The 66346-nt window shown below is 42.4% G+C and overlaps 2 protein-coding genes, 2 non-coding genes and 1 pseudogene across 4 annotated transcripts; 4 read left to right on the top strand and 1 right to left on the bottom strand.

The window, feature by feature from the left end:
* Nucleotides 1-9294: 9294 nt before the first annotated feature.
* Nucleotides 9295-14945, bottom strand: LOC135665720 (putative cytochrome c biosynthesis ccmC-like mitochondrial protein). The gene has a single exon (XM_065177381.1). The coding sequence runs from the start codon at nucleotides 10063-10065 to the stop codon at nucleotides 9310-9312; it is 756 nt and encodes a 251-aa protein (XP_065033453.1). The 5' UTR covers nucleotides 10066-14945; the 3' UTR covers nucleotides 9295-9309.
* An 894-nt stretch (nucleotides 14946-15839) lies between these two features.
* LOC103973026 (uncharacterized) lies at nucleotides 15840-21004 on the top strand. Its single transcript, XM_065177380.1, has one exon. The coding sequence runs from the start codon at nucleotides 19726-19728 to the stop codon at nucleotides 20974-20976; it is 1251 nt and encodes a 416-aa protein (XP_065033452.1). The 5' UTR covers nucleotides 15840-19725; the 3' UTR covers nucleotides 20977-21004.
* A 795-nt stretch (nucleotides 21005-21799) lies between these two features.
* On the top strand, nucleotides 21800-23868 carry LOC135665721 (cytochrome c biogenesis CcmF C-terminal-like mitochondrial protein; annotated as a pseudogene).
* Nucleotides 23869-50176: 26308 nt separating this feature from the next.
* TRNAD-GUC (transfer RNA aspartic acid (anticodon GUC)) lies at nucleotides 50177-50250 on the top strand. The gene has a single exon. It is a non-coding gene; the product is annotated as a tRNA-Asp (tRNA).
* A 12822-nt stretch (nucleotides 50251-63072) lies between these two features.
* Nucleotides 63073-63145, top strand: TRNAK-UUU (transfer RNA lysine (anticodon UUU)). Its single transcript has one exon. It is a non-coding gene; the product is annotated as a tRNA-Lys (tRNA).
* Nucleotides 63146-66346: the final 3201 nt, after the last annotated feature.

The raw sequence follows: 66346 nt of genomic DNA, 5'->3' as shown, positions 1-66346 counted from the left end.
CAACTAGTGCATTTAATACTTTATCCACAGGGGATCCTGGCATTTTTTCTACATTGTCACTCTAACTACAGCGAACAAGGCTTCTCTCCAGGGGTGGGCAATAAATCTATTAAGTAGGAATGCTGGTATCTCTAAGACCGAACTAGTTCCTATTGAATCAAACTAACGACGCCGTTACTAACCGGGAATACAAACCAATAAAAGAAGGAATGGAACAGGTCAGGGCAAGACTGATACTGATGCTCCTCAGAATCAAACCAGCGCATCTAAGACTTCAACCCGAGCTAACCAGGCTGATCTAAGGCATACCAAGAATGGAGCGAGCAACAACCAGACTTTAACTAGATCCGACCAGACTGATACCAATGCCTCTAAGCCTTACCCAGTAGTAGCTTGTATCTTCTAACCGTACCTTCCCTGCCCGTTAGGGTACTACTTCAGACTGAAACCACTACTCACTGGTGCCGGGTAGAATGTAACGAGTGAGGGAAGGAATGAACCTCAGTAATATAAGAATAGAGTTTACTTACCGCCGAGCCCAGCCCTGTTGCATCAGTAGAGTAGTAAAGAGTACAGAGCCATAACTGTATTAGATGCCTGTTGCCATGGGTATAGTAGCCGGAGTTGGTATTAAGTATGTATTAGATAAGATAAGGTATGATCCAGCGGATTCTAATCTAAGAAACAGTAGTATCGCCCATGTGTTTAGTTAAGGGGTCAGGGTTGTTTACTTACTTGTACAAGGCTCGGGTAGTTGTTTCATGAAGTTACTAGGCTATAGGGTAGTTGACAGAGGAGTGGTGGTCAAGAAAGAGTACAGGGGTGGTTCGGGTGTTAGCTAAAGTCTAGTCCAAGTAGGAGTCCCGTTTCATCAGTAGCTGAGGCTGCCAATATAGTAATTGAACTCGGTAGTCCATAAGTAGGAATTACAGAATTAGTTTCAAGAGGCAGATGTTTTACTTGCAGAGTTGAGGTCGGGTCAGCTGGAAGCAGTTAAGTGACTTGAGAGGTGAGCTAGTAAGGGGTAGTCTAGTAGTAAGCCTTAAGTCAGTGAGTAAGCCTACCGATTGCCCGAAGTGAGTTACTGGGCTAGGTTGGAAGGAAAGATAAGAGAGGGCCGAAACAGGAGTGGTTAGTTGAAAGAGCAAGATCAGAGGAAAGAGAAGAGGATAGAGAGTCAAGGGAAGCTAGTAGTTTCTTTCTAAAGAAAAGAGAGAGGCAAGATCAGAGGAGAGATTCTCCATTTGCAATGAGCCAAGTAACTACTAGACGCCAAGGGCCAAGCAACTACTAGTGTGATGCGGCAGAGTCAAAGATGTTTCTGTTTTCCCGGGATTTTCGATAGCAACAAGATTTCCCTTAATAGATCATAAAAAAAGACAGAAAAGTTGACAAAACACGGGATTTTTGATAGCGAAGTCATTTCCGCTAATAGATGTCCCATTTCTCATGATCATTTCACGTTTTCCCGGGATTTTTAATAGCAAACGAGTTTTCCCTCCTAGACCATAAGATGGATCATCCACTTTTGCGTTTTCTCGGGATTTTAGATAGCCACGTCTACTTTGCCAGTACTACGGGTGGGTTTCAAGGAGCAGTAGGCTTAGTCTCTTCCTCCCCTCGGGCTACTAATACTGTTAGGGCTCTTATCTCATCTACTTATCCTCTTCTCTTGTCTAGAGACTTTAGACCATAATTGATATACACTATAATAGCTTGATTTCACATCTTTATCTGTTTGATGGGAAATTCCACATGAAGATAACTATCGGCTGTTCTAGTTCCTTTCTTCCTATAAGATTTAGCCTCTTGCTCTGCTCTGTAAACAATACCTTAATTCTTATCCTCTAACTCTGTTCCTTGGTGACAGATGATATAACTCTGTTCCTTGGTGACAGATGATACCTTACCCACCTGGTGCTCTTTCTACAAATACAGATGAAAACAGAGCTGCTTTCTAATCTACCTCTCCTCTAACTCTTCACTCTGTCTCTTTGAACTCAACTTAGTTTAGTTAGTGCTTCTCCCTCGCATCAAACCGACCCAAACTTGTATGTAAACTACCTTCGCCTCAAAGCCGATACTTTCTTCTTTTCTTTATAATATCATATAATAAGTGGGCGAATCCAGCTAATGATCCTTTTCTTTCTTTCCTATCCTATGCCTCTGATCTTTCTCCTCTCCTATATTCCTAAACTCTTTTTCCTGTACCGATTACCATAGTGCTATCTCGTACCTGAGAAATAAGAGGAATGTGCTATCTCGTACCGGAGTCCAATCTCTTCTCTGACCAGTGAGTGAAACACAAGCCTCCCCTACCCGCACTCTTATAAGTGTTAACCCCGAACCGAACCCACCTAGACTCGCGTTCCATTCTTTAATTCAATTACTATATGCACCAATACACTCCTAATGTGTAGCGGTAGCGAGCCCTCACCAGTATCAGGCTTGCTTGCCGTGGTTGCAGGCTTGGAAGCTCGGGTTGAAGCCTTGGATTGACTGGTTTGGCTCTGAGTATACCCTAGCATCAATACCACTAGCATCAATACCACCAGCATCAGTCCTATACTAGTAATACCTAGCTTAGTACCCCAGTATACCAGTCTGTTTCTCACCGGTTGTAGTCTCTCACTCCTTAGCTACAGTCTGCCCAGCAACAAACCCATACCTAGCAGACACCGCTTCAGTCTTACCAGCAATAGTTCCATTCTTAGTACTATATGTGGACTTCAAGTCATAGGTCTAATTAACTAGATGAGGGTTTCAGGTCATAGTATAGATTCTTATCTTATTGGAGTTCAGGTCATAGGCTTACTTGTTTTCAGCCTGGTTGGCAGTGAGTTAAGCCTCGGATGCACTGGTTGAAGCCTTGGAGTTACTGCTTTAAGCCTTTGACTCTCGAGTTTCGGCCTGAGTGACACTAGCTCTATTCTGTGACTCCTTAGTTTGATCTGTCATCCTTAATAAGGAGAATATAGCATCTAGTAGGCTTTCCATACTGATTGGGTACATAAAGATGTCGACTTTTCTGATTGATTTGTGATTTCTTATCCAATTATTTATCCCATGCGATTCTTATTGTCTGCCGACCTCAACTCAAGCTCTTCTAACTCTCCTCAGGGGCTCCCACTAATACAGGATGAAACTACTTAGCTCAATTCTCACTTTTGGTAGGCAAGGGCACCCGTTTCCCTTCCTAGGCAATGTAGCTAATGTCACTAATTTCATAGCTAGAGGAGAGGCTCCATGAATTAAGGGCACCAACCCTAGCTTGTATTGAATTCAACTCTAAACTCCTCACTCAGGTATTATACGTAACTCTAAACTCTTGCTTGTTGGGCTCTCTCCTATTATAAAGATCAAGAAAGAAAGTGGAGGCTGAACCCTTGTTGCAAATGCAAATACTAACTCTCTCGAAAAGTGCATAATTGCTATCAGGCAAGCTACGTATACAAAGGCAAGACCCTTCGGAATTATTTAGCTGTAAACTCCCTTAGCACAGAAGTAGGACAGGAATCAACATCTAATTGAATCACAGAAAGCAAAGGAACCATCAAATACTTGACTTCAGCAGTTGATCATGAAATTCCACTCTTTCACTTAGGGCATCCTCTGTTTTATAGGCGTAAAAGACATTCTGAACTTCAGTACTATAAGGAAGGTAACTTCCAGCTTCAAAGCATGCAATTGATTCCTCCCTTATAACAACTACTTTAAGGGGCTGGAACAACACTTTCAACTAATCATTCCACTCACCCATCTGATCCAGTAGATTATCTCTGTGCCAACCTCTGATCTTAGCACTACACTACTTATGTATCTTAGTAACCAACAAATAAGGATTCCACAACTAATGAAGGGGATGTCACTCTGGTATTTTAGTAACATTATTATATATGCTTATTTTAGTTAAAGTCATTTTAGTTACACCTCGCCGAAGAAACACTCTTTCTTTAGTAATCTACCGCAGAGTGGGCAGTTGATCTACTCTTTGGATTGGACCCCTAGCCGAATAAAGAAGACCACTTTTACCACTACGCCTAGAAGTCACTACAACTACAGGTATTCACCAACAACAATAAAAGTACTGGCAACCGAAACTCCCCTTTCTTGACTTCCCCATAAGACTTCTGGCTACCCCGGGGCTCCTGCCGCGCTTTTAGCTCACTTTAGCTCTTTTAGCTCGCTACCGCTTGAACTCCTAGGCGCGCTTTTAGCTCAGCTCACTGACGAATAAGAGAGCAGGAACTGAGCCTTACTAAGTAGTTCGTTTCTTTATTCCTCTTTTAATCCTTAGTAGCAGTATAGTTCAAGTCCAATCTTAGCATCCTTATGAGTAAGGTAGTGTTAGCATCCTTATAAGATAAGTAATTAAGATAAGTAAGTATTATTAGAGCGCGGTTCGAAGCCATTAGTGGAATTGAAGAATCCCCAAGTAGCGCCGTGGAGACATAAGAAAAGTCAGCATTAGCAAACTCCAAGAAGGGATTGGGAGACTCCAACCATAAATACAGATGCGAGGTCAGGATCGGTGTACCTTAAGGCAGGATAGGCAGTTTGCTGGTAAGGTGAGTCCTACTAATAAAACATTGTCAAGTTATACTGATGGATAGGAAAGTAAGCCAACAACTCTCAATACAGAATTTACAGAAGGCGTAGGTTTCCTTTGCTTGTTTTCAAACTTTGACTCATTCCTACCTTTTTTCTAATACGCTTATTCTTAATTGACCACGTATGCTTAAGTGGTAACGAAGGATTCCATTCTGGCTCTTGGCTCCTTTGTAATATAGAAACTACATATGTCTAAGGCAGCCGCTACACTCTTTCTCAATGCCGAGCGAGTTTGTCTATTCCACTGCTTTATCTAGGTCTGTAGCTCCTAACTCCAAGTATGCAACTACTCTATATCAGCCCGGAGCTCCTGTTTCTCATTCACAAGCCCCCCGAGACTTAAGTCTCACTTTATCACCTGCAAGCCTGTCTCTCCGACCTGAACTCTTGTGCTCATCGCTTTTCTTCTTCATTGGGTGTTGCGTTACCGACCTCAGATCTTATTTGCCAACTAGCACCATTGCCCACATTTCCTATGTTTGTTACTCCGCCTTACTATACAGTCTATTGGCTTACCACTACTAACTCTAAGTATAACCTAACTCCGTTTCATTCTCCTACTTATTAGACGTATTCCCCAGGCAGTGACTCAATCTATAGTGTCCTTGTTGCGTTCTTGTTGGCGCTGGTTTCAATTCTGACCATGGAAAGGGAATCCCGCTTCGCTTATCCGAAAACTCCAACTTAGGCTTCTATCCATGTGTTCTATAGAAAAGGGGAGCGAGATACTTACTTAAGTGGATACGCGACAATCAGATTCTCTCTACGGGATAAAAGGGAGCTTCCTTTTCAACTCTCAACTCCGGATAAGGTATTTCATGAAACTCAAGGGTGCGATATGGAAGTAGACCTAGCCTCAAAGCCTTTACTTCCCGCTTCAACTTAAGGACCTGTTTGCTGTGTTGATGACAATGCATTTCTATAACCGGGAGTTTACCCGGGTCAGCGTAGTTAAAGGTAGTGTTTGGCTTGACCTATTTAAGTATTGGATTAACCCTTCTGTGGTAGTAGCGGACATCCTCTGTTGTTCCCACTCCTGATACAGTTTATTCTCTATATATTATGAAACAATAACTCATGAACTTGTTTGTTGAACCGACCTAAACCTTCAGTGAAGAACCACTTACTGCACTCGCTGCTGACTTCCTTTCTACTCGCACAGCATCCCTATCCCCCCCCAACGGAACTCCATTTAAAGAACTACTTGCTGCTTCCTTTCTACTCGCCCCAGGCTGGATAGGATTACATTACACTCATTCACTTAGTGCTGGAAGAAAAGAAGGCTATAATCAAGGTGAAGGCAAAGAAAGAAGGTCGTCGACAACAACACAGGTACAGATTCTGAAAACAGTACTGGAATCTTTAAACACAGATATAGATTATGAAAACGGGTACTGGATCTTTCTTGCAAGTATAGTCAATCCAGAATTCAATGAGAAAGTCAGAGCACTAGGCTATATGCTTACTTTCAAACTTCCCCCGCTGCCCTACATTCCCATGTCCCAGTGTACGTCTTAGACTCAATACTTCTATTCCTCTGTGTTAGTCTTAGCTCTTAGGGAATCTGGTACTTGCCATTCCTGTGTGTTATTCCTGCGTTCTACAGACGCAAGAAGAGGCAAAAACGAAAGAACAACTATCAAAACCGAAACCAAAGCCGAAGCTCATCTCTGGAAGTTGAAGAATGAATACCAAACCCGGAGCGCTTAAGGCTAAAGTCAGAGTTACGCTTGTAAGCAGCAATGACAGTTTGGTTTCTTCCAATCTGGTTTGGATGCTCGGGCAGTAAACTTGTATTGTTGTCTGTTCTGCAAGTCGATAATCTCTTGGGGTTGCTCCTACTCTTGGGGTCGGTTCAGAAATCCAGTGGGGTTCTTGGCACAAGTCAGAGGTCAGCAGTTAGAGCCAAGCAAATAGTAGATAAAGAGTAAGTAAGTAAGGAAAGTATGCTCCCGAGAGCCCGAGAGTAAGCAGTGAGTCTTTTCTTTACCAACCATATATTCTATACCAAGTGAAAGAAGTGTGCTCGATAAGAGAGATATTCTAATGAATAACTTGAAGCTGTAATTGATTCTGAAAGTAATGAATCAGCGGGCCCACTAAACGGTGTTAAGGCTTAAGGAAGTTCTTGCGCACTAACCACGGTGTTAAGGCTTACATAGTTCCCTTGATTGTTGAATCGTATAGCAAGTCCGGGTATCCTGCAAGCTACGTTCGAGTTTCATCGTTAAGATCATATCTGCCATTACATAACATAATACGATAGGTGAACGAAAGATTCCATTAATTCATCTTTGACTTCCGCTTAAGGGTAAGTTCCAATTGATTTATGCCTCAGCGCTCCACTCGAAATTAAGAATCAAGATCTGAAAGTTGTTCGAGTGTTGTCTACGAGTTCAGGTTACTTCTTTACCGCTACATGGGCTACGTTGAACATAGGTGAAACTTGGAGAAATAGGGTAGGGGTTCCTGAAGCGCGTCACATATTCTTTCATTACTTATTGTAAATATCAGACTTACTTATTGTGTCAGTGAATCGAACTAAAAGGGAAGAGAACAACTCGGAACTAAGAAATGCACTAAAAAGCTGGAATCCAACTACCGCCCCTCTCTCTAATGGACAAATCCAGCCTATACATCAACACTTGCGTTCTTTATTGCAGTGTTTGGTTCTTTTACTTACTTGTGGTGATTCTCCCTCATTCTTTGATGACTTATTTGTATTCTGATTTATTAACTTTGGGCTACTACTTTTAAGATCAGTATGGACTTTACTGTTTCTAAGCCCGCTCACCCATATTATGAGAATTAGGCTTATACTATTAGATATTAGAATCCAGTAGTGCACTGCGGATCCTTTAACTGTCGGCTGAGAGGCTTACTTTCCTCTCTTTGATTGTTCACTACTATGATATAAGACCAAAACCACTGCCAACAGACAAGTAGCTACTTTGAACCCTTAGACTCCTGACTTAGGGAAGCAACCTCGGAACTGGCTACACCCCTACTCCATTATAGAATTGATCCACCGATAACAATAATGGAACTATCAACTAGGAAATCTGCTGTTGCTTGCGAGAACTCAATCCAAACCCCGGAACTAAACGACTTATTCTTGTACTTAGCTACATAACTTAGGCTCTCACTACTTACTTCAAAGCTAACTCTCCCTTCTATCGGCCTGCCCCTCTTAACTAGAAGTCTGCGACTACTGGATTTGAAACTAACATTACTGCCCAAAAGCCTTACTATCATAAATAGAACCTCGCAGCCCAAGCTCTATTCTATGCCCCAGCAGACCAAGCCCCTTATTTCTCATATATAGGAATAAGCCTTATTCTTTAGGGCAGTAACCCAGCCTTCTCTTCTACTCTCCTTAGTTAGAGTCCACCGTACTGTCTTAAAGCCTTGTTTGTTAGTTAGAAAGTATGCCTCTCCCCTATCGAATTATTACACTCCCCTCTCCTAGGCTGCCTTTACTGGCTATCATTCTGACTAGTCGGATCTCAAATATAGGGACTGCCCTGTTCACTCCTTTCTTTTAGCCTTGCTTTCCTGGCCATAGGTCTTACTACCTCATTCTCGCACTGCTTCTATATAAGATGAAACAAACAGTAGTTAGTTATTATGGAGTCCGGCTTTCATGGCGGCAGGGAGTTCTTTAGCAAAGGCAAAGATAGAAGACAAGCCAATTACCTTTACTAGACAATACTGGCAACTGCTCTTTCTACTTAGGATTCTTTTTCTTCCCCAAGTCCTGCATTCATGGCGGTAGGAGTGAAAAGCGAAAGGGCCGCTCTAATGTTTTAGACTTTGACGCTTAGCCCACACAGTATATGTTGAGATCTTTTGCTGGTCTGGTCTGATATATCTTCTGTTTCTTTAGTCATTGTGTAAGATCTATCTCGACGGTAAGGGTAAGTAAGGGTAGCAAGGAGGACCACTGGGGCAAGGAATTCTCCCGGCTTACAACAAAAACGAAGATGAGAAAGCCACTCCACTTGCTTGCCTAGAAGGCCAGTTCCCTCTGCTGGATCCCTAACTCTGGGGTCGGCATTTGACATCACCTGTGGCCGTAGCCTGACTCTGTGCTTTCTTTTATTGATCGAGCTTATACCGGCCGTCCTGAACTCGATCTTTTCTGAAGCTTGCTTGTTCCCTTACTTGCTGTTGTTGCTGTTACTGACTATTTGTATCTTTCTTTGTACTGACTACTCTACTCTTTTGGTACGAGTTCCTTTGCTTGTTCTCTACCACTTGCGTTGCTTGTTTGCTTTAATACCTCTTATGGTAACACAGTTCTAGAAGAGAGATGATTTCCCTGCGCCCAGCCCAGGACGATAGACTTCAGAGCAATAGGCACATCAACAAATAACGGAGATAGAGTCGCTTTGCTTCACAGCTTACATTAGCCGATACGAAAACAGGCAATACGTTAACGCTTCAGAATGGATTGAATCTTTAAGAGTCATGGATTTCTCATTTGATGAGTTAACCCTATGTTAAACGACGATGAAATGTATCCTGCTTTACTGCTTTACGTATAAGGGATGGACGTACTTACTTCCTGGAAATGTATCCTGCTTTACTGCTTTACGTATAAGGGATGGACGTACTTATTTCTTTCAGAGGCGGCGCATCCAGTAGGAATCGAACCTACGAATTAGCCCATTTCTCCTTGTTGGGCGCTTTTACCATTCAGAGCCATGGATGCAACAGCGAGTGAACTAGGTTTTTGTTAGTTTGTATTACTTCTCGAGCTTCTATTGATTCTGTTAAAGGGGATTCGGGAAAAGATGGAATAGGAAGACGTGTTTCCAGAACGAATAGTATACGGGTGGAGAAGGGGAAGTTAGCAAAGTTAGACAAGATTGGAATGGGCATAGGAGCATGTATTGATGTACCAGATAGGCTAATGCTCCCAGGTTGATGCAATGTATTCCACCAGTTTACAGGAGACTTGATTATTGGTATATCGATCGGTCCAGCACGGATTGAAATAGGAGCCGGTTCGACAGGAAGCTTTTGAAAACGCAGTGCACCCAGGTAAATAAGGAACAAGATGAATACAGAAGTGAAACGAGCATCCCATACCCGAAAGGTGCCCCACATAGGCCTTCCCCGAAACCCCCCAGTAACTAAGGTCAAAAAAGTGTAAAAAGCACCAATTTCAGTACCGATTCCGGAAGAGCGAAGAAAAAAGGGATGTTTTGTTAATAGAAATAAGGAACTGTTTATAGCCGTAGCGATATAAGTCACTATACTCATCCGAGCCACAGGAACATGTACATACAGAATACGAGAATTTCCACCTTGTTGAAGATCTGGTGGTGCTACCCGAAGACTTAAATGAATAGCCATCGCAGTTAAGAACAAGCGAGATCCAATGAGAATTTGCGCGTAGCTTTTTGTCTTTGCCATAAAAAAAGAAGGTTGTAATAACGAAACTGACATGTGATCATTTAGTCCTTGCCTTGCTAGTGGAACAAGAAAGACTGACTATCCATAATAAGCAATCAAAGGATTTCGTTTCGCATGCTTTCCATAGCATAGCATAATCCACTGGAATTCTCCTAAAGGGTTTACAAAGCGGAGATATTCCAAATGTAGAGTAGAGTTTCCGCAGAGATATTCCAAATTACGGGCTGTTGTCAGACTCACTCGCTCATCAGTCAGAACACTCTTTCTTACTAGATAAGAACTTGGAGTTGTGGCGCCTACATTACTGGTTGCTGGCTTACCAATACACCCCAGTAAGAAAACCCCGCATATGGAGGAGTTAGTACAAGAATGAGTAAAGTAACCAAAAGAATGGAAAATGTGTAACAGGGCAGGGCTGAGTTTAGTCTATCACGGAGATAATAGAAATCGACGGCATAATTCCTAAGAAACCGTAATCCTTATGATCAATATGCCCTAGAATTGGATTTAGATCCAAAGAGCTGAGTAATAAGTTGATCGCGAACATTTGAGTCAATAGACTTATTTCCTCCCTGTCCTAGCGGCGGAGCGGGAGTTCCTCATCGAGCACGCGTCTCGTCAAAGAACGGCATCATCAGGTGGGGCATTTACAACAAGTACAGATGCTCATCAAGCGTCTTTCGAAAAAGAGCATGAATTGCGCTCTGATCAGGAGATACCGATTCCAGAACTAGAGTCATCATTTATACTCGTCTTGAGACAGAGCCTGCTCGAGGTTATTTTGGATTGAAGCCCAATAGGCCCTCCACTCCTTATCCAGAATGAAAATGGTATTCTCATTTTCGAGTGTAATCACTCTTTTTGTTGCGATGACTCCAAGCTCTTATTTAAGTAATTGCGCGTGCGAAGGCTTTCAGCACCTTGGATTTGCGATAGACAGCCTCCCTATAGAGTACAGTACCTTAATGTCGAATAACTTATTAAGGAGGACATCCCATCTCCACCACTACACGAAGAGCACTCGCTCTGTAGCATTTAGATTGAACAATTCCCTTAGGTAGAACCACTGGCGGTTGTAGACTAGCAGCGTAACCTGTCGACCCTAAATTTGATGCACTGGAAGAAGAAGTCGAAATAGCATCTAATAAAGAAAGGGAAGATTCACTCCCAAATCGCCATTCATGGCACACCTGAAACACTACATTATAGTAACATCGCGTGCTCCTCTTTCCAATCCATTGAATGTTAGCCCATAAGTCACAGTACTATGAATCTATCTAAAAGCGGGCAAGGGTTCGTTTTCATTCTTTCTCCAATTATTGTACTAAAAGAAGGAGATTGGGATCATCCTGTGGTTACTAGATTCTGATGGGATCAAGTCTCGAATCAATTTCAGAGAGTAAGGTGTGAGGTTACAGAATTCTATAAAATGTAATTAGAAGTAAGGCAAGGACTAAGTAAGGCAAGGTGTCAACTATCATCTCAAAGAGGGCGAGTAACGTCTCGATGTCGACTCGAGCAGCTGTTCTTATTCCATTCCATTTTCCATTCCATTCTATTTGTGTACATTATAAGTTAAGTAAGGTGTGAATTGACTTTCTTCAGAGTTAGTCAAGAAGAATACAAAGATTTATTGAGATTATTATTAGATCCCTTTTTTTTATGAATGGTTTTTCTTGAAATCAAATTAATACTGACTTTGACAAATGTAAGAAACTGTTCCTGTAGGTTGAGCGCCCTTTTCAAGGAAATATAGAATATTGGGAACGTTTGAATCCGTTTTCTTCTTTATCGGATCATCAAAACCCACTTTTCAAAGATCTCCCCCTTATCCTCGGGATCGAACATCAATTGAAACCATTCCATAGATGGCTCATTGGTATAGATGTAAAGAAACAATGCTCCCCCAGAAACTGGTATAGATGTAAAGAATCAATCCTCCCCCATAAACTATAGGAGGCCTTTCTCCTCATACGGCTCGAATCATTCTCGCCCCCCGAGAGGTATTGTTGAGTTAGGTGACTTTTCTTTCTTATATCTAAATGAATGAATGCGAGTTCTATTCTTTCTTATATTCTTTTATTCCCTAGTTCCTCTGAGCTTACATTGGAGTCAAAGACATAAGTCCTCCTGTGGCCCGGCATAAATAGAGGCTCGGGTGATTTCCTGCTGAAAACATATACGAAGACAGGATTTAGAGTTTAATACCGAGTGGAATCCCTATTGGTAGACAATAAGTCTTTACTTGATGTTAAGGTTAGAGATGGGTTTGGTGCTTTACCAGAGGCAGTGGAGGCAGTATCAGATGTTGTGCTAAAGAATCAAAGAACAGGAACAGGGCCCAGTCACTCTTCACTCTACCTGCTTGTTGACTTGGCTGTTGACTACGATAGAGGAGCGGGAGAAGGATGAGCCTAATTTAGGTATCAAACTGTAGTAGTGACTCGGCGGGGTGTGAGCTAGCTTCATAAGAGTTGACTTTCCTTCTGGTCAAGTTGAATCATAAATGGAATCCTATATAAAGAGAAATCCTCAATAGGGATAATAGAAAATACATATATACCCAGCACAACAGGAATAATAATGAATAAATATATACCAAGCAATGTTGCTGTTCAGGCATCAATGAAACAAACAGTTCGGGGAGAGATCTAGCGCAGTAAGTAGAAATATAGACGCAGTAAGTAGAAATATAGACTTAGAATAAATAGAGGGAGTATAAGCTCCTGCTCGAGTGAGCAAAGTAGGGATGCTACCCTAGGTGGTAGAGTAAGTTACAGTAGATTAGCCTCATTCAGGTAGCAGAGATGAGCTAGCAGGGTGAAATTCATTGTATCCATAGGTATTGTTGCGCGTAGGAGCGTTGCCCGGGAATTGGTGAACGAGGATCTTTTCCCTCTGATAACTTCTTAAGTCAACCACCCTGAAACAAGAAACTCAGAGTGGAATTGCCTAGAAATTGCTTTACCCCCGGCTCATCTAACTCAATTGGTTTTATCATCTAACTATCTAACTCGCCAATACACTACTAAACAAGCAACGACACAGGGCCAATGCTGATACTATACTAAAGCCTTGATCAGATCATATCTTTGCGAACTAATGCTATTAGGCTTAGGCCTCAATTCAATCTACTTGGAAGCATAAGAACCTATGATCTTGCTCCTGTTCCTGGTAGTCCAGTGACTTATTAGTATATAGCCGGGAGCCTTAGTATCTCATTTCTATCCCTCTACTCTGGTAACAAATCATGGCAAAGGGGCATTTGGACTTGTTGGGGCTTGTAAACCCTAGAGTGAAAAAAAGAGCTGTTTCGATAAGTAGGTCCCATGTAAGTAGTTGAATCTAATCAAATGTGCCAAAAAGCGGAGGGTGTAGCAAGATAGGTACTCGGATAAGGTATAATAAACATATTACCAATTCTCTGCATCTAGTATTTCATTACTTAGCATCTAGGCCTTAGCAACATAATCAAATCAATATCACTTAAGTATTCTCTTTAGAAAGGAGAAAAGATGAAACAGCCGCACAACCTCATAGGCCTACGAAACTTGAGAACTGTAACTGGGGCAGCACCTTAACCCAACTTTCTCACTGGACCTTAAACTGTTGATTCTCTTTCTTCGACCTCTCCTTCCGCATTTCACTTAAGGGCTGCTTCCCGAGACTTAACCTTACTTGAGATCTGTTTCTACCTTAATTCTTATCCATATACCTCTGGAAACTGGCAACAATTCTGCATTTCCACTCCCGAGCTTCCCTTATTCATTGGAACAAGACTTGTTGAACGGGCTAACTCCTAATCAGTACTCCTGGTTGAACGGGCTCTGCTCTAACTGCTTCCTTTGGCACTGGTGATTCTCTTTAGAAACTGACTTATACTTACTTGCCTAGTAGCTACTTATATTACTTGTTGCTATAGAGCGGTTCAAAGATCTGACTTTGTTTCAATTGAAAGAGCCATAGAGGGTGAAATGTTTTATAAGATTCAAGAGTATATGCCCCACTAATAGAATTTCGAAATAAGATATATAAGATATATGTATTAGATCTGCCAGGCGAGTAGGAGCGGGATCGGGGTTGTTGGCGATGAGAATGAATCAGTGCTTTGACTATAATTGAAGTTGACCATGGCTTTCCCCTATGGCAAATTCTTATGTTCCTGCCTCGGATCCGCCAAGCTACTTAGACAGAGTGGCTAAAGGGTTAGTGGCTAAAGAGAGAGTTTGATCCGCTGGACTGGATCAAGGTCATCTGCAGGATCAAGAAAGAAAAAAGATGCTTGCTGTGCGAGTTAAGTAAACAAGAGAAGAATCCGTTCTGGGTTAATCCTGAGTTTCATCAGTTATCCTTTACTTTTTGAAAAAAGATAGAATGAATTTGATATTGATAGGGTTTTCTTCCTTGGACCTCGAACTGGCAAAGTAATTGAGTGAAAGGCTTTACCGAGGTTACTTAGAAGCCTGTTTTCCCTGCCCTGCCCTCTTGCCAAGTGAAGTGGGTGGTGGTGCTCTTAAATAACCTAGTGATAAAGATAAGATGTAAACCTTGAGGGGGGCTAAGCAAGAAGAGGAGTGCTGGGCGTGGACATGACCCGCATACAATTGACCATTAAAGTGAATACGCTCGTGAGAGATCAATTGGTGCTGATCCAACACCTTAGAAGCAACCACATAGATCTTAAGATTATCGGAAACTTTGATATAACCAGAATCACCCTGCAAAAGAGAATTAGCCAAAAGATGGGCAGCATTTTGATGATCTGCGGGGCTTTTATAAGAATGTAATCTGACTTTATTATATCAAATCTTCAGGATAAAGTTCGGAAGGAAAGAGGTTGATCTTCGCCTTGAAAACATCCACTTTTCATTCAACTAGGAGGTTGGTTCAGAGCACAGGGACAGGGTTGGCTATCTCTTGCTCGACTTTGGGTTGACTATCTCTTGCTCGACTTTGGGTTGACTATCTCTTGCTCGACTTTCTTTCTTTAGAAATAATAATAATCAAAAGACAGATGAAACTACTCTACTATTTGTTGGGGCTGTAAACCTGGACTCGTTTGCATCAGACAAGCCAACTACGTAAGGCCAAGCCGGCAAGCTACTTATAATGGCCGCCAAGTAACTACTAACGACCAAGCAACTACTAGACAAGACACTACTAACGACCAAGCCGATCGCCAAGACACTACTACAAAGGCAACGAAAGTCAAGAGCTCAATTAATATATGTTAATGGGGCTATAAACAAGTCCAGTATTCAGGGCGGCAGCGAGTTAAAACGGTAGGAGTTGAGCTAAACGGCAGCGAGCTGAAAAGCGGTAGGAGTTGAGTTAAGCGGCAGTGTTGTTTTACTAGGGCCAAGCAACTAATAGACAAGTGTTCATGGTGTCAGGAGCAGTTTACCGGTAGCAGACTTTAGCCCGAGATACCTGGCACACCGGAAGGTATAAAACAGAGGAGCAGAATGCTGTTACAGGAAGGTAGAAAACGGAATTGAGTTAGATGAGACGGAGTTCAAAGAGACAGAGTTCAGAGTTAGAGGAGAGGTAGATTCGTATCGGAGCGGAGCCAGCAGCTAGTTTAGATGAGCCAGAGTCTGCGTATTGGTATTCAATAGGTGTAGGTCAAGAAGCCCCTCTCCTCGTTATGTGTTTCATTCGTGACCTTGTCTTTTAGTTGCCTTAGATTTTAGTTAAAGCATTGTAAGCACTACTTTGATTCTCTTTCTCTGGGCGCTGGATCCTATTCTAAGTGTCAGTAAATAAACTCAATAAGCAAATAACATCAATCAAAGAGTCAACAAAAGAAAGGCAGACTAACAGGTGAACTGGGGAATGGAGGGCTTTAGTTTCATAACTATCTAGGTGGGTTGGCGATAGGGAGGTCAATTCTGCACTTCCAAAATGAGTTAGTTCAATTAAGAACTTCAATACCAGAAGATAGGCCCTTATAGTCAGTTTACCCCGAGTTGAATCCTTATTTGTTGGGACTTGAAGGAAGACCTGATTGAGAGCTGCTTGGCGCCTTTGTTACTGTTGCTCCACTACTTATATTGTAGCGGACTACTTATTAGATTAGGTCCTCGTAGACTACTTACAGAGCTTATTTCGTAGACTACTTACAGAGCTTATTAGGTCTAAACCCTAACTCTTCTTGATTGAAATGAAGAAAATCATATTTATTGAGAATGACCCGCCTCCGCCTCCGCAAGTGCAACATCTGTTTCTTAATACTGATATCGCTGAAGATCTTGTATCTAATCAGGCATCTCATCTTTTATCTCTTAGAACTCGCAAGTCCAATTCTTATACTACATTGGTTAGGTTAAGAGCTGAGGGGTAGTTACTCTCTCTTTAGGAGCTGTCTAAGACCGAAGAGCAATCCATGTTATTACCAAGTCAGACAAGCGTATACTAGAATGCGGGCCAAGTAGAAAAAGTAAGGGTGAATACTGATACTGAGAATGACTATACCTCTGGCAACTATTAACTGAATGAAACTGATGGAATTCTTGATGGCAACTATTCACTGAATGAGGAACTATTAACTGAATTCGGTATACCTCTCCTCTAATGCGCTAGATCTATCCCACCTAGTAGTTACGGAATGACCTAGTGTCTTCTTAAAGCAGAATTCCCCTCATTAGTCTAAGGCTAGAGGTGGAAACAAAGATGAACCTCATCAGTATAAGAATCAAACTATCAACTAGGAATTGTACTCTGTAGTCAAAGAACAAATCCCGAGCATAGGCCTTCCGCTCCCCGATCTACATCTGTATTGTGTCCTCTTGAGTTGAAGCCTGCAACTACTTTATCTCCTTCTGAAACTCCTGTCTTCCATTCCTATGTGTGGGGTTCAGTCCGCTACTCGTTAGCCTCGCCCCGCAACTCCTTTATCTCATTCTTAGATACTGACACCATAAGACTTGTTGGGGTAGTATTTGTAAGAGGCTCGCACATCTAGTAATAGACTCATATTTGTAGTGGAATGAGTTAAAGCATCAAGTAGAAGACCTAAGCTGACAAACGGAAGAACTAAACCCTGTAGTAAGAGCCTGAATACCTCCTCGAACATTGCATACTTATTGCCTTGCCTTGTAGTCTTCCACTCATTGATTTAGTGCTTCCGCTCCTTACCCCAAATCTTGATACCTAACGATATAAGTCTCACTTTCCTTACTCCTACTTTCTGGTTTTTAGTATTCCTTTCCTTGCTTTTAGTCTTACAACCTATAACTTCATTCTGACTATCTTTGCTTTTAGTCTTAGATGGCTAAGCTAGGCTTAGAGTTGTTGTAAGTAGTAGTCAGGATTGCACTAATAAGTCAAAAACTATGCCTCGAAATACAGAATGAAGGGGGGAAGGGCGTAGGTTGGAGTCTAGGTGAGAGTTGAAGTAGCACTCATTAGTATAAGAATGAAGAAGCTCCCCCGCCTGCCAGCGCTCTAAAGTAGTAAATACAGAATTCAACAAAGTCGTAAAAGAGTGCGTAGTGAAAAGAACGGATCAGAACAGGACTCAGTAGTATCGGAATGACTAGCAAGTGGGTAAGTAGGTAAGTTCGAATTAAAGAAAGAAGTCGGAATGAAACTCTAAAGTAGGCGCACGGGCAAGTCAGAATGAACTTAGTGGAAAGTGGTGGGATCATATATTAGAAGAGTTTAAGCCCATCTACTTCCTGACTTATAGTAAGCTAAGCTAGCAGATCAGAGATGCGAACCCTTAGTGCCAGCTCTTGTCACAGCCACCATCCAATATCCTTCTTTCTTTCTCTCCTTGAAACAACTATATCTTCTCTTCTCTCCTTTCTTATGGTTTCTCTTCTCTCCTTTCTTGAAACAACTATATCTTCTTTCCTTTCTACTAGTTTCTCTTCTCTCCTTGAAACAACTATATCTTCTATTCTCTTCTTTCCTTTCTACTACTATATCTTCTCTCCTTTCCACTACAATATCTTCTCTTCTCTTCTCTCCTTTCTTTTCTCTATAGTGGGTGAGGTTTCTATTTCCATAATGATCTCGCCTTAATTACTATAAGGTTCCGGACAAGGACTGCTTCTAACTGAGGGTCTCTAGATCGGCTTTAGTCTTGATTGTTCCCTTCCCTTTGACAGCTGACTCACTGCTTCCTCTAATAACTTAATGTTTCCTTTCTTTTACCTATGCCATGATGCTCATAGGCAGCTTATCTCTAATTGGATTTCCTTTTTCCACTATTTGGGAGTTTCGTTTTAGTCGAAGCACAAGAGTGAGAGCTGTTCAATTTCGAAAAGGGATTTGAGCTCTGAACTTGGAATTTATGGTTCTCCGACTTCCTTCCTCCTTGCAATAGCCAATGAATGGGTCTCGGCCAAGGAACTGCCCCTCAATCCTTCCCCAAGTGGGTGTTTGATTGAATATAGCTTTACCGAACTTCCATACACCGATGGATTGTATGCTTGCAGTTCGAAACTTTGCCTCTGAATCTCCTCTCTGGTTTGAACCAATCAGTGAGCTTTGCGAGTTGCCGGAAAGACACAATCAGAGGAGCTCTCATGCGTGGACCAGCAGTGTGTCCTGTCCTCTTAGTTGGAAGATGAGTACACATCTGGGAATCCGCCCACGAGAGCCCAACCACAGTAGGCTCATACAGGAAGCAATCACAGTCCATAGCCCCATATCGAGACCACAGCCTATTATTCCACAATGGATCCAAACTCATCGTCCAATCTTAGAAATCCACTATATTAATAAGAATCCAATTCTCCTTTCGATGGCCATTCACGGTCCGCGAAGAAGAGAAACCACTCGTGCCCGAGATCACTATCCAATAAAAAACCTGACTTCCAAGATCTATCTATCTCATTCCCCTTGGAGAATGTAACGTATAAGAGTTTCGCTCCAGAATTGATGTGTATTCGAATCATAGGAGCTGGTAATCATCGATAGGCTCATATAGGTTACGTTATTGTTGCTGTAATCAAGGAAGCTGTGCCAAATATGCCACTATCAAGATCGATCGGAAGTCATTCGAGCTGTAATTGGTAGTAAATGTAAGGAACTCAAATGTGACAACGGTATGATACTACTTTTACAATGCAGTGGTTGTCATTGATCAAGAAGGCAGGAAGGAACTCTAGTTATTGGTGCAGGAATTGATACAGTTTCATTTGACTAACATTAGCTCCATCGGTATTCTAAAGTAGTAGAGCCTATGATTCGGTATTCTAAAGTAGTAAGTATAGCCGGCGCCTATAATATGGTAGTCGTAGGATATCTGAATATGGATCTCAATTAGCTATGATATATAATTAGCTATGATATATAGTATGATCTCAGAATATGGATCAATTAGTGTATTCTGTCTCACGTGGATACTTTCATTTCTATTGTGATCATTCATAATCTATCTATCTATCTATATCCGTATATATCCTTAGTATCAGTATATATCCTTAGAATCAATAGAATTTCTCTATCGAATTGCATATTCTATATAGGGTCTCATAGCATTTACTAATATAACAGAAACCATAGTAAGTCCGGGTTTTCATAGCATTTCTTACCAACCAACTCTTACAGAAAACATTGTTTCATTAGTTCTACGAGAAGGTTTTATTGAAAACATTAGGAAACATAGGAAAAGTCCAAACTCAATCTATCTGGGTTTCAACGCAGCTCCTGGTGTTCGAACTAGTCATTAATGGTCGGCAAATGGGTACTCCTTTCGGTATGTGTTGTTCACACTTTCTTTTTCTCTGGGGAGAAGCTCCAATCTTACGGATAGAGTATATGGTCCAACTACAGAACTTCTTCTTTTTCATTACTTCCATGGTCGTGCCTCGTGGCACGGCAGCACCCGTACTATTTCAATGGTTCGTCAGTAGAGATGTTCTCACTGGTGCCCCTTCTTCCAATGGTACTATAATTCCTATTCCTATCTCTTCATTCCTTTTTATGGTCTATCTACATTCCAGGAAATTCATACGCTCCATGGACAGAGCTCAAAGTGGAGTGTTGGTCAGAGCAAGCTGCCCTATTCTATTACCAGACATAATTGGGAGAAGCTCATCCGCAAGAAATGCTGTATTTCGTATCGTTCCCGTTCTGCATTTCCTTCTTATCGAATCCATAGGGGACTTGTCATATTTCTCATCTTTCTGCGGTCTGCTCAGTTGTCAATTCTTTCTATCTCTCTTCTCTATACCACGTGATAAGTCTGCGAAGCGTGAGCGGGCGCTGCCGCGTCAGCGGACAACTATTAACAGCCTAGCAACTCCTTTAGCACAACAAGAAGCTCCCTGCCGCGTAACTAAGTTACTTGCCTGCTTGTCTGCTTGTCCGGTAACAACTGACGAACAACTAAGTAAGACGTTGTTTGTCGACTTGCCTATAAACTCACTGCCGTTTAACTCAGGCTCCTACCGCTTTTCCGCTCGCTACCGTTTTAGCTCAGGCTCCTACCGCGGCACGTTAGTAGCAAAACAGTACTGCCGCCTTCCCGCTCGCTACCGTTTTAGCTCAGGCTCCTACCGCGGCACGTTAGTAGTGCCTTGGTCATTAGTAGTTGCTTGCTCGTTAGCAGTTCCTTGGCGGTCATTAGTAGTTGCTTGGTCGAACAAAGGAATTGTTATAACAAGTTATAACCCACTACTGTTGCTGCCGCACAACGGCTTGCTTAGCCTAAACTCACTGCCGCGGAACATTATACGTTCCTTGGCCCGTTACTTGGCGTCTATCCGTTACTTGGCCAGGCTTGAAGCTCTCGCCTTACCAACGAGCCGACTGCTGATGACTGTTGGTCACGACTACTACCAAAAAGTGCAGATGAATCTTCCTATCTCACATGGAGGAGTCTGCATCTTTCTTTTGGGTGTTTTTCTGTCGTGCGACCCGGTGGCTTATGTGCGACCTGTGGCCCACGCCTCCTATTTATTTGTTCCGGGTGGGCGGCGTGAACTCTGATTCGATCCGGGTATTCAATCCCGCCGCTGAGATGCTCAGTTGACTCCTTAACCTTGATAGGAAGATGGCTTATTCCTAAATTGGTGCATAAGGGTAGGGAACTTTGGATGAACTAATGCGAATGGGTGTAAGCCTCGCAGCTCGGAAACACCCAGTGCTGACCACACTGAGAGAGACGAAAGCTAGGGTAATGCCAGTTGGCGAAGTGGCGTTAAGCATCCCTAAAGGTACGCAAAGAGAGGTCGTGATGATATAATCTACGTCCGTACCGCTCCTCGTGGAGTAGATCCCGCATCCAACCAACGCTTTTACCAGGGAACGGGAGAATTCCCACTACCGCAGGCAGGCCAGCCGGGTCGTGAGCGCTGTGGGAACGGGCTTCCCAATAAGCCAGTCCCGGACCGGGTAAGCATAGAATTCCAGGTAGGGCCCTTAAGTCGTGTTGGCAAATCCAAGGGTTGTGGGCGGATAAAAGCAGACGTGGGGACTCGAGTCAGGGCGCAGCTAAGAGAGCCATTCCATTTAGGGCGAGAGAGAATGCGCGGGCGGTCAAGTGCTCCCCTACTATAATAGCCATTGCCGCCAAGCCAATTCCTTCCTTCTTTAGAGGCAGACGACTACTACTGCACTAATTAGATGAAGATGATAGCTAGAATGGACTGGTATAGAATAGAAAGAACGCGAAGCGCTATAGGGGATGTTTTTGGGGTTAGGAGAATAGCTTCTGAACTTTGCCCCGTAACCTTTCCTGTCCGTCTCGACCGGCAGCAGCTGGTTCTCCCCCATCTCTCCTAAACTTCCCCCGGTCTTCGGCCCGAGCTGTATGAGGCTCAAACTCGTCCCACGTACGGTTCAGAGACCGAGCCCCATCCCAGCTAGAATGGTGCGGCTTAGGTCAACTAATACGAATAAGATACAGTTTACTCAACTCTTGCCTTTGGGTCCCGAACTCCATATGGGGAAGGAACGTTGTAGTTTGCGAGGTCTCGATCATTTACACGGACCCACTTCTCATTCTATTTGTGGTAATTTGATTATTTATAAACCGTCCCCAACGAGCGATCGGTTAATGTTAGAGCATGATGAATCACTTCGCGCCGACCTCTTGCCCAGAAACTTCCATGCCTCATATGATCATGGAAAACTAGAGCATTTTCTGCATCGGTGGATGAAGAATCACTCACATCAGAATTTATGGTTGACCATGTTCCCAGAAAAAAGATACTTTTTGTCCATTCGAAAAACGACCAGCACCACGGAAGTGGCTATACATACTAATCTATTTACGGATCTATATGCTCCGATTGGAACTGGAAGTGGAAGAACTGGCGGCTGGTATACCACCATAATTCAATTGCCTTTTCTTTTTCATATTCGGATAGGATTTCTGTTGGCTTCATCGGGAGGCTCACTACGTTTGTTACGTCAGCTCAAAAAAGAGAAGTTGCATTGGAATCGAGATAGTGGTCCGTTCATAATTGCATAAAAGGTCGAGCTGATTGAGGTGGAATCGGTTCTTGTCTTCCCTTACTACTGTTAGAATTAGCGTGAAGTATTTACAGCATCGATCTTACTACTATATAAGCCTCCGGGTTCACAAGAATAGGACCCATAAGCCCGGATGGCAAGGCTCTTAGCACCTCTGATTCTTTCTTCTATTATTTGCTCTTTAGCTTATTCTTTCTGGATTCCTTTATTTATCTTATATTATATATCTTATAAAGTAGTATACCCAAACCTATTTTCGCTTTGATTAACGTCCGGTTTTTCATCTCGCGATACCATATTAAGAGGAAAGAGATAGTTCAATTTCAATCAATAGGATAATAGCAGGAATAGGGGATTATTTCGTGGGGAGAACCCTTTCATTCATGCGCGTTTCAACATAGGGGATTTCTTATTTACCGCTAACAAGCAGTGCATCAGTATCCGTATCAGAGGAGTGCCTCCCATAGTTACGGGAATAGTTTCAGTGGAAAGAAATAGTTACGGGAATAGTTTCAGTGGAAAGAAATAGTTACGGGAATAGTTTCAGTGGAAAGAAATAGTTACGGGAATAGTTTCAGTGGAAAGAAAGTACAATCAAACTAGTCCAAAAATGAATAGAAACGCAATCTCAATAACCAATTGGAGCTCTAATTGGCATCTTGGCTTCCATACCGGGAGAGGCACGAGCTAATCTTTGACAGTTTGGAAGGTTGGGGAAAGTTATAGGTAGAAAGGTAGTCCAGCAAGAGTGGAAAGGCTCGGCTAGTCCAGCGTCACCAGATAGGGAAGGGATAGAAAGAAATGCGCAGCAAGCAACTACTCACGTTGCGCGCAGGAGTTCGGTTAGCCACACAGGCAGCAATCAATATTTCTCAAAGTCTAAAACGTTCTAAAAGGCAGGCCGGCCTATATCGGTTTTAGTGTTATCCTTCCAAACTCACTCAAGTTGCAACAATAGCTTTATGGCCTTATAAGCGGTTTCCTTCATTCATTGTTTATAGCCAGTGTTAAGCAAGAGAGAGATATACCATCTGTCAAGAGGAAGGCAAGCCGGTGAGATATACCATCTGTCAAGAATAAGGCAAGTAGGTGAGATATACCATCTGTCAAGAATCAAGAAGGCGGCCATCCGTAAAGAATCAAGAAGAGATGGCAAGTCCGTTTAGTATATAGGAGAGCAAGACGAAGCAGGCCTCTTAGTTTCACCATTGTTTCCAATCCCCTTTCTAAGACACACTTTAGTCATAGAAGCACCTTAGATAGAATCAAAGCTGGCTGACGACGTGCCCTTTACGCCCAGTCATGAAATCCATCCCAGTGAGCAGTGAGAAATACAGTTCAATAAAACTAATACCTTCTCTGACTTCCAAGTCCGCTTCATATCTTAATCCTGGGTCTTTTCTTTCTCTGGCTCTTTGAACAGCGAGGTCAACTCTTAAACAGTCTCTTTGAACAGCGAGGTCAACTCTTAAACAGTCTCTTTTCACTCTGGCAACTGGCAACTGAACTGCTTCCCGAGCCTACCCGCCAAGTAAGTAAACAAGCCTACCCGAGCCTATGAGTGGTTTCATTCTTTCACTCCTTAGCTGCAGTCTGCCACTCCCTGGGTTGGGTTTCCGAGTTAGAGTATTGAAAGAGCAGTAGCGCTAGGTTGAAACCAAGCAAGGGAAGGCTCATAGGCAATAGAGTTAAGACCAAGATCAGTAGCTAAAGAATACCAGTCATAAGCTTGAGACCTAGAGATAGTAGGGGAAGGCTATGATAAAGTAAGGGCAGCCTTGTCGACAGAGTAGTAGGAATAGGAGTGAGGGCTGTATTGGAATACTACTTAAACCAACAAACTAGTCTTTTAGGCGGGAGTATAAGTTGGAAGCTAACCTAGGAGCGGAAGGAACAAGTCGATGTCTTCTCCAATAGAAGAGCATATAGTAAGAGCTAGAGTTTGGAGTAGTAGACCCAAATACAAGTGAGTTAGCTTCTGTATCCCGAGTGGAGGCCCTGTTATCAGTGGTTGAACGCCTAGTGACGAGTGCGAGTCTTGTTATTGGTAGTTTTGAATTCCAGTATAGCAGCTCTTATTCTTAGAAACATTGAAGTCAGCCTGCATTCCATGCTCAATCCTTGTTGTTTTAGTGGTTTTATTCTCTATTACGCTTTTGAGTATTATTAGTCCCAATTGCTAGTTAAGTTTCTAGCTATAGTATTGTTGACAGTGACTCAATTGCTTCTGTGGATCTTATCATTCTTTTAGTGTAGTTGACCTATCCCTGTACATATATTATCATTATGACTCTTAAGCTACAGCGTTGTTATCTATGTTTTTATTCCTTAGGGCGGAAGTCCGTCTGATACGTAAGCCAAAGAAAGAGTCAGAGAAAGTCAAGTAAGAACGATAGCTGGGAAAGTAAGGCTTCAAGACTGGAGCGGTAGACCTAGCTAAGGGATAAGGTTCTAGAAAGTCACGAGTAAAGCCCGATAAGCACCAGTTAGAGTCTGATAGAGTGTGGGGAGGTTGTCTGTTTTGAGTTGAGTTCCTCCAGTTTCATTCCGCATATCGAGTTGTGGAGCCTTCCATTACTGAGTGGAATTCCTAGTTAGCGGGTCAATCTTGTAAGTAGTGAATCCTAAAAAGCACTAGCTCAACTCTGATTAGTGGAGGAGTAAGACCTAACAAAAAGGGAGTGAGCCTCATAGGCTGTAAAGCAATGTTAATAGGCAGGCAGGAGATAGCGGCGAAAAGACAGGAGCTAAAGAGTTAAGGTAAGGAGAAAGGCTTGTTGGTTGTGTTTTCATTCTGATATTGTGGGTATAGCTCCCTAGAAAGGTCTCCTTGTTCACTTAGCCAGGTATCCTTACTTATCCTATTGATCAGTCCGCCTTTACTTACTTGAAAACTGGATTTCCACCTCTGATTATACTACTATGCCCCAACTGCGGTAGTTCTAGGTTTGGTCTGCCCTGCCTTACTTGACTTCCTTAGCTGCTTGCTGACTTTGGTTTTGACTTGTTTATTCTCTTATTCCATTGAGTATTCCAGTTATTTATATAATATTCCTGAGTACTTTATTAGCGAAATAAGGTTCAAAAGGTATCTGGATTATTCTACTTAACACCTCCATCGTGAAGTGAAATAGTAATATCGTCTTTAGACTGGATTTTCACCCACGTTTAGCTAAGCAAACCACTCACTAATAGAGTAGAAATCTAATATGAGAAAAAAGTCGTTCGAGCCCAATTCTTAGTGCCTCTATGTATGGTTCCATCCCCTGCATGATAAGACAAAGACATTCTATAAATCCACATAGACAAAGCCATTCTTTCTGTTGGGCTTTCGTTCTTTTGGTTCTGCGCTTGATTCCTTCGTTCCAGTCCGCGATGCCCCTCCATCACCAGAAGTCTTCCTTTGTCGCGTGCGTAGTACGTGAAGGCATATCCATTACTGTACTCGATACAGGCAGCCACCTACCTATAAACCGGTTGGATTCTTTAAATAACAAGTCAGGATCTAATAAGTAGTTAGGTGTAATAGAGCAAGGATCTGGATCGGTTAGTCCACCAAGTATGAGAAGCACTTGCTTCATTCTTCTATTTAGGAGTTTCAGAGTGAGATTACTCTTAGGGCGAAGTAGTGTCCTGTTACTCTCATTTATATGTTGCTCTTTCTCCTGCCTCCATCTTATGCTTATTATCCTTATTAAGATCTGTCTTCCCTTGCTTCCTTACCTATTACTTACTGTTGGCTCTAAAGAATGGAATCTCAACATAAAAGAATGAATTGGAGTTTGCCGTTGTTGCTGATTTTATTGCTTGTTCGGAAAGCGATTGGCCTCTTATATTCCAGTAAGAAAGAAACCATAAAGTGAGAATGGAATAATGGGGAAGTTAAGACAAACACTCTAAGGTCCGATCTAGCACATATTGTAATAGAAAAGAGGTAGCACTTCGTTATCTTTCTAGCCTACCTACAACCTAGCCTCTTTCTCTTGTGCCTCTTTCTCTCCTTGAAGTTCAGATCCGGCTTCAGATCTTTCCACTGGTTATTGACTTTGGGTATTCGAAAAGATCAGATAGCGTAAGACAACACAAGAACTATCAACTAGATTCAGTAGACTGTGCCGAGGAAGGCCCCTTTCAGGTAGTTTAAGCCATGGTTAACTCATTTTATGTCATATCAATCAATCACTTCCACTTTGAAACTTGCCTTCTAATGCATTATAGCCAAATAACATTCATTTTACTTGACCAGGATGCACTATCTTAAACAAGCAAGCACCCATCGAACCTACTACACTACTCGGTTCCTACAACACATAAACATAAAGAAAGCCAATTGAACCACTCAATCCTATGTATAATTACATATAATGTCTATACTCAACTCCCTTCCATTTAGCCTTGTTAACAAATACTGATCCTTATCCTTCGAGCTCTCAACTCGAAAAAGGCAGTAAAAGACAGGAATCAAAGAATCAATCCTTAAATCCAGAGTGAAAACACCAAGTATCAGACCGAAGCTACGGCCATCAGAAGGGAATCAAAGAGAATCACTCCTGCAATAGAGAAGAAAAGGGAAAATACATAATAGAGGGCAGGCGTGGCGGAGGCCATACGCAAAGCTAGGGGCTAGCAAGTAAGGCTGAGAAGCATTAGTTAAAGAATAGAGTGAAGCAGTGTCCGCCTAGATCCCGCGAACTAAAGAGTGAAAAGTGGACTGTCAACTGGCAGCTAGCCTATATGGTATGGATTCTTCAACGAATACAACTCTATATATGGGAATTAGACCAATGCTAATCATAATTACCTCTTTGGGTAGTAAATCTGACTATCTATATCGTTATTGCATGCTTACTTGTTAGCCTCGTCCCTATTGCCTCACCCATAAGTTTCCCGCTCCTGTCTCCGATTCCCCTCCTATTCTTGCTACCATCCACCTATATGAGTCCCGCTTTTCCTTTTGATTAGTCAGTTATTCCTTATAGGCATTCTGTATTAAGGGACTTTTGTACGACGTAATATTGATTAGTGCAATAAGAATTGAGCTGTTGACAACAAGACCTAACTCTACTTGTGGAACTAACAACACAAGAATCCCTATCGTATTCAGTACACCTCGCCGAAGAAACACTCTTTCTTTAGTAATCTACCGCAATTTATGTATAAGGGGGCTTAGTATAGGTCTCAATCTGGTCTTCCAGCTACCCGGCACCCGAAACTCTACTTTCCATCTTTAGCTTCTTATCCCAATATAAGGAATTGATCCAAGGTAATAAACAGAATCTGGGGAGTCAGAAACGGAATCATAGGCTGGAGCTAGAGAGGGCCTAATACATATACTAAGGTGAATTCACTCCTTCTAGTTTCATTGCAGAGGTGCTGAAAGCCTTGACTGATAGCTTCTAAACTAACTACTAGAAATCCTTTACTCAGCAACTGACTATAGGGGCCGAATAAGTTGATACCTTACCTTATCAGTTAGCAGAGATGAGCTAGCAGGGTTCAATGAGAAGATACGAAGCTCGAGATTGATTTGATACCAGAATTAGGCTCTCTTCTCTTCTTGCCAATACAGTCGGATTAAAGTCAGAATAGACCTCCCTCGCCTAAATACCCGCTTGCTTGATACCCTCGTTCGTAAACTACCCTTGAAGACCCGCTTGTAGTTGACTTTAGAACTATTGATTCTGTTTCAGGACTTAGCCCATCAGCATCAAAGAAAGAATCAAGATCTTCTGCAGTAGCGCGTATAAGAGTTGACCTCATAAGAGTTTACCTCGCTCTCGAATCTTATGCCTCAGATCCCGAAAACAGTGAGTCTGAAGTTGACAGGCAAGCGACTCTACTAGACAAGTTAACGCCTGAATGAAGTCAAATCACCTCTATTTATGACAAACAAGCACCTTTCCTTGCGCCAACAAACACGTATTACTTGAGAACAGGCTATACTTGAATCATCACTTCCCGCTGTGCTTACTTTCTCTCTACTGCTCCTAAGGTTATGAGCAAGTACTGGGGAAACTCCACTTCAATTCCCATTATGTTATGAGAAATTCTCTATCTTGCCCTGCCCCCTTCCCTTTAGCACTTGTTATTGCCCTTGCCGACCCAGTAAGTGCTCCTTCTTGACCAACCCGTAGCCCAGTATTGGAATGAAACTACCCTTAACATAAAGTAAGCCAGGGTCAACTCAAACTAGGCGAACGAACAGAACAAAGTCGACTTAACTCTCACAAGAACAGGCAATTCTACTAAGTAGTTCTATCTCCGTCCCATCACTAGTAGGGTTCAGCCACCTCAATTCCTGTGCCCTTAAGTAATTGGTTACGCGGCTGCTCTCCTTTGATTCAATCCGATAGGCCCTTTTTCCCTAGTTTCTATAGATAGGAAAACACTAGTCAAATACATTAACATTAATCTAAGTAAACGGAATACTTGACTTAATTAATAACATCAAATATAGAATGAAAGCAACGAGTGCTAGTTTTCAAGCAGAGATAGGGAATGCAGCTGACGAATGGCAGACTACCTTGGTGCCCTCGACGAAAAGAATAGAAGAGAAGACAGGAGAGTTGGACTAAAACAATAGAATAGGAATACATCCTAGCGAGCGCCAGTTTTCAACACTCAAGCATAGGTCATTGTAGACATTGGCAGAGCGCAAGAGTTGATTGGGAACCTTCGAGACAGAAGCGACAGAGTTAGAGTAACGAGTGGCAGGCGCATAGTCAGTAGTTTGGTTCCCCGGTTCTTTTCTCGATACGATTAAGTAGCACTTGTAGAATGAGATAAAGATGAGTAAGTAGCACTTGTAGAATGAGATAAAGCAATCGAATAAGAAAAGTAAGCTGCTACAGAACGAGTTCCGAGTAAGGCATTAAAGGCAATAGAGCAAAGATCTGGATCAGCAACTAAAGTCTCATTAGGCGCTAGCGTATTCTCTCATTATCCAGGGTATCAGTCGTGGTAGCGCGTATTGGTGTTAATAGCAAAGATCCGGGGATCCCCTAGCCATTCTTATACTATATGAGCTTATACTATTGAGCTTCTACTATTGAGTTTTCTTCTTGACTCTTATTGTTAGTATTGGTATGCTTGCCGGGGCGCTCCCTTAGTCTTGAATCTCCAAATCGAATACTTTTAGTAAGGGGTGGTTTAATGAGATAATGGAGTAGAAGAGCCAAACTCATAAGTCAGACTTCAAACAACGAGAGGCAGCTCTGTTACGTTAAATAAAAGGAGAGGCAGCTCTGTCTGTTAGCGGCTTCTTAGTAATTGCTTGTTCAGTGTAGATTTCATTTCAGATCCACTACTTCTGATGCAGAGCTACGAGCTACTGGATCCACGAGAGAATCAATGAATTCTTAAGCTTACAATACATAAACGATATCCTGACTTTCCTTTTTGATTCTTCAAGAACTTATGCCGTGTTGAGAGTTTCTCTCTTATACTTATGGTTTTTATACCGGTGCGTGAACGGGAGATGTAAGATTAGATGCTGATATCAGTTAGTTAAGTCTAAGCTTATGAGTTAAGGTATGAGAAGCTGTAGTTCCCAGTCGCCAAGCAACTACGTTAGACCGCCAAGGCCTAAAACTCGACTATAAGCGCCAAGACACGGATAGACAAGTAAGCTACTGTCACTACATCTGCTGACTTCCTTTCTACCCTAGGCAGCAGCTACATAGCTTCAGTCCCATACAAGTAATACCTAGCACGAGTAGGCACTGTTGCATTCTTATATTAGTTAGCTTCATTCTATCCCTACTTAGCTGCATTCCGATACCCTTGTGGAGACCACCCATACTTGCTACCCTGGCTTTAAGTCTAAGTACACCCAGCATCAGGCTGAGTAGCTATGGTATTGGATGTACTGGCTTCATTCTGTAATTACCTTGCTCCATTCTTGAACTGCCTTGTTTCATTTCCTCCAGTAGTGGTTACATTCTTTCCAGCAGTTCTCCAGCCTTGTCAGCAGATAAATAAGAATAATGGATATAGTTCTGGAATAAAAGGTGATTTTATAGGTATAGTGGCCCGTTTGTAGGTATAGTTCGGCAAGGTCAAAGGTCAGTTTAGAGGTATAGTTCGGAAATGACAAATAAAAGAATAGAAGTAGGGGTAGTAAGCCCAACAGTAAGTAACGCCAGGAGCAAGTCTAAGAACGAGGAGAGTGAAAGTGGGTCTTTGGCCCTGGAGGATACAATAAGGCTTTGCTACTGTCAGTTCATTCCGCTTAGTATTGGTTCAAGTCTCTTACTTTTCAGTTGGATTCCCTCTATCAGTGGATGCGCTACTGGATCGTAACCTAATTATCCAAATACGGAGGTTGGTTCTAATACCCTATGAGTAAAGTAAAGGAATGAAAAGCACCTAGGCGCGTAGAATTAGTTCCCGGCTTAATGCTTAGAAGCAAAGCTGTAGTTCGATTATATTCCCGGCGCTGCTGCTAAAAGAGTTCAACTTACAAGTACAATACAAATGCAAGGGTATATTAAGTACAGAACTAGGGCTTACACCCGGGACTAGGCATTGAAGAAAGGAGTGCGAGAACAAAACTTAGAAGTAATAATAAGGATTCCGGGTTACAAGAGTCAAAGGGGAACTACAGAATTTCACTAGTAAATCCAATACTATAGCTACTAAGATCAGAATTAAGCCAGTACTACCTGTCTGAAACTCTAACTCCACAAACTAGAACAGCAATTTACTATAAGAGCAGCAGCTTACTTAAGAACTCCAACAGGACTACCACTTGATACTGGCTCTGGCTCTTTTCACTAAGGCTTCTATCTATACCTATGGCAACAGCCAAGACACTACTACTGGACTACAACTACCGGTATTCACCAACAACAAGACCTTCAACTTAATGCTCTTTTCACTTAACTGAATTAGGCTCTCCACTCGGGGAATTAAGACCAATAATACTACTTGTCAACTACTACAGTTCAAAGAGCTAACTACTATACTACTTGCTCCCCGGGCTACTTAATATAAGGGCAACAGCCAAGCTACTACTAGTTTCATCATTAAGTTAATAGGAACCAGCTGCTTGTTTTATTCTTTCACTCTGATAGGAAAGAGTGGATTAACTCCCTTCCCGAAACTTCTTAGAGAGGCCTCTCTACCACTACTCATAAGAATAGGGGATCCGGAGCAGCCCTGCCGCTCTTTTAACTCGCTGACGCGACAGCGAACACAGGACTAGTCACAACTGCCGCACAACTACTTACGTAGTTGCTTGGCGTCTAGTAGTTCCTTGGCGGTCTGAAACTAAGGAAGTCAGAATAGAAATAGAATCAATACTAACCTAACTCAGGTGCCTGCAGTATTGAATGAAACTCCTCCTCTCCGGCTTCCTTATCCGCTCTTGAAACAGCTTCCTTACCAGCTCTGGAAACAGCTTCCTCGCCTGTAACTGTGGATTCTTCTGAAACACACCCGGTTCTCATTCTTATGCTTACTAGTTTGATTCTGACTTGCTTCATTCTTTAACTAGATGCGGGGGAATTGGTGGGAATCCATAGTACTTGTTTCAGTCTTGATGCGTGAGCCTTAATAAGTAGGGACTTACTACTAGGCTACAACTTATGAGTTCAATTCTGATCTCGTAGGCTATAGTACGGGTTTCCTCATAGCCTTCTACTTACTTGTTTCATTCTGATATTGGAAGTTGCCCTTAAGTAATTGGGGTTAGTTACCCGGATCTATATCTTCTCCTACAACTACTTCTTCTCTTGGCTCTTTGACTACTTAGTGAAATTAAGTAATTCCGACTTCTTAGTTTCATTCTGAAATGCATTCCTTGCCTTGGTGCAGTTCCTTGGCGGTCATTAGCAGTGTCTTGGCGATTTGAGAAAATTGATTCATCGGTAAAAAGTGGTTGGTTGTCTCTTCTACTTACTTGTTTTCTTCCTTGACTCTATGAAACAGAACTTCCCGCTTCTAAGCCAACTAAGATCTATGACCTAGCATCAAAGCCAGTACTTTACTCTGCCCCTACCCGCACTAACTCTATCTTCCTTTCCTACCCATCCTAAAGGCCTTTCTTCGACCCTAATTCTTTTAGTAAGAAATACCTTTTATTGCCCCTCAGGTGGTATAACATGATATTTCTCCCATAAAACAAGAAAAGATGTGATAGAATGCATTCTAACCCCTATTCTTAGAATTCCCCCACTCGGTATTCAACAAGTTAACCTAGCTTAGCTCTATTCTTTTGCTTGCCTCGTCAACTTCCCTTTCTTACCCAACAAACACAGATGAAACAAGAACACAGAGCTTGCGGATTCCCCGGATTCTGTAGCTTCTGCCCCGACCCCCTTTGAGAATTGAAAGAAATAAGTTGTCATAGTGTGAGACTCCTGGTTTCCTTCTTGAAGACCCGGCGCATACAAAAAGGCAGGATGGTGACTCACCACGCTTTCCACAGGCAGAGCGACTCCTACTTACTTAGAGGCAAACCAAGCCTATCGACAAGCGGCCGCCAAGTCACTTCTATACACGCAACTACAAATGCAAAAGTGGAACATAAACAAATGGAAAAGTCGAACATAAACTGCATTGAATAAAAGAGGCGCATCACCCGAAACTCTCTAGCCCGAACTCTCCTTCCTCTCTTGCCCGAACTCCACTTTAAGATCTCGCTGCTGCACTTATAATAAAGACTTCCTTGATACCGATTCACTGTTGATTCTACTGTCGATTCTCGAACCACTTCTGAAACAGGAACTGGAACTAGCAATTCTTATGCGCCAACATCCGACTTGAGAACTGCTTCCTCAACGGCTTGAACACTATCTTTAGAGTCGACAACAGAGACAGATTCCGAAAATACGGACTAGTTTGTTATTATATGAAAACATCGGACTCCAACTTTGAACTCGAAGTTATAGGAGTGGGGTATTTCCGGAATTCTATATATACTAGGCGCAATAAATACATCCCTTTTGCCTACCTCCACTGGAAGAACCGCTTCTAAACGGACTTTAGCCTATTCTTTACTCATATATATATGAAAGACACACCATCCCTTTCTTTTGCTTCAAAACAAACAGGACTTTTACTTTATAGGAGCAATTATAGTAGGAGAGTTGTAGGGCAAGAAAGAACGAGATACTCCTTTTCCACTTTACCGACGCTGTTAAAGAAAACCCGAACACAGGACCTGGTAGAGCGGAGCCTTTACTATAAGCTGTAGATTCCAAGGGATATGAAGCCGAAGAGAATCTATTTCTGAATTCATACTAACCGGACTCGTAGCCAACAAATATGTATTCTGAAGTAGTGGAGAATATCCTGTTCCTGTGAGAGTGAGAGTTAACACCAAGTGCTTTCCTTTGCCCTTAAGTAATTGGGGCGGGCTTTGAAGCTATAAGTACTGAAGTAAAGGATCGGAAGAAACAGAATCATTAGCTACTAGGGTATAATAGAAGAAGGTAACCAACAATCAGAGGGTAACTGCGCTCTAAACTAGAAAGTTCGAATTGACTGACCTCTTTCTCTTTCTCGCCAACTTTGTACTCTTCACTCGTCAACTAAGAATGAAAACGAGGACATATAAGAATGAACCTAGATGCAGAGAATGTAGTACCTAGCATGGAAACTAGTAACATTGCGCACTTAGATACTGTACATGCGCTATCCGCTATAAAGTCAGAATGAAACTCAAAGATAAGAAGCCTCAGAAACAAGTTAACTAGATGCAAGGGAAGAAAGATCTTCATCTTTCGCAGTTCAATCTCATTCTGTGCTAACGGGAGCTCGAAGCGATTCAGCTAACAACGTTGGGTTGGGTCAAGACGATCTTACTTTACTAGCTTTTCAAGAGAATAATAAAGTAGCGTTGATCGTGGAGATGGGTTGGTGATTAGTTTTCCCGAGTATATGAGTTCGGGTCGGGGTGCTGGAGCTTTTAGTTCTCTTTTTGGCGCTGGGCAAGAATCCAGTATTGGTAGAGTACAGGGAAGGGAAGAATTTCTTAATGCAGTTGCAGCAGGAAAAGTGGTTTTTGTTGAATTCTTTGTTGCGCTAGCAGAGGTTTAGAGTGGAAAGAGAAGTAACAGAATCATGAGCGAGGTATTCTAGATAGGGGTCACTCACCATAGCCTCTTTCTCTAAAGTTGAAATTTCTGAATGGAACTGGAGAGTCCGGAAAGCAAGAATTAAGCTTCAATCCACTAAGTCAGGATTTCACTCTCCACTTAGCAACCACTAGCCAAAGCTTGAAAGGGACAATGAAGTAAGCGGCAGAATCAACATAAGAATGAGCCGGGTAAGATAGAATAAGGTCACTACCCCAGGACTCTATTTCTTGTTTATCGCCTACCAAGTGCTCTTTCTTTGCTTACCTAGTGCTTGCTCTCTCTTTGCCCACCTAATGCTCTTTCTTGAAAGTCTAAACAGCAATACCTAAAGAATTGATCTCTACCATACAATAGCTGTGCAGCAGGGCTCGTGAGGATACTTGTTTAGCTTATCCGGGGCAGCCGCTCCCTTCTCTATTACCCTAGCTCCCTTCTTTATTATATAATACTTCAGAAAACATACTTAATTTATTCCATCTTATATAGTAGGATAACTGATGAAACAAGCCCAGCAGAGCCAGCGAGCGGGGTTCAGTTCAATGATTTGTTACCTGTTGCCATGGGTACAGAAATGATATCTTGCCCCATTTCTTCTTTTATAACAATTTATGGCTTGTCTTGGCAGCTTGGTAAGTTTCAAAGAGATGTTACCTGTTGCCAGAGGTAGCTACCGGTAGTGAAAGGTTGACTTTATGCTCAGTTAAGGGTAGTAGAGTGAAGGAACTAATTAAGACACACCTCCGGGCGAGAGCAGGTGAGGAAGCTTTATCAACAGAATCCGGGTTGACAGTCTCAGTTGATAGTCCCAAGTAGTGGTCCAAGTGGTCTTTCTGAGGCGCGGTGTCGACTCTAATTGCCTGCTTTATTGTTTTCTTTGCCTTTGTAGTTGTAGTTTGTCTCATACTTTCATCTAAGAGGCACGCCTCTATAATAAGTTGTTGGTTACTTCTGGTAGTACTGGCTTTCTTGTCGAGTAGTTACTTGGCGGTTGTTAGTTTGATTGTTATGTCGATGCTTTGTTTTAAGTCGTTAGCTACTAGTGGAGTACCTTCTTTCAATAAGTAAGTCAAAGAGCTAAACACACTTTCAATAAGTAAGTCAAAGAGCTTAAACACAATAGTAGTAGAAATGAGCTAGTGGACGGGACATAGCAATAAGAATGGAACGGCGTAGTCAAAGAATCAAACAAGCCTACCCTACCCGCACTTAAGTCAACTTTCCTCGCAGTGCTTACCTTGCCTACCTCTCATTGTGCACCCTTTCTTATCAAAGAATAGCTCTCATACAGGGAGTTATCTTTCTCTCCTCTGCGTCTGAAGTAGTCGCTTGTCCCGTTGCTTGTCCGGTAACAACTTCAACTAATACATTATAAGAGTGTGTTCTTGTTCTGGCGGTAGTAGCTTGGCGGTATTTCATTCAACTCTCAACTCTCAACTCCTATTGAACTCCTAACTCAGGTACCTGTATTTATTATATTCCACTCCTAAATAGGTAAGTAATAAGAATAGGGCCAGAATAAAGAACTTGCTAGCGCATTCCAGGTTTCATTCTTACCCTCTTCAACTCAATTATGAAAGGAAGGAGCACCAGGTAAATAAACCAGTAAATACACAACCCTTGCCCAATACGGAATTTTCTCTATCTTGCGTATGGTAAGGAACAAAAGCAAAAGGTCAAAGGGCATAGATTTAGATAAGATTACCCATTGATATATACTTTCTGGCAATCGAAATATGAAGCTAACGTTGGAGCAAGAACAAGAGCATAGGTAGACTTCACGGATTCAACTCAAACAGACTAGAATTGGGACACGTAGACAAAGAGCTAGAGCGGAACAATCTGTTGACACGTATACAAGGTTTGGGCTGGGCCACTTAGTGCTTCCTTGCCAGTCTTAGAAGAGTCGACTCGCCTCTAACTCATACTAAAACCGGTGAATAAAGGACTTGACTTGGTTATAACTACCGACCAAGCTACTAAGGAAGGAAAGCTAGAAAAAAGAGGATCAGAATGATGGTAGAAAACGAACAAGAGTGGTTAGTTGACTCGGCGCAGAAGGGAAGGGCCAAGCTTAGTTTTGAGTTGCGCTAAGGAGCCTGTGGGGAGACAGAGTTCAAAGAGGTGCATGAAGAGCGGCCCCGCCAAGCATATACTACACAAGTAACGGGCCTCGCCACTACAGTTACTTCTAACTCGAACAGCTTCCTCATCTTATCAAACTTTTATGATCCTAATTAGAATCCTGAATCCGCTCTAAGATGATTGCCCTTCTGTAGATTACCCTTCCTTTAGATACGACTTGACTTTCAAACTAGACTTTATTTCCCGCTTTCTTTATACTGGGCCTGGCAATACTTACTTTACTGGCATGACTTAACGCTTCAGCCGGTATTGATTCTGTCCCGAACAAAACTCGGTAGTTGCTCGTCTGATTGGCTTGTAGTTGGTGCTGTAGCTCTAAGTCATATAGAGAGATAAGTTAGGCGTCGACGAGTTCTGTTGCAGCAAGCAGGTCTGGAAGGAGAGGCCGGGGCAGTATAAGGAGAGTATGAAGGACTTAGTGCTCCAGAAAGAAGATATGATGCCCAAAAGTCGACAATAACTCCACTCTATGAATCTTAACCATATTATCACGCTCCTGATCTTGTTTGATATCTGTCTTCTGCTTGAGCCTCTGATTCTGTAATTACCTGTTTCTATAGGAGAAAACCTTCCCGTTAGCGCAGACGAAAACACGAGCGGACAACAAAGAATCAGATTGAGGCCTTGTTCCCTTGCTTGCTCATTTGTCCTTGCTTATTGACTTTAGGATTGTGAATCTACTGCCACCTTACGCTACAACATCTCATGCACGCAACTTAGTAAGATGCTTAGTTACTGTCTGTATTCTATTAATGTCACACAAGCTATATGATTTTCTGCAATTGCTCCCAAGTTTACTAAATGGAATTGAGTGGAGTTCGCCGGGGTGCTAATGCTTTTATTGGTGTTTACGCAGTGGTTGTTTTGTTTACTTTACTCTGTTCTATATGATGTGCACTCATTTACATTATTGGTATGGCTAGATCAATCCTTTTCTGATTGCCTACTTTCCCACCGGCAAAGCTTAGTATAGACAAGGGTATTCATAGGCCAAGTAAATAGACGCCAAGCTACTAGGCAAGTATATACTACAGTGAGTTATGAGCAAGTCAAGTGTGTCTTAATTAGTTCCTTCACTCTAACTCCAATCTACAGAGCTACAAGCCTGCAAACCGTCTAGTAGGCCCGCGGATTCTCTTACCGCCGAACCCATCTTGTCGACATCACAAGCACCAAAAGAGTAGAAAACAGAAGAACCTCCTAATACTAATTGACTTCTTCTGCAACTGATCTGATAAAAGGAACTGACCTACAAGGAGCTACAGCAGGATAATCACCGAGCCTTTCTACACGACCAACACTGTACCTTACTCCGCCACGAACACTGGACTAGTTTTACTAAACCCCGGGCAAACTGGGCTCCTAGAAACAGAAGAAACAGAATGAAACGAACATAACTCCTATATTGAATTCAACTCCCCACTCGAAACTCATAACTACTGTTGTATCCCATTGTTCAGACTAATCTCTGGATTCTGACCCTTGCTTGAAACTCCCATAAGCTCCATCTTTCCCTTGCTTGCTCTCGCTCCGTTGCTTGTTGATTATGAGATGCACATTCTAGAGTAAGCTAACATCACTGCTACATTGCTTTGCTTTCCTTTAGCGCACCCCGAGTAGCTTGTTGCAGTAATCCGTATTTGGAATCAATTAGAATATATTGAAAAACTTCCATTTGAATTATAGTTTCCTGTTTAAGAGCAACGTTTTAGGTTACAATCAGAGTTTCCTGTTTCGTTGAATTGCGCGTTAGTACAAGTTAGCTGGAACAAGAACAAGAACAAGTGTAATCATGCAAGAAAACAAGAATGACTCATATCTAAATAAGAGAGTGCAAGACGTTGTGCTAATGCTTATTACTCGGAGGTGCCTCAATCAATTCGACTCTTCGTTGCCTCAATCAATTCGACTCTTCAGCTAACGTGATAAAGCCCTTTTTCACAATGATGCATTTCTTTGCCTTTTTGTCACTGATTCATTTCTTTAATATTAATAAGGGAGTGGAAGAGTTAGGTACCCCAGAAACAAATGACATTCAGGACAGAGCAATAAATCCAATAAGTTGTTGAGTTAAGTTCTGCTCCTACTCTGTTAGCGCTTTTGTAACTCGCAGGAAAAGAAACTCCCTTTCCGTTACTTGTTTATTGCTTGTTCCTAAGCTTGTTTGATTTCTCTTTTGCTACAGGAATGGTTAGGGCAGGGGCACACACATCGTCTGCCTAAACTGGTGCATTTGTGAACTGACTCAAGAATTAGGGCCGGATCTGAATTACGCTTGTCTGCTAAAGTAAGTTGACTTGGCGAGCTCAATCGGGATCCACGAGAAGAGGTTCTTCCCTTCCCTAAATTGAATCACTACGGAAACCCGGTAAGCTGTGTTCTTACTCGGTTCTATTCTTGTGAAACATCTTCCATTTGTGAAGTAAGGGAGGGCGCCAGCCAGAGGCAATATATAAGGCAAGGGAACAGCGCAAAGAATAATAGCTTGTTTCGACACCTCGCATCAAAACCGGGAAGATAATCTTTCTACCATACCGCTTCTTTCTACTGTTTCCTCACCTTATCCAGCTTCGGCTTCTGAAACAATACTTTCTTCTGATCCTGCTGCTGATGCTGATCTAGCTTCTGCTGACTTGAGAACTGAGCTTGGCTTGATGGTTCCCTTGCCTCAACTTCTTATATAGGCCTCGACTCTAATCCCACTGCTCCTTCAGTAGTCTGCTGAGTCTGCCTTCTTGCCCTGACAAAGTACGTTCAATTCCAGGGGATGAAACAGTATGGGAAGAGTATTGCCTCCCACCCCAATATAGATATAACTAAACCTAACACCCATCTATTGCTCCAGATCCATCTTATTCCCGAACGGAATCTTCTCCTGCTACTGTTGCTTGTCACGCTCTGCTTGTTCCTTCCTCCACATAATAGTTCCTTCCTTTCTGAGTATTTGTAGTAGTGACTTTTGGCTTAAGTCAGAATACCTTAATGGAGTTTCCTTTCTTTGATACAGAGCTCATTCTGATGTTTCTTACCTTCAAGTTATGTATTCTCGGTAACTAACCAAACCACAGCTCTAAGGATTCAAGCAAGTAGTAAGTCCAGATGTTTACCAGTACATTCTTCTTTTCTTGCCTCCATCTCATCTAACTCGGGTATTGAAAAGGAATAGAGTTATATCAGAGTAGAAGACCGCTCCCCTTTATCTTATCCCTTACCAGAGTAGAAGCCCGCTTCCAATAAGAAGAAGAATAAGGGACCGTGCCTAAATTCAACAAGCAAATACACTCCAGAAGCGAATGACTATAGATATAGCACCGGGCATCCACTCCAAGCATTACTAACACATGTAAACAGTAATAATCAATCAATCTCCATTTTCACATGTAGCACACCCGTAATTATAAAGAAAGATATATTGGACTTCTGCACCGCACATTTATTGAGTTAGTAGGCTATAATGTAATAATGGTCATAATAATAAGGCAATTCTCTAACTCGAGTAAACTCATATTATAGCAAATCACCCATTCTGTGGTGTTGACCGCTGTTAGCAGGAGTTTGATGGTCATCGGTCTATTGCTTGACGAAGTTGTCGGTTCAGATGCTGGCGCTTCTTTCGGGTTGGGTGCGAGTGGAGTATCTTTCTGCCCTTAAGTAAATGGGTTCTGAATAGAGATCCGCTCCTATGGTTGGTAATGAAACGGATTGTTCCCCTGTATAACCTTCCTTGTATACGAACTAAGTGATTTCTTGGCTTTCCTGCGAGTCGAGAAGAAGCTTTTAATGGGTGTTGACTAAAGTAAGCTGCAAGTGGTCCAACGAGTCTTGTTCCAGAAGCGCTTATGTGCCGGGCAGTAAGTGATAGAGTTGTTACCGGGCAGTAAGTAATCAGTCATAATCCTGTGTACCATAGTGGATGAATTCTTTCCTCAGTAGGAGTTCTGGATTCACTAACTAGGCCTACCTCAACTAGCCCTTACTTATATTAGGCTTTCCACTATCTACTTTCTTTCAACTAACAACTTTATTCGAACAGAAATAAGCTTCTAACTGATATTCTTTCTTTATCAAAATAAGCTTCTAACTGATATTCTTTCTTTATCAAAAGATTAAAGGATTCAAATAAAGCACCCGAAACAAGAGCACCTAGCTACCTTACACCCGCCAAGTCACTTGTTACGCGACAGTGTTTTGCTGTTTCAAGATCATCCTGCAGTGCGAGGAAGAGTTTCAGACCGACCTGTCAGCGTAGATAGTTCTGAAGAAGGTGAGTAATCAGTCAGATCTTATTGGCTTTGATGCGAGGCCCTTATTGTAAGTTGAACGATGGCTACTTTTCGGGTCCTGGCTAGCTGTTAGGGGAAGAAATGTAGTCCAGGCCCAGTTCTTAGCGACTCTCAATCATGGTTTACTGCTTGCTTTATGTTAAGGGTAGTAGAGCTGTGGAACTTATTAAGACACACTATTGCTGGTAACTTAACTCATTGTACTGCTGTAGCTGGCTTCGTTAGAAATGGACATACACGAGTCAAAGAATGAAACTACCCAACTACCCCACCAAGTAAATACCAGCCTAATACTCTAAATCAGGTCATCAAGCCTTAACCTATAAATCAGGTAGAGCAGAGCCAGTACCATCTTCTTCCCTTTGATTTGTCAGTTCCGACCTTTACCTTGAAGTGAGGAATGGAATTGAACCTATGGAGCACCAGGAGCGGTTCAACGCCTGGGTCAAGCCATTTTCCTCAGGAACTTTCAGAAACCTCCACTCTAGTAAATACTCAAGTAAAGGCCGTGGGGCACGAAGACGAAGAAGAGAGAAAAAGCATACATATAAGGCAAGCAAGTCGCAGATAAGAGAAGACAAGAAAGATCAGAAGGAGCCATGTTTTCCGGAAGAATTGGATGTGCACAGAGGATTCATCTTTCAACAGCATTTAAGGATGTGCACAGAGGATTCATCTTTCAACAGCATTTAAGAAATTCAGTATTCGTTCATTCAACGGCATTAGCGGTCTCTTTCGGGAGCAGAGAAAAGGAAGGATAGGCTGCTGATAAGGTGAGACCAATAGTCTCTTATCTTAGATGGCACATAAACTGGGAACTATCAATTAAGGGTGAGATCTTATCGGGTCGGGTAAATGGACTGATATAGTGAAGAATCAAAGTAGCAACTTGGCGCCAAAAAGAGAGCGAAAGTGCATCCAACCACTTATAAGAAATGGCAGAGTTCACCCCCTCCACCACTACTTAGGTTATAAATGAAGCTGATCCCCACAGGTTTACTGTTTGGTAGGATATTTGATTGAAGATCCACTCTGCTGTCAACTCTATTCTACAAAAATATGGGCAAATGTGGACTCCTTGGGTTTTGATTCTTTCGATTCTGCAGCAATCAAGCTCGGCGTCCGAAGGATGGATCTTGGCTGCTGGTAGACCTCTGATTCTCCTGCTCAGTCATCCTAAGCTAGTGCTCACCAAGGAATATCAAAGGAAAAGTCCGTACTATGGTCAAGATCAAAAATCCCCCTGTGGAATTATGGTCCGCTAATGGCTGAAGCCATGTAGCTAGTGAAGTGGGGAAAGCTCTCCATGCTTATGTGCCTACATCAAATATGAATATGAAAAGGATTAGCTATGCGCTTAATATGTTTGAAGTGGATGCCTCCCATTGGTTTTGAGGACCTTTTGCTTGTAAATATAAGATAATTCCTTTGTTACTATGCTAGTATAATATAAAGAAGACTATGCTAGTATAATATAAAGAAGATAATTCCTTTGTTACTATGATAATCTCAATGGAAACCTAAGCATTGCCCTACTATGCTAAGTTGGCACTCCCAGGTTGCCCTCGAGCTGAAGCATCTGAAGCTAATCATTCAGTGGGTAAGACCTCTGCCCAAGTTGAACCAGTAACCACCATTCCTGCAACCAGTCCTTCCATCAAGGCTAAGGTGAAAGATACGAATCCATCCACTAGTAAAGGAAAGGCGTCGAAGCATACCACGGGATTCAAGCATGTAGTATAAGAGAAGACCCTCTCTTCTATGAAACGGTAAGCTAGTACCATCAATGCTCCTGGTAAAGATTGGAGTCTCCAAATGGATTTCGCAGCCTGAACTCAGATATATAGGATAAAGGCAAGCAATACAAGCATGAGAATGATCAATTGGAAGCATAAGCCCACTTTGGTGCAAACACCTATTGGCAGGCCCACCCCATGGTTAGATTAATACTGATGCTTTCATTTTGAACCAGCAAGGGATTGGTTTTTTGGTTCTCATTCTATTTCCATTCAGGGACTATTATGTCAGCTGCCTCAAGGTTTTGAATCGATAGCAATTCCTCATAAATATAATAAGCTTTGACAGTGAGATATGCGGTGCAGCTAGCTGGGGAGATTGGTCTTTCAAAGGTCATCTTGGAGACAGACTACTTTTGGACTGTAACTGCTATTATATACGATGCTCAGGGCCAAGCGTATACTGCTAGCGGACGCAAGCGGAGTGGGACCGGACCTTCTCCGATAGTTTCTTTCATCATAATATGTGAAAGCTTGCACGATTGAATACAAAGTGGAACATACTGAACTAACAGCTTTCCTTATAACCCATATAGTTAGTCGTGTGGGTGTTGAAATTTGGACTAACCTTAGCTGTGAGTTTGCGATACTTTTTTCCTCATCGCTAGCCTGTTTCCAAGAGGGACAAAATAGTGGTTGTACTTTTTCCATTCCGTTCTTTGGTTCTTCCATTAGTGTGTGCCAGCAAATCATATAAGAAAGAAGATATAGTGGTGCATTCCCCAGAATATAAGAAAGAAGATATAGTGGTGCATTCCCCAGAGGGGGCCCAGTGAAGGTACCCAAGCTTTTCACACGGTAACTCCAATGTCTGCCTTGAAACCAAACAGTTCTGCTAAGGTAATGTCCCTTATCGCTACTATCGCAACGCCCCTTGCCTGACTTGAACTTGCCAGTTTTCTGACAACCCTATCTTTCTCTGTTGCCCCAATCGGCTCGGTCTGACGAGCTCTCGTAATAGATCGCTCCTATGTCCATTCCGTTTTGGCTAGCGAAGTATGGGCTTCTAGTTCAGTTGCTTGGTTTCCGGTTGAGGGTGCTCTGGCTAAGATGACCATCTTGCTTCTTCTGTTGGAAAGAACGAACGATGAATATGTCCAAACGAGTGTTTGTTCCAGAGCCGAAGATTAGTACGACACGATTGAATCTTTTGACTGACTCGAGAAAGAAAGAACATTCACCGAATCAGAAGGGCTTTATTATTGTCTTCCTGTTTTTGGATGCTCAATCGGGGGCCAGAGGTCAAAGTAATAGGATTCGATCCAGTGGCCAAGAGAAGAGGGCGAACCTAGCATCAGAATTCGTTCTAGGAAAGGGGAATTCTAAGAAGCAGTGGCTACTAGCAGAAGAAGGATGCAAGCAGGAAGGCCTTTGGACAAGATATTCTTTCACTTGGACAGGAGATGCAGCGCTTAGCGTCGGAAAGACCCCTATACATGGGTTTGCTATCAAACTAGGAGAAGAACTTAACTAAACGGATCAATTCCTTTTACACTCAGCACCTATAACATAACTATACCACACTTAAGGCTTATTTCGAGGAAGTTCAACACGGTTGAGGGACACTACTACTATTCAAATGAAAGCTAGCTTTTCCGAAAGGTTTTGTATTCGCCTATTTTACAACAAATAAAATAGAGTATACCTGCCCTTATTGACTGAAAGCTGGGATCCTTAGACCGAGACCCCCACCGACTATAAATAAAGGATTGCTCTTTCCTAAAATATACCTAACCAACAACGACTACCCTTAACTAAGTAAAGAAAGGAATGGAACTCACTAGTAGGAAAGTCAGAATGAATAGATTGGAGAGCCGAATGAAGCAAGTAATAATCATAGAATGCAGTTTCAGAGTTTCTGTTTGAAAGTAAGAAGCTTACGAAGCTGGAGTTGAATAAAGAGGAGGGAGCAGCCAACTAGAAGAATGGAATAAGTCGGGGGTACGATCTAGTATCTAGCGCATTAATATAAGAATTGATAATATACCTCTTTACCTGGTATGAAAGCCTAACCGACAAGATCTGTTCCGTTGCTTCCATTCTTTCAACCTGACTTGAAACTTGATACTCTTACTTGCGCCAAGCTACGTGGGCATTATCAAGGGTACATTCAGTCTTCTTCTTTATAAGATGAAACTAGAACAGAGATTCTAGACGGAACTCGCCCTACTGCTCGAAGTCAAAGGAAAAGTATAGTTCGACAAGAGCTTCAGCAGGAGAGGAAGCATCAGCAGGGGAAAGAGAAGGATCTGAAGTGCTCTCAGACAGAAGGTAGATTGGGATCAAATGCTTAAGCCAAAGAATCCGCAGTATAAGACATGGAATTGAGAATCCTATTAAGTAGCATATGATATGATCTAATTGAGTCAAAAACGAAAGCTTACTCCTTACTTACTTGCAGCTCTAAGCATATTACGACTTGTTCTGTTGCGCCGTCTTTAAGAGAATATAAGCTTTCTGAAGCGCCATTGTACTCTTTCTTTCTGTCTTTCTGAAGCAGTGCTATTCGATTGTTCCTATTCTTTCTGTCCTTCTGAGGCGCGTTGTGGTCCAAGTTTATGTCCGTCCTTCTGACCCAACTAGCAAACGATTAGCAGCTTCAAATCAAACAACCGTTACTTGGCCTTACAACGTAGCTTGGTTAGTAGTTTATACGTTGCTTGTTATCAACTCTTCCTTTATTCCTTATTTATTCCTTTGTTCCTTATTGGATTATAGTATAGGGTACTATCACTCCTCACTGCTTACTTCACTCTTAAACTCACATTAGCACCCCCCAAACTCATAGTCTGGAAGCTAAGGCCCAACGGCTGCTACTTATTGCCTAAAGCTAGTTTCATATCTTGTTCAAACCTACTCTATAGGACAACCTCTTAGCAAACTGGTTTTTGATCGTACACTTGTTTGCGCTGTTCCGTTACTTGCTCTCCTGACTTTCCGGAATTTCATCTATCTTGCATAAAGGGCATAACTTCACTCTCCGACTTGCTGTTTACTTTTAAAGCCTTTTGTTTTGTTGATAGCGTTACTGCTTTGCTTCCTTGTGGAACTAAGTCTTATTCAGTAACTAAGTCTTATTCAGGAACTCAGGCTTATTCAGTTGCATCTTTTCCCTTTGACTTCCTGACTTTACTTCCTTACCGGGTTTCAAAAACAAGACTATCTACGAGACTTATTACTTCTCTTGCAACTGGCTACTCAACTGACGACGATACTTTGAGCAATAGGCGGAGTGGTTACGGTTGCTTGTTTGCGCTAACGGAGCTAACTCTGTTAGGTTGCTTGTTCGTTGCTTTTTCAGTGAGAAGTCAACCACTCATGGAATCTACCAAGCATCTGAGATAATAAAGTGTCTTTACCCCTGCCCTAAAACTCTAAGGAATAGAAATGAGCGTTACAAATCAAATAGATAAGCCCAGCAACAACACTCCTGACTGTGGAAGCCCAGCAACAACACTCCTCTTACTGTGGAAGCCCAGCAACAACACTCCTGACTGCTGACTCTAAAGAATAGAATTGATTGAATAAAGAATCGAATTTCTGGAGTAAGCCATATTAATATACTTATGCAATAGTAACCTCATTCCGAGCTCTAGTCACTCATATCATAGGCGCACTCCGCAACAACAACTCGCTGACTTGACTTGTGCTAAGACTCACTCTCGGGGCATGTTGAGTTCGAGCAAAGATGTGTTATCTTAATTGAGCCGTCTCTAACCTCTTCTTTTGCTTTTGGTTGTCTCATCACTACTAACGAAAATAAGGATCAGATCCTACCACTCGCTCGGCCTCTAGAACCAGTTGGACAGACACCAACAAAGAGAAAGAAAGAAGATTAGCCCCATGAAAAGTCAATCCAGTTTATTTCCTTCCTTTTAATATCTTATAGGGCGGTACTAGTGAGCTGGCGGTGCTTGTGTTGCGGTAAGTGAATCAGTGGCATCTCCAATGGAAGCTCTGCTCTACTTACTCTGTTAGCACTTGTTTCTTGCATCTGTGCATCCTTACTGAACCGACCCCAACCACTCGTATACTCAGGAAAGTCAAGCACTACTCAGGAAAGTCAAGCACTACCCTTTACTACGCCGCACCAACCTACATTATTGCCCAGCGCACTACTGTTAAAGTATAGAATAATGCGTTCCTAATAGAGAATGTCGTAAAAACAAACAAACCCTTGACTGCTGACTTTCAGATAAGAACGAATATCATAGGCGCCACTCGCTAAGGCTTCTAACTCACAATTCATATAAATAGTAACTTCACAGTCTCCACCAAGTAGAATAATTCCACTTGAAACAAAGAATTGAAGCCAGTAGCCTAAGAAACAGGCCTTATAATGCATTTGGAGCCTATCCTATCATCTTGACCCCTTTTCCCCTTGAGACTGTACCTTCCGCTTTCTCACCTGATCTAGCTTATGGATCCTACTCCGGATACCACTTTGGATCAAGTTCCGACTCCGGATATAGCTGTTGCCTCTGATACTGATCTTGTTTCGGCTTTCGACTTTGATTCAAGAGTGGACTTTCCCCGTACTGAGTCTGATCCTAGAACAGGAACTGGTATATTCGATTCCAGTTTGTTTCTTAAGTTGGGCGAGGCTAGGCGCTTTAAGAAAGCTATACTTATTCTCGCATAGCGGTGAGTCACAAGTCAACTAATACTTGATTTCCATCTTGAGAGCAAGCACCGGAACCTAGTATAGATTGAAATAAAGACATATCGAGTTCACCTTCTCGAACTGGAATTATTCCACTTATGATCCTGAGGGCGAAGTTTAGAAAAGAGCTAGAAGCGCATATACTTTTCTTTGATAACTCTTGCATCATATTAACCTAGCAGCAGGGCAGAGTCAAGTCAAACAAGAAAAGATTGGAGTCTAGAAGATCGTATTGTAGGAATGGAACTTTCCACTTACCTTCCCGCAATTAAGCTTATAGAGACTTTGACACTTATCCTCTTTAGCAGAAAGAGACTCCACTTCAGGAACATACCCAACAAGCAAATCACCTCTATCGCAATCAAGAAAATAGAGAATATAGTAAACAGCACAGCATAGCTTCCGAACTCTTGACTATCCACTTGAATACGTAGCTTGCGGCTTACCTCTTATACTTGGAATATTTCCTTACAAGCGCCTTAACCGCTGAGTGTGCAAACAAAAGAAAGAGATGAGGCTTCTTCAACGACTTTCCCTGATGCTACTTTGTATGGGCCTGGACTGTCGAACAAAGGACGCGGAACTATACTTCAGGACAGATACTTGTTTTCCCTTGCAGGTTCGGCTACCTACCCTGTGTTTGTTCCCTTCCCCTCCCTTACCGTTAGCGCATAAAAGAATTTCTTGACTCTCTATCTCGTATTAACCTAGCTGTAAAGAAAGTTGGGACAAAGTCAAACAGGAATCCATCTTGCCTTGCCCCATAAAGCATGAGCCTAGCAGTAGGGACAGTCAAACATTGCAACCTTAGAGTGCGCCATAGCATAGAGGAATCCAATCTATCGAACACATGTGGTATCGAAATAAAGAGACAGCATCTATTTGGAATTGAACCGCTTGCATTGTTTCCTCATCTGCTCTTGCTTCTACTTAAACAGAAACAGGAACAGGCTATTCTGCAACCGGATATCCAGCTACTGGGGATGAAACTCAAACCAGAACTGGCCTACTTTGAGCTCCACCGACCTAGTATACGCTTGTCTGCCTTTGCACTAGCTTATTTACTTATTTCTTTCTTTTCTACGTTTTCAACTTGACCCATGGAATTGATCTCTTCTAACTCAATAGGCAATACTTAACGCTGAAGCAACAAACAAATACGGAGCTTTGGAGTGAAGAAGCGAAAGAAGGAAAAGGGTGGAATGAAATCTTTCGAGCTTACTTTCCGGACTATTAATCTACTGGTGGATCAACAAAGAATTGAACAACCACTTTCTCCATGAATCATTGACCAGCCCTACTTGCTTTGTTGCGTTGTACCCGGCATCTTATAAAGTTCCTACTCCTGATCTAGCTTCTGATCTCTAAGTTGAACCTATGCCTATACCTTTGTCGTCTAGTTAAGCATTCGACTGCCTCTGTCCTTAGAGTGCTTTGTATCCCGATGTTTCATTATTTAGTATATACTAACCGAGCTTACCAGCTTCCCTTTTTTCGACCTTAACTGAATTGGCAGACCCAGACCCGGCTTAAGATCTTATTCCGTTACTTGTTATCGAAGGAAAAGAATGGAATATAATGAATGCACATACGCTATAATCAAGTCAGATGAAAAACGATAATAAGCTAAGGTGAAAGCCGGCAAACTCACTCGCCCCTAAACCCACTGCGCTTGTTGAACTCAGCTAGGCACTCTGCTACTCACTAACACACCCCGATATAAAATCAATATAGGATGTGTGGAATCAAATCCATACCATTTGTTCTTCTTCGGAATGCTCATAGCACGATGGAATTGTCGTAGCCCCCGAGGAAAGTCAAGGGGTCCGTTTTTTGCATCACAACAACAAGGAGAAAATGGTGAATTGAGCTTTCTTTCTGCTTCAAGTTCGTAAGAAGCGAAGGATAATGGACGGTTTCCGCTACTAAGAGAATTTCCTGCTTGACTTGGTTTTCCCCCTGCATTTCATAGGTGCCTTCCCCCTCTAAGAGAATTTCGTGCTTGACTTTGCTTTCCCCCTGAATCATTTCATTGTTCCTCTTCTCTTCTGATTCGCTTAATAATCTTTTCTTTCGTCATGGGGCACTATAGACCCACGGGGCGGTACTTAAGGATAAGGTACTTCCTGTTCGCAGGGAAGAAGTTGGATCATATTTGAGAGCGGGCTCCTTAGTTGGGCTGGTATCTCCCAGGGAAGTGAGCGCTGTCCCACGAATAGGCGGTTCAGATAAATAAGAAAAGGTTCGGGTCCATAATTAAGGAACTGCTTCCACTAAGGTAAAGTCTCTGTCAGCTGTTGTGATTCATATATGCCTTTGCTTACGACTCAATGAGTCTACTGCATAATAGATGTACATGATATATACCATAGTATGCTAATGATATTCCAATATATATATATGAGTAGGGGTTTTTCTTTAGGAATAAGAAGATATATGAGGGGTTTTTCTTTAGGAATAAGAATATGGATGATGAGTCGGGTTTATTTAGGAGCAATCAATTGGATTTACCTCCCCAAAAGTGCAAAAGGCTAATTTCTATCGTGTTTGCATTTTGATAAAGATAATGCAGTGCCAACCCCGCTTGTATCCTTTGACTAAACCCATAACAAGATATATTCCATTTATACACGTACCAATCTGACATCAACATAGATGAGATTGAACCATGTGATGAGGGCCCTTTAACCGATTTCTGATAACATAGTCCAAAGTTGGCAAATTTCTATCTTTGTTGACCTCGCAGGGATTGTAGTTCAATTGGTCAGAGCACCGCCCTGTCAAGGCGGAAGCTGCGGGTTCGAGCCCCGTCAGTCCCGAACTAGGATTAGGATCAGATCCGGAATTCTCTATTTTCCGTGAAAAAGGTGATAGGGAGCAAGATCTAATCCCCAGGACAGTGTGGATCCTTATTGAATTGGTTTTGAATTTCGCAAGTTATATGAAGACTAATACTAGATTTGACATTTATTCCACTAGTGCCGAGTGCTAAGGGAGAGACCATAACCATATATATAATTGATTCGTACCCAATCAGTGTAGAATAGATTCGTACTATCTGTAGTATTCCTATAGTTGTATATTAAAGGTAAGTTAAGAGAGACTCGTCCTGTAGAATAGTATTCCTATAGTTGTATATTACAGTGGTATTCCTATAGCATCCATCATTGATTACCCCCAAGCAACGGCATAAGCTTATTTCGTTAGTAACTAACTTGACTTCACACTCGCCCCTTACGACGTTTAGTTGCGCGAGATGTATCGTCGTCTAAAGTCTCTACGAAAGTGTAACGTTGAAAGAAAGGGTGCCCATGCCTCTGTCCTGCACAACGTCTGCAGAAGATCTGTCTTCATATTCTTTACCAGCTATACCTAACAGCTTACGTGAGCTTTGTAAGAGTAATCAGTGAGGTCACTCTCTTCACATAATGGACTAATATTCTTTCTTCTATAGTTTCACAGTTTGAGTGTTGTGAGTAAGCAGTGTTTTTTCAGAAATAACATTATAGGTGCACCATCCTCTATTCAACAAGCTCCGGAACAAGCAAGGGAACAAGCCTTAGTTCACCCCAAGAAGAAGCTATGCTGTCTTAGCTTCCTAGATTTGATATTATGCTAGAGAGATTCAATGAAACACGCTTTAGGCAAGAAGTTCAGTATATCGTAGCTACCCTACCATACAAGCAAGCTGTCAAGTCTCTACGAAAGAAAGTAATCTATAAAGAAAGTCAGCAATGCAGTGAAGAAGCAGCACTCGCAACGGAACGAACTTGACTGGAATCTTGAACTCAACTTGAGACTGGACCTCGACAGAAACGGAATGAACTCTTTCGGATCTTGCTTATAGTCCTGCTTCTATAGGATATACACTTTCTTCTTCCCCAACCTATCTCCACTCGGAAATATACCCCACCTATCGAACCTACTTGCTCCAGCAGTACAATCAGTTGAACAATTGCTCCAGCAGTACAATCAGTTGAACAAGGCTAAGCTGCGGGACACTCAGGCCATTCGACCCTATACTGGATTTTCTTCGCACAATAACTCTACTTAAACACTAACACCCGGCCCGACCTCTCTCAACTATACTTGTTCCTGCGCAGGTTTGAGTTGAGTGCTTTCCAACACTCCTATTCAATGATTTGCCAGAGCTCTTACTTAGTGGGCGGCTTGCAGGAGTTTTTTTAGCTGATGACTTCCCCTATTCAAATGATCGAGCGAGAGCGGTTCGGAGGGCTAGCTTAACGCGGTCAAGTCTCCAATCCGCTTTCATATAAAAAGAACCATCAAATATACAACACTTAAGGACCAGAAATCCATGTTCATATTTTATTCTTCCAACCCTCCAAAAGAGAGACGTTTCTAAGCATGCTTTTTCGAATTAGTTAACGAGAGTCTACTTCTTTTTCTCTACCGCTCCAAAGGAAATCAAAGAAATAAGGTTTCAAGAATCAAAGCTTTAGAAGAACGGAACTTGGGAAATGCCAAAGCAGATATCCCATTAACGTAACAAAAGGGCTTGGATCGAGGTCTACGTACCTGGGGGCACTTTCCAATCCAGAGAATTCTCTTTCCTTTAAGAAAATCCCTAAAATGAAAGAACGAGCTCGGCCCATAGAGGTCTGATCCAGCCAGGAATACAATAGGTTCGGATTTTCACGAATGAAGTCAGGTCAATCTAGCAAAAAGAGAACTGTCAACTTCGCGTCTTTCCATTATTTGAATATTAGGACTTTCTTACTCGGGCTACTATAGTGGGGATCAAGGTCCTCAGATGGCATACGAGAGAAGGAAATTGAGGAGGTTGAAAGCAATAAACACTACCATAGAATCAGTCCATCTCCTTTCTCTTTCTCTTCTGGTAAGGAAGCCTCATCAAGTGTTTTTTTCCCAGAGAGAAGCATTGCTGTATCTGAGAACTTTCCTTCTTACCTAACTCTTTCTGCACAAGAAGCACTCACTCGATTAGCCAGCCCGTGGAAAAGGGGAAGATAGACAGAGGCATATGGAGATAGAGAAATAGTAAGTCAGTAAATTGAGTTGCCTAAGGGAAGTGGTTCTTGATAGGAAACAAAAAGAGTCAGGGCCGGGCCGGGTTTCAAGCAAGCACCCGAAATAGAGGCTTCGAAGTCTGAAGTAAACCTCTCGGCAATGAGAAAGTTCTATCTCTCTTGCCTCATGATATACGGGGTATTATATCCCTGCACCAAGTACTGTAATTCATAAGCCTTACTATACTTGATCTTATTGACTTCCCAATCCTCCGAATCAAAACATAGTTAGTTAGTTTGTTTCATTGGGCCTTATATCTTATTATTGAATAAAGTTCCATACTGCCCCCCAATTGCTTATTCTTTCGTTCCCGCTTGCTGGTAAGATAAATAGATTGGAGAATTACATGAAAATGGATAAAGTCAGTCATACATAAGGTTTAACTAACAGCTCCTTCTTTTATGGAGGATATAGAATCGATTATATGATTTTCTCTTCTTCTCCAGGATTATCACTCTAAAGTATAGAACAGAATGCCTCTTCCTTGCTCTCTTCCTTCCCACTCTCATTGAAATCAGTAATAGTATTTCTTTATTTATCCCATTCCTGCAACGATATTTCTTTATTTATCCCATTCCTGCAACGAGACTCCATTTAGGATCTAAGATCGGGTCTCCAACCACACATCTGAAAGGGCACTATTGACAATGAAGAAAGAACGTTTACTCATTTCAAAGGACGGTTGGCACACAAGCACTTCCTTCATACCATTGATGATCAATCTCCCCCGTATGGAGCCACCGTAGCTTTTGATGGGCAACGGGCCCGGCTCCGCCCCACCATTCTGAAGGAAGCTCTGAAATCGAAACCTTCTCCGAACAGCCCTTTCTTCCTCTACCTTTCCTAGGGCCTAGCTAGAAGTCTCGGTCTAGGGCATCTGGTCCCACTATAGTTGGCTTAAGGCGGTAGCGCATAACGGCCTTAGTCGAAGATGAGTCCACTGCCAAACCTAGGGCAAACGAAGAAGACCCCAGGGGATGAACTACTTGCCTACCGATACCTGGGAGCCCAGCGGAGGGGTTTTGCTAGCATCAAAAGAAGACATAATAGGAACCGACTTCTCCTAATCATTTGGATAATGGAGTGAGTACGTTTCTCCTAAGAATTCATATAAAGTGGAGTATGTGGGCTTGCTTCCCTCAAGTGAGAATATCTCTTATTACCCTTGGCTTCCCTCAAGTGAGAATATATCTCTTTGTCCTTGCTTCCCTCAAGTTAGAGATAGAAATTGGAGTGCAAGGAATCCAGTGCTAAAGCCTGCCTTTAATAAGTGCTAACGGGAGTGCTATTCCATTCTCCCTTCCAGCCAGAAGAGTCATGCATTTCGAGTGCTTCCCGATACATGCTTTCCAGAATCGTCTTTGCTCCAGTCTAGTATTTAGATATCCCCTTCTTCTAGTCTTTCAAATGGACAGGCTATAAGCTATAGTGTCTTTCCTATTTGTTTGTTAAATGATTTAGCAAGCAAAGCAGTATAGGGAGCAAGCAAGCAAGCAAGTTTAATCAAACTCTATTGGAAGAAAGCAAGTTTCCATTGATGATCCACTTTAAGTGCTAGTCACTGGCTCCATATTCATTCTGCTTCCCCAATCTGGATACGAGTTTGGAAGCGCAGGAATGGAAATCGAACGGACACTGAGTCTTGCTAAGAGGAAAACATCAATAGAAATGGAACTTGAGCCACTAAGTCTGGTCTTGATCCTGATCCAACTCAATCTTCTAACCCATAACGAGCCTTTAAGCGCTGTATAGGCATATTGAATCCCGAGTGGAATCTCCTGTTGAGTCGCATGATACCCTGATCCATATCCCACTTCTATTCCCGCCCCACTTCTATTCCCGACCTGCTAACAGCTTACTGGAGATTTCATTCCTCACCTGATCCCGTAGCAGTTTCAAGATCCGAATCATAAGTGAGTTTTGAAGCAATGCTGGTTGTTTACGTTCTTCCTCCATATTTGTAAGGCTAGTAACAAGCTAGGGAAGCCGGGCGCTAAGAAAGTTTACCGGCAAAATCCAATCATGGAATTTCAGATTGTATATAGGCGGGAGGTAATTCTAAATAGAAAGTGGAAGGTATCTCAACGGAACAAGGCCTCGTGCGCCAGGCAATAAGTCAAGTACTATAAGAGTCTAGCGTTTGGCTGCCCTTCTGAGTGATTAAAGCTTCAAGTAAGCTGATGAAGCAGATCCAAAGTAATATGTCCGTTTTGAAGCAATGCTGTATTAGCGGTCCCGTAGTTGCTTATTCAGTTTCAAGGTGTGGGCGAAAGTCAGGGCAAAGTTCCGTGAATGAGTGGAATATATGATTGAATCAGAAGCCTCAGCAGGATGATAAGCGAGTAAAGACACACCATCCCTTTTTCATTCGTCAAATGGAATCTCTCTTTCTTTGCACCACTGATAGAATTCTTTAACAACACCCCTGCTTCCCTTTTCCTTCTTTTCTTTAACAACACCTGCTTCCCTTTTCCTTCTTTGTTGAATATAAGCACCCCGGAAAGTCAGTGTTAGGAGTGGAAAGTGTTTGCGAGGTTGAGTCGGCCTATGATTCCGGGAGGGTGTAGCTCAAAGTTGTATCATTCTGTTCTTGTTGAATCGTATATATGAGCTCTTTTCGAATGCGTAAGTATAAGGTAAGGGTGGCCAGTGTCATTGTAGACAGAATGCGACGCCTCTTTTATAATGCCCACGTTACTATGCGGTGGTTTGTTTGAAATAAAGCATCTATTTACTCCGTTTGTGTGTCTCTTTACTCAGTTGTGCTTGACTTTTCTCCTATTGAAAGTGTAGTTCTAGTTCCGGTCTATGTTTAGGGAGTGAGGGCGTTGCAAGGTTTCGTCTCGTCTCTTAGGGGTGCGCAGCGCCTATTCGTTCTTAAAGTGAGTCTCGGGGTGCCCAGCTTAGCGAGTGTAGTCTAGGTTTCGAGTAAGTGTTATCTTATATCCAGATACAGAATTGGAATTGAACTAACTTCACTGAATGGAGAGGTGAGGTAGACAAGGTAAGCTATGTCTTTACTCTAAATTAATAAGATAGCAAGTCGGTAGCAAGCGGATCTTAGAGTTCCAGTTCAGCAAAAGGAAAGGGAAGGGAGAATGTTGTAGACGAGAGAGGATCTTAAGCAGTGCCAGTTAAGACAATAGGAAAGGAAGAGTCTAAACTCAAAGGAATAGTAACGTTTGGAAGTGGGAAAGAAGGAAGCTCCTTATTAGCAAAAGGGTATTGTGAAGCCTAAGTCAATCTGGAATGTCCAATCCAACTCCACCTACTGAGCGGTAAGAGAACTGGAACTCGTATGAAAGATCATGCAACAGGTGCGCCGGGGTCAAGTAAGGGTTCAGGCTACGAAGCGAGAAGTCAAGGTTCGGAAAGGGGTGAGTTTCTATTCCTCCTGTGAGTCACTGTTGCGCTTACGAAGTTTATAGGCTTTCAGCACCTCTGATATAGGCGAGTTAGTTCAATTCATTATGTGAATTCCGTGATTTGACTTGCGCTAACGCTGGAATGGAAGAGAGTCTTTGAAAGGGAACAGGGCAACAAGCTTATTATGATTGTTTCGGGGTGCTAAAACTAGCAACTTGACTCCCTAACGAACTTAAAAGCAAGTAATTCCACTCCTGACTCTCTCTCTCTACTTTTTCGTCGATCGCTTTATGGAATTTTCTTTCCAATATTCGGTAAGTGTGTCCATGGGTACGGGGAGGAGAATAGTCTTGGTTCTCTCCTTTTTCTCGAGATTGGTCTTATCCCTCTTGAGCTTTAGATGGCAGACGCACTACGTTCTGTTGATTTGTAGATGGAATTAGATTGATGGGCGTAGTGAACAACTAGCACAAGAGCCTATATATACACAAAAGTGAAGCTGCCATAGTGTCTGTATTTTCAAGCAATGGAATGGGACAGTTATCTTTCTAAGGAGAAAATAGAGGCGTCGAGAATATGACCAAGGCCTTATCACGGGCAAATTGCAACTCAAAAGGGCCAGCGCTTTCCAGATGCCTGATCCGGATTGAAAGCTTCCTGATCGTAGATGCCTGATCCGGATTGAAAGCTTCCTGATCGTAGATGCCTGATCCGGATTGAAAGCTTCCTGATCGTAGATGCCTGATCCGGATTGAAAGCTTCCTGATCGTTATTTTGAGTAACCCGGTTCGTCAACAGAGACAGCAAGACTAAATCGACTCTTCATTTTATTCTCTAACTACTTAAAGCAAACGGCGAACTAGTGGGTGGCAAGGAGACTCTATTAGGGAAAGAAGGCAACCAGCGGATTGGATATGCATTCATTCCAAGCGGGTTGGATACGCATTCATTCCATTTATTCTGACGGATTACACCATCCAATTATCAATTCCAAATCCAGGAAAGGGGATAACTTAGAAGAAAGCCATTCTCTCACTCGGTAAAAGAGTAATACTAACTGACATTCTTGCTTATTAAACAATAATCTTGCTTTTTAACACAATACAAAGAAGTCCCAGGCGCCACTATCTTTAGGAATATCAGCTTAGGGGTGGATTCGAACGTAGAAGGAGATCCATTTACTTGATCGATGATGGCCGGCTCTTTCATGTATCGTCCTATTTTCTGATAGTCGCCAATCTTTTTGAACAGCTTATCTAGTAACAATCCCTGCATCTGTCCTGTGGCCAAGAAAAAAGGGATCTAAAAGACATCCACAGGCTTTAGCTTTATTTAATGCCCGAACAATAGCCCCACTAAGTTGAAGATCTCGACTGGTAAGGCGCTCGCTTTCCTGCTGGGTACAAATTCTATACCTTGCAAAAGGGGTATGGAAGTGATTGTCCTAACAATACCTACGGATCAAGGAAGGAAAAGAGGCTTGAACCTAACTTACAAAACCATAAAACGTAGGCATGTCAGCCACAGGATCTTTTCTACTGGAGAAAGTCAAGTGCTCTTTCTTGCCCATCCTCTTTGCTATCTCAATTATGCGATGAAAGAGAAGAAACTAAGATACCCTTTTGCACCAGTCAAATCGACCTCCGAAAAAGAAGATTATGATAATTCAATGAAAACTGATAATAGCACTTGAACCAACCATTGATTTCATTGGATCTATTAGAGATGGTGGAATCAGACCGATTTAGCTATACCTAATTGCTGCTTACTTCCTTGATCCCTGGTTATCTACCACTTGCGCCATAATCAAGGTATACAGATTGTCCCGCAAGCAAAGCAGGTTCTTGTACGGTTTCCAATTCTGTTCTTTACCCCAAGCCATGCTTTTGATTCTCCCTTGCTCTGTTTGTTCTCTACACTTATTCTTATTGCTCTGTTGCGCTAACAGAGTTCACTTTGCTTTACTTTGCTCTGAGAAGAAATACCAAAAACGGAATCAAATCACTATTAATAAGAATTGCACCATTGTACAGGTAAGTCCAAAGCAAGTCAAAGAGTCCGAAGAAAGGCCTTATAGGAAAGCTTTCCCACCATTCAAGGAAGGGGATTCGAGTTAGACCACTTAGTTGCACCCCGGAAGGCTTATCCATACACGCTATAGATAGAAGATTTAGAGATCGACACGTTTCCCACATAAAGGCATGCATCAATTCACTCGGGTATAAAACTCATCTATTCTTGACGAAAGAAAGAGTCCAGTCCCTTCTGTTCACAAATTCGGAAAGCAGGCAAGCGTGCCTGGAACTGAGTCCGGCTAACCGGGGAGCGCACCATCACTTACATTACACTCCCTTTATTTGGAATGTCCATATTTATTATGACATGAAAGAGAATGAACTCAGAAAGCAAAGCCTCTTTGAGACAAATCCTAGAATATCAACTTATTTAGCAAGAAAAGGCAGCTAGGAAGGAGGACTCTTCAAAAGATTAATAGATGTAGCATCCCCTTATTCCAATTCGAGATAGGTAGAGATACAGGACAGGAAGCATCTATTTCGCATGGACGGGCGGGCATTCGGATGCTCCTAAAGGCTAATTCCGGAATGGAATCCACCACGCATGGAATCTCCTCTGAGTATTTTGAGTCTTCGTTCGCTTCGATAAGAAGCATCTATTGTTTTCGCTGAAACGAATATTCTAATTCCAAATGCAAATCCTCATTTACAAGGGAATTTTCTTCTAAGAGGATAGGATGGATATTAGGATGGAATACGAGTATACGACCTTCCGGCACCACGAGAGCAGCCCTAGTATAAGTCAGTTTCAAGTCTTAGGTCAACAGCTGGTGTAAATCCGCCTCTCACCTCTCCTTTTTCGGAGGTAAGCGAACAAAGACAAAAACATCATCCACCATAATCAGTTCCGTTTTCAAGAGCCGGCTTAATTATATAATTGTTTACATAGTTCAGTAGGCCCCTTATTTGGAGAGAAATAGTAGTCTTAAGGATACTTAGGTATTAAATAAGAAAATGACCCGACCGGACACGGATTGGAGTTATAACGACGAAACGGAGGCGAAACAAGATCATTAAGATTAAAGCATATGATTCGCACTTGGGAAAGGGAAGTTCATCCCTTGAAGTTCATCCATCAGGCATTGGATGCGTCCGTACCAAGAATTTCCTTACTAAACGTCTTTTACTACATAGGGTCCTACTAATTAATTGGGCTTGATCTTTCTTCCTTTGTATTCTCATCCCATCTACTAAGCACTTAAGGTCAACGGTACCACATACCTAAGCCCCCCTCTTCTTATCTTAGCTGCCCAGGTCTGAAAAGCGGATTTAGGCATCTGCCCGCCCCCTACCAAGTCTCGGTACAACTAGTTATTCTAAACCGGCAATGCTTCGTTGAGCAAGTTAGCGACCGATGGTTTCCGAATACACGGGCCCAGGTAGTGTCTAGCTGATAAGATCCTTTCTTTCACGGGGCATTCCTAGTACCCTTTGAAAGCTCAAGGATGCTCTATTCCCCCAGCAAACAAAACAAGGTTTCATCACGAATCCCCGCATTGGAAAGCTCAAGGATGCTCTATTCCCCCAGCAAACAAGGTTTCATCTTGTCAAAAAGTAAACACACTTTCCTCTTACTCTATAGGAATCCAAAACGCTATCTATAAATATTCTCAAAGAAAGTCAAAAACTGGAATCGAATATATCCTAAATCTTTCAATAAGTAGTCAGCTGTGAGCTAAGAAGCCTCGTAGTCTTCCTTTTCGTGAGAGTAAGCTGTCCTCGTAGCATTTTCAGGTATGCATTCGCGAACGCTTCTGGAAAACTTTTATTAGATCTTATCTGTGCTCTGCATTCAAATCAAATTCACTAATCAAATAGGGGCGCTCGCAAAAAGCTCTTTCTTCTGAAGCGGGTCTACTATATTTCTCTATTGACCTTAGAGTAGGTAAACTTTCTTTTCTATGGCAATTTCTTACTATAGGAGAGCCTGGCATCCATCCCCCTTTATTGAATCTACTGTAAGATCTACCTTCTTCTTTCTATGAACTGTCTATATAGGTATTTAAGCTACCTAACCTTCGATTGGGCTACCTTAGAAAAGCAAGAATAGACTAACATCTAAACGATTACTATCCCAAACTCTATAGAATGAGGCTATAAGGTTCCCTCAATTGTCGCTGCGAAGGTCAGTAGTAATTCCATTATCCCCATTTCCTTTCACTTCCGACCGAAACATAAGTTCTAAGCTACCGTAATTCTATAGACCTAACTAGTATACTCTACGACCCGAAGCTACCTCAAAGGGTAATGGGGCCGGGCCGAGTTCCCCTTCTAAAAAGAAGGGAGCAGTTCCGAAGAAAGGAAGTGGGTTGGCTTGGCTTGGCTCTTTCTAGAGCAGCTCCGCTCTTCGGGCGCTTCGCAGCCTAGGATAAAGAGCTCCCCTATGGTGTCAGTCTAAGCCGAATACGACCGAGGCATTAGTAGTTGCGCTTAGCAGCTCTTCTAAGGTAATCCACACCTTCAGCCTCAAATCGTTTTCTAAGGAATTTTCTCTTCCGAAGGTTTCCCTACAATAGATTCTTGCTGCCGGCTGCTCAGTGTATAATTCCACTGTTAAGCGAAAGAGTGATTGAAGGAGCGTCTACTCGACAATTGGGGCTGTAGGAATGGAATACCCTTTGAGAGCAACCGACGATCTACCGCTCCTGAGGGTACTGTAGTAGGAGCATATCATATGGAGTAATGCCTTAACTTAATATCATATGGAGTAATGCCTTACTAGACCGGGCGAGTATATCCTTTGATGTCGACAATTCATTTAGAAAGGTCTAAATCCCTAAGGTTTCTTTAGAAAATCAACATTGGGTCATTTGTTCTTTCATAACCTCGGTGTCTTCTACGCGCTACCATCAGTGTCAAAGCTAAGCGCTCCTAGGCTCGCAGGCAGGGGTTAGATAAATCCATTTTTCTATGAAAAGAGATAGAATACTTTCATATAAGACATCTGTGAGTGATTGTCAGCCTTGTCGGCGCGTGCCCGCTTTTTCAAATGAGCGAGTGAAGCGTGCGAAGCACAGTTGCTTTCTTTGGAATCAGTCTGCCTTTGTTTTTACACGTCAACTTCCACTGAGAAAAGGAGTTAGCACTCAACTTAAGTATGTATAAGTGGTGGGATATCGCCGAGATGTAGATGAAGTAGTTATTGAGTAATGTAGAATCCTTTACTTTAGCGACACGAGATGGCCATAATGGATGTGCTTTTCGGCTCATTGTGCTTTCGATACTCGGATCGGTTCTTTTCTAAGTCAGTTGGGAAGACGTAAACGCCAATCTTCCCTGCCTGATCAAAGCACTAAAGGCAATCTCAACACAGTTTCGGGCACCACGATTCAGAGATGGGGAATCCTTGATAGACGAGTCTCGAAATCCACTTGCTGGAAGGATAGCCATCACCCTATTTTCCGGTCCTTATGGCTTTGCCATCTGGTCTTCATTGGATGCTCCTCTTTCTAGTGCTGGGAGTCCCTTCTTGGGCAAAGAGTTATTGGCCTGAATGAAACCGGCTATGCTAGTAGGGTTAGGTTAGAAGCATTCCTTATGCTTGCCCTAATCGAATGAGTGGCTACACTCTCCTTTCCCTAGGGGATAGAATATTCAACCACTCGCTCCCGCCCAGTTTTCGCTCGCTACCGCCATGCTGGACTAAGTCCTGTGTTCGCCACTTAACCAAAAGAAGCTTCCGCCGTTGCTATAAGAAAAGAATAGTGAATCAGAGAGAAGCATAGTTACTACACTGCTGACTTCAAAGTAAGGGTTAGCTAAGTGGGAAATGAGTGGAAAGAGAAGAGCGGGATCAATCTGGTAAGCGTCGCGGGACGGGAAAGAAATAAGCTCTATATTAACCCCGAGAAAGTCAGTAGCTGGCTCACTAACGCTGATTTGGAGTAACTCGCTAACGGAGCCCTAAACAAGTATACTATAGGATTGTGAATCTCATGCTCATGTACGCCCTGCTGCTACATCTCATGCATCCTCTGCTATTACATCTCATGCACCTTCTATTTCTTTCTATATCTATTCCAAAGGGGTGTCTTAAGTGTTACAGTCAGAAGTCACTCCTCTTTCTTTCTCGCTTCCGAAGCCCATAATCCTACAAGGCAATCAGTGACGTGTCTTAGTTTCGAAGTTTCTCAGTCAAGGGAAATACTTTCTGCTCGAAGTATCGAAGTAAAGTCCCTTCTTTATGCACATACATATACATAGCCAGACACAAAGGTGTACAATCCGGTGAAATTAGACTTGAAGTGTTCAGTAACTATAGGTTCTATTACTTGCTCTAGTGGCCGGGCCAACCGATAGGGGAGAACGAATGGCTCAGGAATCGACTGGTTCCGAGTAGACTCGTGGAGCTACACAGCTTGGATTATTTTCGAATATAATAAGAGGAGCCGAGCTAAATGACTTAAAAGAAAAGAGCCGCTGCGAGGCGAGGGGGGGCGTAGAGAGGTCGGTGCACTCACTCCCGTTACGAGAATGAAATGACGCGCCACGAGCACTTACAACTCGCACGAATAGCGCCACTTAGTGGCCGGAGATGGATTGAAAAGGAAGCCCACCCCCCTTTTTGGATTGTGAGAAAGAGCACACAGGACCTTACCCACTAATCATCATCTCATCTTAGCGAAGCATAAAGAAGCTCCCCCCGCCTACCTACTCGTGTTCGTAGCTCGATCGGAGGTCAAGAGTGTGGCGGAAAAAAAGAGGTAGTCCGTATCAAGTGAGACGTGAATTGCTCAGTAGTGCTTCGCCACTGGACGTTGACCCGCAGGCGGAAATAGCTTAATGGTAGAGATAGCCTTGCCAAGGCAGAGGTTTAGGGTGAAATTCCCTCCTTCCGCTCCTGGCTTCGTCCTTTAGTGGTATAGAGTTGAGTGCATAAGCCCCTTTCTACAAACCTTTCTATAATATAAGGGAAACTCGAAGAGCTTTCTTCGCATGCTTTTCTATAATATAAGGGAAACTCGAAGAGCTTTCTTCGCATGCTTTTCTATAATATAAGGGAAACTCGAAGAGCTTTCTTCGCATGCTCCTGCAGTACGAGCCTCATAGCCGCGCTTTAATATGATGAGAAGAAGAGGGGCTCCTTATATTCCGAGAAGAAGAGGGGCTCTTTCTATTCCGCTAAAATCCTTATTTACATCTTATGGGGGGTGTATAGCTCAGTTGGTAGAGCATTGGGCTTTTAACCTAATGGTCGCAGGTTCAAGTCCTGCTATACCCAAACCTACCTTACACGATACAATGAGTATGAGTAAGCCCTACACTATACAATGAGTATGAATAAGCCTTACACTATACAATGAGTATGAGTAAGGATGCGTTCAAAGAGAACTCTTTTGCCTTTGGACTCGCTTCGGCGACTTCGCCCTTTCAGTGACAAGGGTTGTGAGGTAAGGAGTAGTTCCAAGAGTGGCTCGGTCATCGATAGGCCCATCCTTATTAATTCTCTCTATAGGGCAGGCGCTCCCTACCTCTCGCATTTACTTATCTTCATTCTTTTTTCGCCAAGGTAGGTGATCGGCCTTACTTTTCTAGAAGGAGTGGAGTATCTTCCAGTAACGGCGAACAGGGGTCCCGCCTGGATTTCCTTTTTCGTTTATTTTCTTATTTCCTCGAATATGGAACTTTCGCCCTCCTCCTTGGTGCTCCGCCATGGTTCCAGCATGTGATTAGTGATTACCTCCATTGCTTCATCACCTGATAGACACCTAAACAGAATTCCCGGTATGCCTCTTTTGAATAGCTTACCATCATGCACTATATACCTTTTGACCATCTTCTTGAGAAAGTGCCTTTTGTCCGATACTCAATAGATATTATGGCTGTCTCCAATCCACTAATGGATAAAGGAACATTCTGATCAATCGGGGGCATCCATGTGCACTGATTGCTTTAGTTCTTGAATCACAGCATGTCTCCCATCTCCTTCTTTAATGACATCTGAATATAGCTTATCGTGAAAGTTCCATGTAGCTGAGCAGGAGTTCGTCGCTTGCGGATCTTCTCATTATCTTCGCACTTTTCTCTTTGAAGCTAGAGTTGCCAAAGAATCAGGTATATATGCACAAACTTTCCCTTTCTCGCTTTTGGAGTTCCCAATTCTATGTCAAATTCTGACAGCTGTAACAACCATTGCGCTGTCCTTCCCGATGGGGCTGGCCTTGACAGCAAGTACCTTATCTGATTAGCCCCCACAACCAACTTTCTCTTGTGCACCAGCATATAATGTCTGAACTTTCTTTTGGGCTGCATATACTAAAAAGATGTAAGCGCTTTTTTCTCTGCTTTAGTGTATCTCGCTTCCGCTTCTTTGAGAATTATACTAGCATAGTCGATTGTTGGCTTTTCTTAACCATTTTGATCATCCTGTGCTAGCACTCTATTCCGATAAGCATTATCATTGAAAACAAGATATAGCGTAAAGTGCCTTACCAGCTATTGGAGCCATCATCACTGGGGCGTTCGCTAAGGTCTCCTTTCTTTTGGAAAAGGCTTGCGGACAAGTAGAAGAATCTTGTCAAATTGCCTCTTACCATTTGGACTCTACCTTTTTCTCTTTGGCAATTCAATAAGAGGGGCGGAACAGAAAAGGCAGCTAACCGCGTTGTGATGAAATCAATGTTTGCCTTCAAGCGTTAAGTATTGCCCACTTATGGTTAATAGCAAGTTGAGTATAGAATTTATTGGTAATTAGACAGAGGCAGAGCAGACTAAGCACTATAAGGACAGAGGCAGTCTAAAGGGGCTGGCTTATGCACTCCACTCGTTACCACTAGCAGCATAGACACCGTTATCAAGGACAGAGGCAGTGGCATAGACACTGTTATCCAAGTGAAAAGCATAGAAAGAGACAGCAGACAAGCATCTCCTCAATCAGTTCCGTAATATCTATTTCTTGGATTTCTCTATTATGAGTTAAGTAATAAGTGAGTTTAGTGTTTGTTTACTTATAGATATAAGTGTGTGTCATCAACGGAATTTCTTATTGTTGTGTTTATTACATTGCTTGTTGACTTTCATTACTCATATCGGCATAATAATCCTATACGATAAGTACATAGGCATAGGTACCGTTATCTATATTATATGAGACCGACTTAACTTCCCGTGTAGTGACAGCTTCGTTAGTATTTCAATAGAACCCCCCTAAGGCATTAATAGGATTAAAACACAACTGATGAGATTGATATCACTACTAACAAGAATAGCATCGGGGAGTACTGGAAACATAGCATGGGTACGGATCTATTGCATCTAATAATCAAACAAGCAACTGGGAAACCAACGACGACTTTTGAACTAGAAAAAGGGAATCCAATTGAGTAGTCCTAAGAATGAGTAGCAAGGGGGCAAGTCCGCATTAGCCCTCTAAAGAACCCCGGACCAAAGACTAACAGTAGTATTAGTAAGGATGCGCATATGGTATAGGAATCAGAATGGATGTCAGGAAACTCAGAAAGGGTAGCTGGAGTCGTGCAGTAGAGTAGTAGTCGTAACGAAAACATCACTAAGGAATCCCGCTCATTAGTCAACTAAGCATTGTTATGTGTCCAGGTGTGCCAGCGCCCTAAAGTAGTAAATACATAATGAACGTCGTAGTAAAAGACAAGTAGTACGATAGGGAAATAGGGAATCACACTCTCAATTCAAAGACATAAACCTAGCAGTCCAAGCCTTATTCCACAGGGGCTACAATCATACTCATCGGCGTAATAATCTGACTATCCATATAGGTATTCCAGGCACTACTTTAACTCACAGGTAGCCCATGCCTTACTCGCTAGCCAAACTCCTCCCTATCTATTGTTTCAAACTTCCCATACTGCTGTCAATGCCTATGTTTGAGTTAGGCCCTTCCCTGACTCTCTTTGATTCTTCTACAGCTAACAGGCTCTTCTATTATTAACTATAGGATCGAACTTACAACTATAAGAGTTGCACCAATGTTTCCAAAAGAGTTGAACCAATGCTGCCAAGCCTAGCTGCACACTCTTACGCTCCTCAGCTAAACTCTTGAAACTAGGGCTATAGTAGCTCAATCTGCTAGTTAGTCATTAAAGTGTTAGAATAGGGATAAGTAGCATTGGACTTGGAATAGGGATAAGTAGCATTGGACTTATTGGTCTCAGTCAGTAGACACGGAATAAGGATGAAGTGACGCAATACTGAGAGTAGAAGCAAGGGGAGGCAGCCTTAGAAAAAGTAAGGAGAGCCTTAAAAGCCAGAAAGGTAGACTGAAAATGGGTAGTAAGACCATAGCAGGTAGAGGCATAGTCAAAGGTATGAGCTACAGGCCAAGAGACGGGGAAGTAAAACAAAGGGAATAAATAGTCAGAATGAGATCGAGGGTAGTAAGCCCAATAGACATGAGTTTGAGTTCGATAGCTAGTATCCGGATCGGTAGTTCGAGTTTTCTAGTTAG

This window comes from Musa acuminata, unplaced genomic scaffold, assembly GCF_036884655.1.
Source record: "Musa acuminata AAA Group cultivar baxijiao unplaced genomic scaffold, Cavendish_Baxijiao_AAA HiC_scaffold_1038, whole genome shotgun sequence".
Taxonomy (NCBI): Eukaryota; Viridiplantae; Streptophyta; class Magnoliopsida; order Zingiberales; family Musaceae; genus Musa; species Musa acuminata.
This window is presented reverse-complemented; position numbering and strand designations above follow the sequence as displayed.

What these genes read in the sequence shown, in the direction of transcription:
- LOC135665720 (XM_065177381.1), bottom strand. Translation starts at nt 10,065, where the DNA reads ATGTCAGTTTCGTTATTACAACCTTCTTTTTTTATGGCAAAGACAAAA.
- LOC103973026 (XM_065177380.1), top strand. Translation starts at nt 19,726, where the DNA reads ATGGGTACTCCTTTCGGTATGTGTTGTTCACACTTTCTTTTTCTCTGG.